This window comes from Aspergillus aculeatus, assembly GCF_001890905.1.
Source record: "Aspergillus aculeatus ATCC 16872 unplaced genomic scaffold ASPACscaffold_4, whole genome shotgun sequence".
NCBI classification, from domain to species: domain Eukaryota; kingdom Fungi; phylum Ascomycota; class Eurotiomycetes; order Eurotiales; family Aspergillaceae; genus Aspergillus; species Aspergillus aculeatus.
In genome coordinates this window covers 1,691,819-1,758,064 of record NW_017962979.1, presented here as the reverse complement: position 1 = coordinate 1,758,064, position 66,246 = coordinate 1,691,819, and the positions used below count along the sequence as shown (strand labels likewise).

Below are 66,246 nucleotides of genomic sequence, written 5' to 3'. Positions count from 1 at the left end.
ACCTAGAACCTGCCAGGTGGGAGCATCACATGATTACACAACGTGGGCTGACAGGCGAGGAGAACCAAACAATAGAGGCAGGCTGTCAGCTAACTCTTTGATTTCTCTCTCACTGTCTCCCCCCTATGTTCATTGCTCTCCCCCTCCATCACGACAGGGTGGGTGGTGATGATTGAGGGACTGATTGACTGATTGATTGATGATAGTGAATCGGGCGGATCTTCTGCATCCCAGTTCCCCGAACCACTTACCTGGAGATCCGCGACGAAGGATCGTAGCTGTGGCGTCTTCAGTCTCTCTGATTATACTTAGTTTGGTAGTCAAGTATGAAAACAACGAATGTTTTATCTCCGAGGATTTTTTGTTGTCAATTCGTAATTTTTTTTGCAGGGCCCCGTGACGTGAAAAAAAAAAAATAAAAAAGGGGGGGCGCGTTAATAAGAAGCCTAAACCAGATAGCCGGGTAATCTAAACACCAGATCATATCTATAGAACGCCTGATAGTAATAGTATTGATGTCGTTGGTGCTACACAATCATTCCTCCCCTGTCCCTGGGGATATCCATGTTGGGCTCTTATCATCGTCGTCACTAATGACGAGAGGATTGACAGCTGGCAACCCTCCTATCTTGTGACTATGGCTTGGGTCGGGAGGGAAAGTGGAATGAAGCCACCGTGATACTCGACGTATCTGTCGCTATTTGATACAGACACAGACACACACACACACACATATCAGCTCACCAATTCGAGAGGGCTCTTTTTGTTCGAATAGATCAATGTCAAGTAGATACGTCGGGGTCGGTGTTTGGCATTTTGACGATGCCTCAGGCTCGTGTGTAGTAACTTTTGAGCCCACATGATCTAAGTGTATGTACCCGTACTCCGGGGTTCTCCAATGCCTGAAGACAAACCAGGAGCAGAGAATGGAGAAAGAGAACATTCTAACCCCGGCATTGACACATATTTGCTGCAGACTGCAAGAGGGGATAGAAACAACAATATCACTTCCACCAGAAGAAGATAAGGTCAGTGCTATTTAGGTAGGTAAGACGATCAGCTAGATCGGAACCGCGGCGCTCTTCCCCGGTATGCGACTCCGCCTGGGGGCATTTGAGATACTACATACCACCGGCAAATACTTGCAGAGTACGTATTGCGCGGCGTACCAGCAAGGTAGTTCGAGGCGGGGAGGGGGGTTGTGCTCAGGCCATTTCAGCCAGAATGATTGTTCCAGGATACATTGATAGATCATATGGCATGGCGATGTTTTTTTTTTCTGTCGTTTTTGTTGTTGTTTGAAACAAAATAACATACGGAGAGAGACTGAATGGAATAAGAAGATCAGGCAGAGATGCCTCGGGATCAGATCGAGGCCAACTACGAAACCAGCTACCGACGATATTGGCTCATCTTCGGGAATGAAAACGTGGCTAGACCCAAGTGTCAAGGGTAGAAGGTCCACGGGTCGTTGAAAGCATTATCTCGCTGGACATGCACCCAAAACTAGGTCCGTGGCGAAAGTAGTCGACAAAACAGTGACAGTCAGCAGACACCAACAAAATGGCCACCGAAGAGGGCAGGTGAGAGATGAACTGTCAAATGCCCCTGATGAGGCGAGAAATGGATTTAGGCAGTAAGTGCCTAGAATTGACAGCGACAGGGGGGGGGGGGACGTAGATGTGTGGGAAGGAGGGAAGGGGACATTGAAAGGGATTGAAGGGGACTAGAAGCAATGATGGAAGTGGCTATATTCATTAGGTCTATCAATAGTGGCACTACTGGTACTGTAGGCGAGTTGACAAGTGCGGAGTGATATCAGCAGTATCTTGTCTAAGCCAATCGTTCGGGATCCATTTTTGGGGGAAGTCAAGTGACCCGACGGAATTGACGGGGTTGAACTCATCCAATGTAAGTTAATGATGTATATTCGGTACTCCGTAGTTAGGTAGGTCTGTTAGTGAACGGAGGTTTCTCTTGCGGCCTTAGTCAGCGGTCAAGCTGGTCACAGGACAAGGTGATCTTTGTTCTGAACGTTTGTCTAGAACATCCCCTGCGCGGTGAGTGCTTTGCTGATTGTGATACGTAATGCAGGCACCTTGGATTGATTTGTATACTATGAGAAGGTATTGAAATATCTTTCCTGGCAGGAATACCTGCCTCTAACGCTTGAGAAGGTATGTCTGGAAGGTGGGAGAGTCTTCCTTCATACTTCATCCGGTACCAAATTTAGCGAGAGTCTCAAGCCTCAAATCGGTTGCATCAAGTACAAACAAGTACTGGTCACTGGTACGTATCAGTACTTGAGGAAAGCAGAGAGAAGCCGCCGCCGCGTTCACCGGCCAAAGTTACCCTTCTGGTGGAGGAATTGAGTATCATTCCGAGGTCCTTTACAAAAGGGTACTAGGTAACAAGTTCGTACTTTGTTTTCGTAGACCCACTCCGGAAACAGACCGGTAAATTTACACTAGTCATGACAATGTATGAAATACCAGACGCCCTGCGGGGGTACTCCGGAAGTACCACCATCACCATTCCAAGAATGGAAAAATGCAAGAAAATAAAAAGGAAAAGGAAAAAAAGAGAAAATCTATTTTCTCTTCCGAAATTATCAGAAAAAACAATCACACACACATTCACACACGCCCACCCACCTGGCCTACTCGGTACTCTCCCGCTCTCTCCATACATAGGTTCCGGACCACGGAAATGGAGGGAGGAAGAAGAAGGAGGCGCGGCTAGGATCCCTTTCCTGTACATACGGTACGTACACTCACTCTTCTTCTCTCTTACCGCCATCCCCATTGAAACAATTCCTTTCCCTCGGTACTTACTGTACACCCTTCATCGGACTTTTCTTTCCCTGTGGCCACCGTCACACTTCCCCCATATTTCCATACTTTCCACATTTTCCCATAATTTTTATTTCCTTCGATTTTCCCCTTGTACCATTACCATTTCATAACGAATTACTGTTCTCTCCCACGCCCTCCTCTTCCTCCCCTCCCCCCCCGTCCCATAATCTCAAAGTCTCCACCGACCCATCGTTTTACTATCTTCCCTTTCCTCATTTTTCTCGCCCGCTCCACCGCGTACTAAGTTTCTCCTCCCCCATATTCCTACGGTCGATTTTTTCCCTTCTCTCTTTTCTCTCTTCATTCCCTCCACGCCTCTCTTCGACAACCTCGCACCTTCCCCCCATAATCGACACATCCTCCCCTCTAGACCGGCGGCTCCTTTCGCGAATCTCCAATTCTCGTCCCCAATTGCTTCGACTATTCGTCGTTGCCGGTCTCTACCTTTCTGCCTCGACTATACCTGGACGGGAAAGAGGATTACCACCCTGTGGCAGACTCTCCATCCGAACTCGACTCCGACCGTGCATCTCGCGCCTGACCATAACCCGCACCACAATCGCTGATCTCTAGATCCGCTGCTTCTTCGACAGGCAGCTGGGGTGCCATCAGTTGCTCAATTGACATCTCTGCAATCTGATTGCGGACTTCCGTACCGAGAAACTCGATCCCATCGACATCGTGGAGGATCAGGGAGCTTTAATTCGCTACACTTCGCGCCGTACGACCACGCTCGGGGGAGACGGCGACCCCGAAAGTCCCTGGACGGAACAAGTAACACCTCTCAACTTGCACCAAATTCGAAATTGTGGCGTCGTTAAAATGCCTTCGCGTTTATCAACCCCCGTTCTGACAGTGGATACGGCCAAAATCCACAAGGTCGACACCGCCAATGCACAGAGCTTACATGGAATGTGGATGGGTAAGCATTGTCGGCTTTTGCAATCAGTCTACTGTGTGATGGCTGACTAGGATCTTCTCGCCAGTGTTCTCGAAATGCGCCGACTACATGGAAGAAGGACGTCGACTTGAGAATCTCAGCTGGAGACTCTGGACCCGCGAGACATTCTGCGTGGAACCGGAGACTAGCAGCGATACCTCGGTTTTGCCACTCCTCCGCACGGACACTTCGGACATGCCAGAACTTTCCGCCAGTGTCGAATCTGCCGCGTCCGACCAAGCTGACAGGATTGAACAGCACATCAAGCGGTCGAAGCTTGATCTCAAGCCTGCAGTTGTTCGTGAGGATTCAAGCCCTCTCTTGAGTCTGGCTCGTGGAAAAGAGAAGCATATCACATCCGAGGGTTTGGAACGCATGGTGCTGAACATCAAGGAGAAGAAGAGCTTGGAGCCTATTCCTCCCCAATCGATGACCACCCCTTTCCCTCCCGTTGTGGATATTACCCCACGCCCGGCCACTCCCACTCCTTCCTCCCCTACCGTCTCTACCGCGAAGCGGACGCCCTCACCGCCACCATATCCTCTTCACCAACAGCAGAACCAGTCCACGGAGTCGTGCTCCACTACAGCGCCCGAGGGCAACGAAAGCGACAACAGTGCCTGCGCTGCTGCTTCCGACACCAGTGTTTCTTCTTCCGGCATTATTCCTATGAGATGTGAATTGATCAAGTCCCCGAGCATCATCCGCGGATTCTCTCCTTCGCTTATATCCTCATCCTACCGATCGCAGCCGAGATTGGCACCCGAGCCTGGACCAGCCAAGCAATCGGGACAGCTTAAGCCTATGCCTTTCAAGAAAAAGGGCGGCATGTTCACACTTGGAGGCTCTTCTGGAGACGACGAGAGCTCCTTTGAAGATCGTATCACGATGCAAGGTCCTCACCGGAGCTCCCTATCGGATGAATTAAGCAAGCCGTCCTCCTCGAACAATCAAAGTCCAAAGAAGAAGGTGGCGTCCTTCAGAGATGAGAACGGAATTATCAAGCCCACTCGGGAACGGCTCGAGGAACATGAGGACGCTATCGAGACCGACGACGAAGTCTCTGAGAGCGCCATCGAGGATGACTCTGATTCTGATTGGGAGGATTCGGTCACCGAAAGTGGCCGGTCTAGTGTTGAGGAGCGCGAGCTTTTCCAGCGAGTCGATTCTCGGCCAAACCTCGTCTCCCGTCGGTCGATGCTGACCATGATGATGCATCAACCCACCAAAATGGGCGCAGCATCCCGGTCCACCCCGGCTCTTCAGCGGTCCCGCCTCACTTCACCCAACGGCCCCTCGATCCCGGCTTCACCGCCCGACGACGACGAGGAGAGTCTTACGATGCGCGGCCCCGATGTTCCTCGTTCCAAGCCGATTGTCATGAAGCCTACGTCTCAAGCCATCGCTCATTCGCCCCGCACGACTCGTCGGAACATGCTGGCTACTGAGTTGACGGAATCTCTCCGTCGCCACTTGCTGTGGGAGCGTCAGCAGAAGAGCGCCACCGCGAATGCCTTTTTAAAGCGACGCCACACCGCCCATGATATGGCCAATCTGCAAGAGTATCCTGGTCCCCAGGGCGCCCAGAAGGGTCAAACCTCGGGCCAAAATGCAGGTCCCACAACCAAACCTACCAGCCAAGGGAAGGATAAGACCGGCTCTTGGAATCACTACACCGACTTTGGACCTTGGGAATACCATGTTAAGGGATGGTAAACACTCCCCTTGGGTCTTGCAATCGCTATACCTCGACCTTCGATTATCCTTGACTTTCGTGTCATAGCACGTCCTCTTATCTGGTGGATATTGTTCATTGACAGTGATACCCGATCATCGAACGCTTTTTTTGTGTTTTTGTTTTTTTGTTTTGTTTTCACTTCACCATGTAAAGACCATCGATTGATTATCATCCTTGTGACACGTACCATCACGACTGCATTGCATATTGGCGCACTTCGGAATCATCTCTGGCCTTGTGTTTCGACCTGAACATTTTCTCTTTCGGGTCATTGCTATTCTACTTTTGCTATCTTTACATTGCATTGTGTGGCTGTCTGCTATCCTTCTACACGGGCCACTGGGGGGATCAAGCGTCTTTTACACAATTAATCTTGTTGTACAGATGAACTTCTCTTCTACGGCGATACACAGTCGGCAGAGACACCTTTAAAAAAAGGGTCTCCACTTTTCTTCAACTCTTATGATGCTTTGGGTGGAATTGATGCGCGAGCGGTCCATTGGATTCGTCTTCATCTTTGATCCAGGCGGCGGAACAAAAAAACTGAATTGCGTTTTTGCATACCTTGAAATAGCCCGTTTGTTGATTTTTTTTACGCCTCGCTGATACCAGATACCACGTTCCCCGAATTCTCTTTGCACAGTGGCCGACTCTTGAGTCGGCCTGCACATGTCGTGTACGCTACTTGATACTATTTTTTTCTCATCTACTCAACCGCTGTGTACGGAGGAAGCTCCAAAAAAAAAGAAGCAAAATTTGGAATAAAAATTCATAACAAAGAAGAGCAACATATCCGAGAAGTAAGACATTGGCGTCGTATGTTTATGAGGAGAGACCACACAAGAATGCCATTGTTTGGATGAGGTGGTTAAATTTACTAGGTAAGTAGAAATAGACAAGGCATTAGGTAAGTCAGTCCGTATCCATCATTTTTCTCCCCCCCTCCTTCCTGGGGGCACAGACCTGGCCAGCAGGCCAGCTACCTATACTCACGTATACTATTCGGTGTTCTTCAAACCGCCCACTCTCATTCAGGCAGGTAAGGAGAGGTCGGAACCTAGACCAGCATAAGTTCCTACCGCGTTAGCATATTACTATGTAGCTAGCTGAGAGAAAAAGAGGGGCCAGACGGGCCAGGCGGGTTGTGTTCTAGCCATCCAGCCATCGCAGCCTACATCTAGACACAAGATCAAAGCTCCTCTCCCTTGCCTTGTCTTATACCTATGCGTACTGATTATTATACGTACTCGTAGTAGTACTCCGTACGTACCTACTCAGGACTTGCTGGATTTGCTGGATTTGCCCTACGACCGTAGACATATATCCCTGTCACAGTCTAGAATCCGCACAGATCGCTTCTTCACATGCAATGCCGGGCGGGCGCGCCTCCCCTGTCGCCTCGCCGATATTACGATCCCACCATCTTTTTTTTTGGTTCTATATTTCTAGGCGATATTCTCAAAAGATTTTCCTTCTGCAAATAACAAGGAACGGGAAAATGGGAAAGGAGGGTGTGGGATAAGTGGTTATGAATGGAATGAGAGGGAGAGGAGGGGCGGGGTTGGGGGGGGGATATACTCGATGTTCATGCTTGGGAGTCAGTTTTATTGAAAGAAAGTTAATCTTCTTTTTTTTCTTTTCGATTTGGTTCTAGGTTGATGGTTCAATTGTTCTGTTCCATGAACCCCCGGAGGTGTTGCCATATTTAGGGATCTCGTTCTACGTTGGGTTTCTACCTTACCCTGGGGAAGTATTGTTCGAGTGTGAGATGTCGAAAGAAAGAAAAACTCGATGATGTGATGAGGGGATGAATGTGTGTGAGTGACTGGAGGCAAATTCGGGGAGGCAGTTGATGAACTGTCATTGACATAAAGGTATGACGGATTCAACGAGAAGGTGAACCACAACCTCAACACACCCTGCAGATCATTCGAGTAAAGTACGTACGGTTGAGCCGGTCGGTGAATCCGCGGAGATGATCGTGTTTTGATTTCCTGGGTCCGGAGGCTTGGGATAAATATAGTAGTGCTTCATGATGACACGGACTGGATACAAATAGTTGACGGAGTGGTTGATGGTATGTCGGTGAAGGTGGTGGATGGTTGTCCGGGAACAAGTATCATCATTGACTTCGATTTTACGAATAGACGTGTTCTTTTGTTCTCTCCTGTCTTGTTTTCTTTCGGAGTCCACGATGAATCTTTGATATGGATGGAAGTCTATCGGATTGTGGTGTGTTACTATATCGGTCGCAGTTCCCAAAGTCTTGGTATATCAGCTGAGGGGAGATGGACCGTGGATTGAATTGAACCCCCTTTTGATATTCGATCCCTTTGCGTCACTACGTCCATGGAGAGATTAGGGGACATGCTGGGGTCGGTTTCTCGGGGAGGAAAAGATCTTGTCTTCCTCATTAGTCAGTTGGGTATTGTGGAATGTGGCAACTGACTTGACACTGACAAGCATGTGCTTGTGCGTGGAGAAGCATATGGGGTAAGAGATACTATGTAAGTTGTTGCGGACGGAGGTTTGGTGGTCCGTGAGTGGTAAGTACTCGAGTAAATCGATACTATTATGACGACCTACTAATCATAGTTACGAAAGTATGCTTGCATTGAGACTTTCGATTCGATTCTTCTGTCGAATATGAGGATACTGACAAGCGATCAATGCAACCACAAGTTCTAGACTCGAGGCATAGGGCGGGAGACAAGTCATCTGCGTGCGTGTTGCATGGAGTAATTCCCGGGGAGCGCACAGAGATCCATTGATCTACCTGGAGCCCACCATCTTTAACTCATCCCTTCTTCCTAACCCGGTAGTTGGGACTGCTCATAGTCATCCATGATAGTCTCATACGTAATTATGTTGTACTGTGTACTGAGTCCTATGCACATAGTGTATAGTGTGTGTGTGTGTATGTGTGTGCAGGTTCCTTCATAAGTTCATAGCTCATAGTTCATAGTTCATAGTGACTTAAGCGGGGGAGCTAAATTTGATGTCCGCGTGCGCACTGACAATCTTGGTTGCTGAAGCACCCATGACGTAACCTGTGATCATTATTAATTGTTCTGCCCTGCAAACCAGTTCAAACACACCGGATCGCTGTCATCCGTTTTCTTGTCTTGAATTGCTGCTCGACTTGATTCAGGTCTCTTGGTCGTAGGGAAGGGTATTCGGTGAATGCATCTTGTCTGTGTTCTGTGTCTGTATAATGATAGATCCACTCAACGTCTGTCCCTCTCTGCTGAGAAATTGACTACCCAATTGAACAATCAAACAATGAGAAAAAGAAACCAAAAAACACAAAAGCAAAAAAAAAAAAACAAGGCACGAAAAGCACAGCGTCGAATCAGAGGGCACAGATTCTCTTCAGGAAGACCCCACGTATTCCTGGATTTCCCGATGGCTCTGCACCAATTAATTGGCAAAGGCACGAGGAGGGGAAGGTCCGATTCTGCCCGAAAACGTGGAGCAGCCGACCGTGCAGCGCTTTGCGGCTGGTTGGGTTTTTTCCCTCTCTTCCCTTCTCTGTCTTCCAGACCAAGCCGGTGGATCCCGAAAACCCCAAGATGAACCACCGAAACCTTAGGCCGAAGGGGAACTTTACCTGATCGGGCTTACCGTCTCGCTGCAAAGGTCGGGGCAGCGCGACTTTCCTCAGCTGGACTCGTTCGCTCCTCCAGTCTTCCTCGAATCTCTCCAGACCTTAACCATATGTCAGTCTCAGAACCAGGTCTTCGCCTTCCATTGCGGGTCAAACTTACCTTACCAAGTGGGTCGTGTCTCTTGAGATCGGGCAGCAAAATGATTCGTAGTCGAGGGGCTCTTCTCCTCACCGGTTACGATGCATCTTGTTATACCATAACACTGTATCAGCCCTGACAAGAATGGTGGTAACCTACTATGTACTGTCGTACTGTACCTCCCTTTGTTCCCTTCTCGGGGGTCCTGGAATCCTGAGTCAGCAACTTTCCGCGACCGGGAGGCCTCGCGGTGTAACTTCATCACAACCTTAATAGACACGAAACAATCTTGTTTTCATCTTGACTTGATCCAAATCACGAGGCCGGAAGTGGAGTGAACAGGCAGTGTGCCCATAATCTAATTGATTCTTCGAAGAAGTGTATGAACTATCCGAAGTCAATTACGTCGTTTCCCACTCTGCCCCTGGCAGAGATGTCATCGCGAACCGGTTCCCTTTACTCCGTACTCTCTTCCTTCCCTTGCAAGGCAGGGAAAAGTCAAGACTCGGACCGACTCCTGCTTTCAGTTCGGCATGCCGATGCACATCATCTCTTCCTGCATTGCAGAATGGGGTATCCTCGGCGCAACCACACCACTGCAACCGCTGCACATACTTTATTTCCTTGTTATCGTCTTCCCTTGGAGACCTTCTAGACCGGGCCGACCAGATGTTTTTTTTTCTTTGCCTCCGACGGAGTACATCGCTCCTTGGGCCCTGAACGCGTGACGGGGTCTCGGAGGTGGCCGCAGCCATCACCAGAAGCCGTATCTCTTTAGCACCGTCACCTCAAACAGAAGTAAAACAGCCGCTCGTTGTGGCAGCACACCGCCGACAAATCAGTTCGCTACCTACTTCACTACCGGGCCGGTCGCGCGTCCTTTCCTGCCGTATCACGTGGCGTAAGATCTCTGAGGTCTGTATTGGCTCCTTCTAGTTTTAACCTTAGTCCTTGCGCGCCCCAATAGGAAATCTTGACACTATACAAGACTTACTCGTACAAGCTAGTGGACTTCTAATTGGAAGCAAGAAGCCCGATTCGAGCGGGCCTATTTTGAGAGTTGGGCAGCATCGTTGGCATCGTCATTCCTCTCGTACCACTCGGTCGGACTTGACTACTGTTCTAGTGTAGCCCACTTACAATCTACACTACACCAGCCACTGGGGTATGCCGCGTTATGTCTAGGTCATTATGGTCATAGCTTGCACAATGGGCTGGTATTGTGGGATGGTAAGGAGTATGTCTGACCCTGACTCGATACCAAGCCAATTTACGGGATTCTCCGTCACCAATTGTAATACTATACTGATACTTCGAGGGCTTCAGATACAGAAACAATGGTGAGAGCATGGAGTAGCAAGCACAGATCTCCTTAGATACGTTCTTTCGATTTGCCAGCCTACCGCACTTGTACGCAGTCTAGGTTCGAACAAGTCGCAGCATTCTTCAGCATTCAGATTCAGATGTCAAATACTGAATGTAACCTATGTGTCAATGACTAGCACGTTCCCAACGAAAAACCGTTACCGAAGCACACACCAAAGCAGTGATTCGATGGCCCTGAGACGCGGGATGGTCACATGAGCCGAATATCCTTCATTCCACCACCCATCATTCAACACCACCTACCACCAACTACCCCGTAACTACATCCCTCCGAAACTTACCCCTACCACTCTTCGTTTCTAACCTAGTCTTCCTCCTCCGCATCCGATGGTCCTTCCGAAAAGAGGCGCAAATTACCAAAAACACTGCGGGTAACTTAGCTGAGCTGAGCTGAGCTGAGATCTCAAGCGTCTTTCCGCATAAGGCAAAAATCCTATCCAGGCTGCCCTGGCTGTTACCCAAACCTCCGAAAAAAAAAATCGACTACTACGTACACAGGCAAGTGCCCCCTTTGGGCGAATGAGAGCCCTAGCAACCTGGCCTTTTGACTTCTTCTGGGTCTGGGTTCTCGTTCCATATTCAGGTCGGGCATTCGAGAAGGTTTCTAGAAGAGGTTTAGGCTTGCAAATCGGAAGACAAATCGGCCTGGACCGGTATTTATGCTTTTTTTTTTTCTCTTTTTCGTTTCATGGGTGTCAGGCCGATGCGGTACTTCTGTGGGCGCAGCGGCTCGCGGATGGCTTGTCGCATCCTTGGTATTACCGGATACCTGGTACCATCCATACCATCTAGTACCAATGCGGGGGCCACTAGGTATAGTACAAGCGGTCACATAATCTTACTGGTATGTATTGACATGTTGTATGCGACTTTCCTGAAGGAAGAAGGATTGTCCGGATACAGGGCCATGGCTGAGGATTTTCTGTCCCTTTCGCAATGAACCAATGGACGGCGAGATAATGCAGTATCCTTTTGTATAGCCAGAAAGATCGCGGATGATCATTGATGGTCGGTCGCATCTATCAGGCCCCCTCACATCCCGGTGGTTACTGTCCGTATAGTACTCTGTATAATTACTTACAGTTGCTGCTGGGGGCTTGCAGACCGCCCTCGAGCGGTTCCTGGGAGAACAGCCGGCCGGCGGCAGCGGCGACCGGCCGTGTGTGTTTATTTACTAGTAGTTCAGCTGCATAAGCATGCATGTTGATTGACACGGGTGACTTAGACGAGAAGCATTGAGATCCCCCCCCCCTCTCCTCGCTATTGTTGCCTTTCGATTAAGATGGTTCCCGTTTTTGGATTTGGATCGATATTTGCTTATTCTGGTGCAGGTTTCTTTGCTTTTTCGTCAAAGCTTTGCGGCAGACCATAGCTAGCGTTGGCGTTCGCCGGTGACTACTAAACTTATGGATTGGCCCATACCTCTGGGATGTTCATAGCACTGATATCGTTCCCCTTCAATCCGTGTTTTCTAAGTATAGAGGTATCAATCTGGGAAATTACGTAGTGGGAGAGGAGGTTTCCAACGTCAGTTTCTGGGGTGAAGGGGAGGGTGGATGATGATGGGGGAGAGAGGGGGAAAGACGGAGGACTTTGCTCCGAATTGGTGTAGTGCGTACAGCAGCAACAGCAAAAAACCCCCGCTGCTTTTAGATATGGAAGTCATCAACACACAACAAAACTAACTTGCTTGCATGATAATTGCATTTCTGACATTGTACCTGTCAAGAGGGGTGGTCAGCCTTTCCCCATATTCGCAGAAACCCGCATATCCAATGGCAACGATTACGACTGGAGTTCAAAGTAATAGTAACTTCACTATTGAACTCGGTGGTAATCCGTTCGGATCGGTATGAGGAAGACTTTTTTTTTGAAGATGATGGAGGAGGTGATACAGATTGATTGACCTGATGATTGGTGAGAGAGGGGGACTTTGTTCGGGGAAATCGGATCTCTTCACCCGCGCGCGTTTTCTACTGAGTCCAACTTTAGTTTTGCGCACTGTGTGCGTGAGCCAAAACTTTCTCTCTCTATCCTGAGAACTTCTTCCATTGGATTATTCTTACCGTACGCCCTATGGGCTTGGTGGATTTCAAAGAGGCCGGCTGGTACTTCCCTCTCTCACTTATGGTTGAACTACGTGTACAGATAGTAAAGGACCTTGATAGTGTCTCCCCCCCCTCGGGACCGAGACATGCTGCGCGCGTGTGTGTATGGACGGAGTAATCACGGAGAAATAAATTCCTCGATTTCTACAAGCTTACATCTAAATGTTGAGGAGGTTCTGGACCGCCGCGGGCCTTTTTCGTGCTGAAGGAACAGCTGATTGATGAATTGCGCTTTAAAAATTGAACCACTTACAGTAGTCCCCCAATTTGCTTTTTCGTCCCTTCTTCTGCCGAGAGGATGTTTTGTCTGGTGACTTTTCGTTGGATCTCGAATCTTGAATCTCGAATCTATATGGATCCAGGCTGATGGCGAAATAGTAGATCTCACCCGTCCAGACTTCGTCGATTCCTTTCCCCGACCACTGGCTTGTATGTACTCCGTACTGTACTCTGTAATCGAAACTATCATTGTCTCGAAATGCGTATACGCGTGTCGGTAGGTCAGTACCCACATGGCCACAAGTGCTTTGTACAGTACTACTCACTCGTTAAGGTGTGCCTTTTAAGGTTGACCTTTGTTATTGTTGTTTGGATGGCATCGAGTCAGCTGACTCGGGAACCAGGGTACAGTACTTGCGTCCACGTATAGGTACGGTACCGATCCAAATCCTCATAATAATTCGTAGTCATCTTCAGTGGGTCAATACTTCCGGTATTCCCCTACTCATACAACATACACAGTACAGTATGAGTAGTCGCTAAGATCGATCCCACGAATCATGGTCGAAGAGAGCTCTGTGCGTGTTCCGGGAGTGAGGGGGAGGCGGCGGCGGGCGGGGAAGAATTGGATGACACAGAAAAAGGAGCCCTAAGCTAAACCAGGCACGGTGATTTGGCGGGGGGACTTTGGAGGGGTGGGAAGAGGGGGAGGGGGGACTCAGTGAGGCTTTTCCCCTTCCACCACCACCAACCCCTGCTCAACCTTCTACGGCAGGTTTAATCTCAAGATACCGGATTTTTGGTGTTGTGGCTTGTGTGGATAGGTTCGGTCGGTCGGTCCTTAAGGGCCGCAAACTACTCCGTAACTAAGCTAGCTACCAAAGAAAAGAGGTCACCTGTCGGTACTTTTCAGTGATACGGAATGCAGCCCATTGTCGTACCTGCCAATCGAGATCGGGATTTTCTGTGGTCTGGAAGGATTTCCAATCCATCGGTACACCTGGCGGGGGGGGGGGGGGGGAGGAGAGGAGGGGAGGGGGTGTTCTTTACCTCCAGTTGGATTTCTCAAAGTTCTTGTTTTGATTCTGTATTGAAAGTCTCATTTACAAACAGAGGTACTTACACTGTACGGAGGGCTATCTCCGGATTATTACTTGTGGTTTTGCTGGTCTGCCTGTCTGTCTGCTTGCCTGCTCCCTGTCTGGCCCAAAGATCTGCTAGAAAGAATGAGAGATGAAGTCACCAACGATCGACTCGACGATTGTCCTGTACAATTGGAGTGTTGCACCTGCCAGTCTACATCTCACCAACCAGACTGTTTCTTCTCTATCATAACAATCTGCAAACGCATTGGCCGGGTCACCACTGTCCACACTGTCTTTGCCCATTCATTCTTCATGCCACAACGATGCTACATGATGCATATGCAAGCCGGAGAACCCGACTCTCCACCTCCTGCATGCAACGGTGTTGAGAGTTCGGTGCACGGAGTGCACACAACCGTCTAAGGCTCATTTTTACGCGGCAGATGGGGGAAGGGGCATATGGAGCAATCTTTTATCTTTTGTGGAGTCAATATAGCATTGCTTGTGGCTTGAAGCCATTGCATCTAGACCAAGGCGTCATAGAGACAAGAAGAGCAAAAAAAGCAAAGTTGACCCATTAAAATGGTGGGGGTCAGCCAGATTATCCAAAAGCATGTCATCTCATCTTTCATGCAGCATGAAGGTCGAAGCTCTCCATTAAGAATGAGGTGTTTCTCCCCTTTCCACTCCTCAAGGTGGGTGACTACAGCACAATCCTGAATGCTATCACACAAGGTGGCAGGGGAAGCAGGCATCAGATGGCCCTCTGGATTTCCGACAGAAACAGTGAACAATGCACATCGGTCGACGAGTGGTGACTTTGACTACGGAAACATAGTGCATCCCTCTACGTGGCAACGATCAATGGTGCACATGGTGCACATGAGGGTGACTGCAGCATTGACTGCTTTCTTGTTGATCGTGTTCGCCTCGGACTCATTTCTTGTTCCAATCAGGGATATTTTCTTTTTCTCGTGGCCGGTGTCGTATGAGATTGCCAATGCGTTGCCTATCTATCAGGCTTGGATATTGAGCGGAGAGAGAAAGCATTTGCAACTGAATCTCGATTCGGCAGCAGTTCATGACCACTGAAGTCCCACTCAACGTCAGAGTGGAAAAGCTGCAGCGGTTTCTATTGCTTTGACAGATCGATCCACATATTTTACCAACTATGGGCACAGTTTCCCCGGACTTGTTTTCCCCGCGATGCTTGCTGATCGTCGCGTCAATGGACATTCCAAGATTATCCTATTGATGAATGATAGATTTCAGAATGAGAATCAAGATAGAGCATGGTCACGGTGTAGAACAGATGGTGACTCGATGATATCAGCAGCCATCACGTGGCCACCGTCCAGCGTCATTTGTACTCCCCTCCTTGACATTCTTTCTTTCTTTCCTTCTCTTCCCTCTTCAAATCAACAACAACAACAACAACAACAACAACAACAACAACAACAACAACAACAACAACAACAACAACAACAACAACAACAACAACAACAACAACAACAACAAGAAGAAGAACGCCTCCCAGCGCCTCCCGTCTTCAAACCGGATCAGGTACTTTTTGTGGCTGCAGCTACTGGATCCCGGCTCTGTCTTCGTTGGCCAGGACCTGGCGTTTTGTCGATCTCCGGGTCACCAGATCTCTGCGTTGGCAGTTCGATCACAGCGACTGAGAGGGTGTGAGCAGAAGAGCCCTTGCTCCTTAACCCCCGAGGTACAACGCGCAGACAAAGTCGCCGTCCAAAACTATGAGTATTCCGTAACAGCATTTAATCTTGCTTAGCGACCTTTGCGCCGACCGATACGGCATCTGTTCCTTTCCCCCCCTTCTCGGCCATTCCTTCGATCTCACGCGTGATCTCTTGGGTCTGCCGGGGGACGACAGGATTCCCTTGTTTTGGATTTCCTTCGATAACTTACCACTTTCTTAGCCTTTGCTTCCCCTGTGAAATCCCGTCATTGGGGATTTCCAATCCCGGTCTTTGACCGTGTTCTCGCGTCAGATATTATCTAGATAGACCATGAGGACAGCATCATCCTCCACGTCAACCATACGATTGCGCAACACCGTCCCGCGTCATGAGCCTCTCTATAGCTCCTAGAGTCAGTTGGTTCATCTACAACGGTCTCTACATACTTTAAGTACATACCCTTTCCATTTGGCCTAGACAGCCGCCGCCTCGGTTTCTAGATTAATGCGCCTTCGTATTCCAAGGTCCAGGCCTGGTCGATCGGCGCCTATTCCTTGTCTGCCCCCTCTTCCTCCATTCACCCATGCTCGTCACTTTCCCATGTGCAATATACATATCGAGTACGTTCCTGTCTCAATGAATTGTTATGTCATGGTCATGATAGGAATATAGTGCTCGAGCTTTGATTGATCTTCCGACCTTCCGCTCATCCAAAAGGGAACTCCAAAAAAAAAAGGAAACTGATCCGCTGAGCATGGATAATCATCCAGCCTCTCAGTGGCAGAAACGTTTCCCCCCTCCCCCCTGTCTTTTTCTCACGTCAATTTCTTCATTTCCTCATTTCTTTCCTATTCTTTCTTTCCCCCGCCGTCATTCCCTTCCGGACTCTTAGATCCACAGGGTAAGAAAAGAAAAGAAGAGAAAAATCCCCTGAAATCCGACATATCGGCCCGCAACTTTTAAGGGTCACACACCCTTGGAACAGGAAATTCTTATTTTGACATATGCTGTGTGTGTCGGACAATTTTATTTTTCTTTCCCCTTCTTTCCGCGGGATAATCTTGATTTCTGGAATAGTGGGCAGACACACCCCCTGAAATCAGCTTCAGAGAAGGGGGGGGAAGGCTTGACGTACGGCGTCATGTGTTCGGCGTTTCTTTATACTCAGTAGTAGAGATGGATGTAAGTAGATGAGGATGTTAGTTGACGATGGTAAATGACCCCTGACTGGATGACCTCAGAGGGGCTCCAGGATTCTTGACATCCACAGATCATGCCACCACCTCCCACCAGGAAGTAATCAAACAGAGGATCAGGTCTGCTCGTATCATCTGAGCTTTTTTGGACATCATTTTCATGAATGCATCGCATTGGCTCTAGAGCTATAGAGGTTAGACAAGATGCCAATGATATAGTCGGAACGCAGTTAATGTCTAATGCTTACGCTCGCTTGCTTGCTTGATTTACCTTACTGGCGAGCTAGCGAGCGTGCTTATTCTGTTGACTGTATGCAATTGTTACCTGTTGCTCGAATATCTGATGCCAGCGGACTGATTGACTGTCTGCCTGCCTGCCTTACCCCTACCGCGTGTGCGGTGGCAGTATCTCTCCCTCCCTCTTGTAACCTCAACCTGTATAGTGCTAGTACTAGCACTATTCTCGTCTTCGACGCCGATGGAAGGACGGACAGGGAGTGGAGGGTTTTGCTACTCTGGTCGGCATTCTTGGGTGATGGATGTCGGACATGTGCGACGAGGGTTTGTGGTTCCGGGGGAGAGGAGGGGGGAAAGGAGAGATGTTCCACCATTTTTGTGATGTTTCTTTACTTCGGTCGGTGCCTTTGTTCTGGTTTTCGGCGGTGTATCTCCTAGCTTGGCTATCTAGCTTGATGGGGAGTGGATAATGTAAGGGTTGCGTGGGGGGTTATAAGGTATAAGAGCTTGGTGTGTGAGGATGGGTTGGGGTAAAGACTTTATGGGTATAAGGACTTTGCGTAGCTGGTAATTCTTAGAATGAAATTTGTTCATTGTAACGGGGCGTCCCCATAGCTAATGTAAGGTGGTTTTCTTATGGTACATTGAAGGCGTTGGTCCGAATTAAAGATGGTAATGATGTAGTGGGCGGAGTTGAACAGAACAGCCGCGAAGAAAGAAAGAAGAAAGAGGAGTCATCAATCCGTCAGGTCAGACACACGAGAACTCTCTTATGCCCGAGGTGTCCCCAAGAAAGCGAGATGGATAAGGAAAGAGCAGAAGAAGTCGTCTAAAGTGCCTTCTCGGACCGACGTTCCCAGTGCACCATGGCTGGCTTCAGCGGACCGGAGAACAAGGTCGAGTAGTCGGTTCCTGGAACTCCCTTCTTGCCCTCCAGGTTGTAGACCCGCAGATGGCGCACAAAGGTCGCAACAATGGTGGTCAGGTTGAGGTAGGCAAACTTCTCGCCAATGCAGCGGTGACGGCCAGCTCCGAAGGGGAGGTAGGGACTGGCGGTGCCCTTGGAGACGGCGCCGTAGCCGTAGTCAACAATCTCGCCACCGTCTTCTTCCTTCTCCACCTGGTCGTCCCAGCGGTGCGGATCCCACTTGCTCGCATTGGGGAAGAACTCGTCGCTCTGAGCGGTGACACCGGGTGAGGCCATCAGCACATGGCCGGTGGGCACGACCAAGTTGGTACCGGGCACTGGCATGTCGCTTTTGACCTTGCGCATGATGGAATGGATGGACGAGTGGAGGCGGAGGGTTTCCTTGATGACACTCTTGTGCAAGGGCAGCTTGTCGATGTCCTCATACTGCAGCGGGGCGAAGGTTCCGTCCGCTTCGCGGCGGAGGTTGGAGACTTGTTCCTGGTAGAGATCATCGAGGTAATGAGGTTCGGAGGCCAAGCGAAGCAAGATCCAGGCGCTGATGGAGGCACTCGAATGCTGGCCCGCCAGGAGCAGGGTGATCATGATATGTGCGATCTCATGGTCCGGCACCGGCTGTCCATTCTTGTACGTGCAGTGCATCAGGTTCCACATCATGTCGGATTTCTCCTCATCAGGGTTCTTGCGCCGTTGGTCCAGGATCTCCGTGTAGATCTCGCGCATGCGGGCATGCGCCACGTCCCGCTGGCGGTTGTGCGGCAACGGCGCCCACGGCAGCATGAAGTTGATTGGACTAAAGCCCTTTTCGAGGTCGTGGTAAAGGTCGGCGAATTCGGAGGTCAATTTGCTGCGGACCTCCTCCCCTTGCAGGGCGCGCGCTGCGGTGTAGATCGTGAGCTCGGACATGGCGGCGGGAACGTCGAACACCCCAGAGCTTCCCTGGAACCAGGGCGAGGTGCGCAGGAAGTCCAGCGTCTCCTGCTCAATCAATTGCACGTGCGATTCGAGTGCGGTTTGCGTGAGACCGTACTTGACGAATTTCTTCTGTTCCATGAGCTTGGAGTTGGGGCAGTCGTACACCACATCGGCTCCGAAGACCGGGGTGGTCAGGGGGGAATACACCTCCTCGGCGTTCGCGTCCTTGAGTTTCGCATTGAGGATGAATTCGTTGCCTTGAATACCTAGGTACACCGTGGTCTTTTGTCCCAGCAGCACAAATGTGAAGATATCACCGTACTGTTTACATCACCGTGGGTCAGCTCGTACAGGTGCAGTAAATTGTGGCTGTGGAGGCACTGACCTTTTCTCGGTTGGCGAAGAAGAAAGCGTAGGGGTCCATGCCATAGGTGATGGTACTCCCCAAAAATGGAATCCAGTGGAAGACGACGGGGGGCTCATTCTTGTTCCGAAATAGCAATTGGCGCAAGACATTCAGCGCAACGATGATCACGAATCCCGCGGCCGCGTAGGCGCTGGCGACAGCAAAGGATGTCATGACGGTGGAGTGCTCAGGGTTGAGTGGATTCAAACACAGAGCAGAGAGGGTTAGAAGAGGGAAGAAATCCTCATCTGGACGAAAGAAAGAGTGAACTGGAGAAATGGAGACAAGAGAGGAAAGAAAGGCCAGGTTTCCAGCGTCTCCAGGTTATCCACTGCGCAGAGCTCTCCGTGTTATCTTATTAGCCAGAACTGCCAGGCACCAGTACCAGCACCAGCACCAGCACCAGCACCAGCAGAGCCCCTGATATTGATTGACCGACCATTCACTGGCCAGTCAGGGAACAAAGAGCCCGGCATGAACATGGCTCCAGAGCCGAGTCAGACCACTTGGAGACTGTGGATAAACATTGCCTGGAAAACATCGAACCATGCTTAAACCGCAGGCAAGGAGCAAAAAGAGTGCTTTGAGGGGAACTGGACTCGGTGGTCGGAAATCTCCACACTTGCCCGTTTGGGCCATTCTCGAAGCAAGTCAATCGTATTGAATACGCCTCCCTGTCATTGGTCGACCCACCACCTAATGTAACGCAGTGCCTGAGGCAGGAACAAGCATAAAGGCGCGGCACTAATTACCTTATTATTGGTACGCAAAACTTATGCCAAAGAGAGGGCTGGGTACTGCAAGACTAGCTTGTGGAGTGAGACACTCAGACACCTGCTCGAGATTCACTGCTCCCACCCTGTGGCAAGCAGGTGAGTCATGGCTCTACAGGATGACTCGGCGGAAATGATCAGAATGAGTAATCATGATGATGACGCTGTGCCTGTCCCATTCGAGACTAGCTTCTGCGGAGCTTGATCGCCGCCCTGGCCATATATGAGTATCTACATTGAGTACAAAGCAGAACCACATTCTGTAATTGTATACAGTCGGTCATTGTACATACTTCTAGCATATCTACTTGCCATCTAAGACTCAGATTGTTCCGGGCATTGACAAGATTCTGTCAATATCGAAAAGCAAACCATGAGCACCACGCAGTCCGGGAGCTCTGGTACTGCCACCTCTGGCTCACCCCACCGACCGATCTCAAAAGCAGAAGCATCGAATCCTAGAGAATTCCAGCTCAATCAGTTACGGCGTCGCTTTCGCCCCCAGGAAAGCAGTGATGACGCTGGAACCACGGCAACTTTCAGGCTTACCCCCTCTGATCCGGACTTCCCCTTCGAAATGGACAAGCTACAGTGCATTTTACACGTCCCTCTAACTTACCCGACTCAAGGACGTCCCACGATCAAAGTCACCAATCCCGAAATGGGAAGCGCATTCCAAGAGAATATTGCTAGAGGCTTCGATGACATTGTCGACAGCACCATCAGAAGCGGCAGCCGTGGGACGCTGCTCAGCTACATGAACACTCTAGACCGACATCTGGAGCGCTTGCTGACGACTTTGGAACGGGGACCGACGCTCAAGTTTGTGCCCAACACAACAGCAAGCAAGCCACAGTCAGCGGTGGTCCAGAAGCTGTCACGAGATATGGAGTCGCTCGCTGTGTCTTCGTCAACCTCTCAGCCTCGGACCCAAGTGCTGTCGACCCCCGAACCTGCCCCGCTTCCAACATACACCGCGGCCGAGAAGGCTCAGGCGGAAAAGCGACGAGCAGCGGAGACGAAACAATTGGAGGCTCGACTTGGTAGATTGTCCTCTTTCCAGAAGCTCAGTGACGGTCTCTCTTTTCTCATCCCTATTCAGCCGGCCAAAATCGATCGGCTACCTGTGCCCCTCCGGTCTGTGAAGGCTGTCAAGTTGCAGGTGCCTCAATTGTACCCGCTTGAGCCCAGCGCCATTGAACTGAACAGTATGGAAGGCCTAGAGGCTCGAGCTGTCGAAGCAGGCTTCAGCAAGTGGGTTCAAAACAACCTAAACCTAAATCTGATGTCGCAGGTCAATTATCTCACCAGCAATATGCTTAATTTCTCCAAGACGCCAGTGGAAAGCGCTCCCGCTCCGGTTGCAACATCCGAGATTCCAGATTCTAAGCCATTCGAGGCAGCTGCAACAGGTCCGCCGGTTCCAGAATCCGTGGCGACGGACAAACCCCATGTCCATGTTGTGCCCCGACCTCCGGAATGGAACGTGGGTGGTGACAGTAGTGCTTCTGAGGAGACGGATTTCACCGAGTCTGACGAGGAACCCACGGAAGACGACGAAGATGGAGGCGCTCCTGTTCCCGATCTTCCCGAGCCTACCAATGTTGAACGCGGCGTTGCTCTCTCCTTCCCATTCCTGGAACTCTACGGGATTGAGCTTCTGGAGCTCGTCGGTCTTTATATCACAATCAAATGCGATCGATGCAAGGAGACGATGGATGTGAGAAATATTCCTCAGATCAAAGACAAAAATGACGAGCTGTCTCTCAAAGTGGAGACATGCAAGAAGTGTGCGAACACGATGAGCATGGGTAAGACGATCTGCTCCAGTACCTAACGCCTTAGCTCCAAGGATTCTCATTTTGATCTGTAGGATTCCGTCGTCAATTGATGCATCCCAACGCGACTCGAGCTGGCTATCTGGACTTGGATGGATGCACTGTAGTCGATCTTCTCCCTAGGTAAGCAGATACTCTGCTTAGAACGGAGTGCTCCCTCTGTCATGACCTCTGTCATAGTAAAATAGGCACTAACAACCGCTGCAGTAGCTTTATACCCACGTGCGCGGAATGCTCGACGCCATTTCCGAGCCCTGGAATTGTGGCGGTTCGTGGCGAAAGCGCAATGGCTAACTGCCGCCAGTGCCATCGCAAAATGGGTACGTCTATTCTTGCCAAGGCCATTGATCATTCATTATACTTATCTGCACTAGTTCTCAAGGTCCCGGAGGTGAAGTTCCTCAAAGTCGGGTCTGCAGCATGTAAGTATTCAAAGTCTCGCATTTAGGATCAACCCCTCACACGTTCAACACAGTCTCTTCTCGTGATCGTCCCCCTCCCCGAAAGAAGGTATGATTCACAATCCAAGATGACTCGCAATCAAGCGCATACTGATATGATATCAGCCCAAGGAGGTCCTCGGCATCGTCGCCGGCCAAGAACTGCCCCGTCGCGGCCGGTGCCCGCATTACGGGAAAAGCTATCGCTGGTTCAGGTGCGCCGGAGCCTAGAGCCCACCCAAGAAACGAAATGATATACCCATGCTAATATCCTCCGCCCTACAGATTCAGCTGCTGTGCCAAGGTCTTTCCGTGCGACAAGTATGACATCCACCCCGCCGTCCCATAAACATACTAATCGATTCCACAGATGCCACGATGCGGCCACTGACCACCCCAATGAACATGCAAACCGCATGATCTGGTAAGCAACCACCGACTCTGGGTGTCCGCACGATAAAAGCCTCGAAACTGAGTTGTCATATGATACAGTGGCTTCTGTTCTCGGGAACAAATCTACCGCCCCGAGAACTGTGGGATCTGCCGCGCCGTCCTGATCGGTAAAGCCGGGAGTGGCTTCTGGGAAGGCGGGAAAGGGACCCGGAATAAGACCCTGATGAGTAGGAAAGGTACGTTGCGTGTTTTCCTCTTTCGATTGATCTGATTCCACATGCCCCTCTTGTGAAATTCTTTGCTAACGCTGTGCAATACACAGATCCACGCAAGTATAAGCGTCGTGGTGGCACGACGCCTGGCGGTTCGTCCAAGAAGACTTAGGTTGTTCGGGCTCGAGGCTCGTTCTGCTAAGAGCTGGTGAGATAGAGAAGCAAAGGAGGCCCTGCAATGAGACACTTCGTTCTGGGCGCTTGCTCGCCTCCACCCCCTTCGTCACGAATTGTTCTGGCTTGTCCGTGGGCTGGAAGCATTTGTTCTGCTCGGTCCCTTCTCCGCGCGGGTGAAAGATGGAGGATTACGGCATTGTGTCGGACAACTACTGCTTCCATTTTCGTGATGAAGTATGTCGGACTAGCCAGTTGCTGCCAGAAAGGCGGGCAGATATTAGAAGTCTTGTGGGCTGGCTTAAATTCATCATTACCTTGGGCAGCAAGCTGCTCACAGGTCATGGTTCACCAGATTTGAGGTCGTAGTTCTCCGGGGGAACCTGTGAATATGGAGTCGAGGTGTCGATGGCGGTGGTCATTGTGAATGATCGGTTGTGTATGAGTGTGAATACTTCCTAAACTACATATAACTACATCTCCCCGACTTCACTCGGGCTGAAGAAATGCTGGTTTCTGCTGTAAGCATCATCGCCTTAGGTGATTTTTATCTCTCTAATAAAGCTGCTGGAGTTTCAAGTACTATGCAACGCATCCGCAGTAGAATAGTCCGAGACCTTGGTCAAAGATAGGTTCACCAGACACGCAGATAGCTTCTGCAACACAGCGGAGAATCAAGATCTCTACTCGTCATCGATACTTCTGTACGAGCTACAATATTAGTTAAAGCTTCATTCCTACGAGCAGAATAACCCGATCAACATTCTCTGTTCCAATACCCAAAAGCAATCCCCTTTGTATACCCCAGAGTGCTTCCAATATAAAGTCCTAGGCAACAACAAAGCTTGCTATAACCCCCCCCTCACCTTCGCTAACCCTCCCATACTCGTAGAGCTGACAAAGTCACCCAGGGAAGCATACACCCAGCCTAGAAGCGCACAAGGTTGCATACACACAGTAGACTAGGACTAGCCATGACCGTGTTATAACGGCTATAACATTCACCATCGCCCTAGTGGCAAGGCAGATTGTATCATCGCACTAGTGCGTATTGTCGTGCCTGCGTATAGAACGCAGCGGTGCCCTGCAAATCGTCCGTATCTTGCGTCGTGACCGTCGCAGGCATGGTGTCTGGTGAATGTATTTGTTTCTCTTTCTTTCTTTCTTCTCCCCTCTTCCTGTTGTTCTTCATCTTCCTCCCTGACTGCAAACTTTCTCCCTCCGGTTCTTTGAGCTTAAACTCAGACTTCACAGGGCTGTGACAGTTGGCACGCTTTCCTCGTTGACGCAATAAGAAAGCTGTGCTCACGACGATTGTCATCAGTAAAATTCATTCGGGCTCACGTCCTGAAATCAAGACTCTCAGATAGAGATACCGGGTGATGAGCGGTGTGAGTGGTCACACATGTAAAGTTCATCATGTTAAACCGCGGTAAGTATATCTTTCATAACCAAGGGAGTTGTCTTATAGGGGCTTTATGCATAAGCCAACCCTCTTTGGAGATCTTTATGTTCTCTCAGCTTCGAAGCTAGCTTTATATGCGTGTGATTATGTTGTCGGGACCATTAGGTTCTCTTTTCATCTAAAACTGAGGCAACAACAAGAGATATCTGTATGATAAAGAATGGTTCTTAGTCGAACAGATTGACCGAGGAGGAATCTGATATTGCAGCTTGATATCCTGAGTCGGAAGGGAGCCAGATCTGAGTTTCGGAGACGAATATGCTGACAATGCTCGAATCAGAGAACAGAGCCAGACGCAGACCATCGGGACGGCCACTGCCCACTGTCCCGCAGATCCTCGAAGGCATTGAGCTGGAAGAAGTGGTCGATTGCCTGCCATCAGTTCACCAGGTCCTCAGCAATCATGAGGCAGCTGATTCAGGTCCAGGCGTTGTCCAAAGATCGTCCAACAGACCAAGGCCATTGGTCAGTGCATGCGTTCATCTCCTTTCCGTCATCACTATTCTTTACGATAAGATGAATGACTTACAGTTCTCTCATATCAGACGTTAGATGAAGCCAGTGTGGAAGCATTTGCAAACAACCGTTCTCCACATGGACAGCCCGCTAGAACCGCGAGACTTCTTCCACCTCCTTACGGCTCGTATCGTCCATCCAGAGCTGCGCCTGTGGCTACACATTCCGCTCATCCTCTCCTCCAGCAGCCTCCGGCTTCCACCGCGGGAGAGTCGAGGCTGACGGCCGCACTGGCTGCTCCTGTCATCGTGGTGACCGATCCCGATGGTGATCAGCGAGCCCTAAGCACGGAAGACGATTTTCTCTTTCCAGTGCCTCCTCCGGTGTACTCATCGCCCCAACCAGGTATTCCTCTTCCCCATGTAGCCGAACAACACCGCGGACAAGCTTATGACATATTAGAGGAGTTCCGGAAGAGGCAACCCCGCAGATCCACAGTACAATCCTCCCATCTCTCCCCATATTGGCAGCCTCGGCCCGTCCGCAACTACTCGTCGTTTGCCGGAGGGTACCCGCAAGACAACGCGATGGGCCTCCGGGGGTCTGTCCCCGTCCCCTCCCGGCAGTGAGGTCGTGACCGTGTTTGATGATCAGCCCGCTCGGACGGCGAAGTGCGATGTGTGCGATGGCCGCAACACATCCGGCATGAGCAGATGTACGGTGTGCAAGTGGCAATGTTGTCACGATTGTACCATCCGCAATGGACTTCGCCGATCTCACATTGCCGGGAACGTAGTGCATGTTGCGCCGATCACGCGGGAGGAACTGTTACAGAGTAGCACGGAAGCGAGTAGGTCGACAGGCAGAACAACGAGAAAGAAGAAAACGAAGAAGGTGGGTGGTGCAAGGGCGAGTGCGAATGCGAGGAACAACCGCGGTTTGGAGTTCCAGGAGTCCCCAGTCAGCACCTCAGTGGGAGCAGCCATCGAAGCAAGGTACAATGTGGAGGCAAGTGCATTGGAGAATCCTCATCCGCGCGCTGGTAGCTGTAAGTCAATCGTCGATGGGGACGTTATAGTGCGAGACTTCGGGGCAGTGCCTGAAGCAGAAGGTACGACGGCCAAGGCAGGTGCAAACTTGAAGAACATCACCGCTGGCAGGAGCTACAATCACCGCGAGCCCATCGCTCAAGGCGAACTGCAGCACATTCGCACATTTCCCAAACCCAAGCAGGGCCAGCAATTTGTCAGTGCAGCGCATCCTCGCTACAGCCACGAGCTCATTTGGGGTCCACCGGCTGGCATCGATGACGCCTTCACCCACAACGCAGATCGTGTTCACATCCCAGCCACTCCACCTGATAGACCAGATTACAGTGATCAGGAGTTGAAGGATGCTGGGGAGCTTCTTGCCTTCTCAACCGCGGCGACAGCGATAGAAGCAGTAGAGCGAGGTAAGTCCCCGGACATGATGATACTCACAGTCCGATACTCGATATTTAACAAGGTATACATCTCGCAGCCGGAGGTATTCCAGATAAAGGTCGCATTATCGAGGACGCGAGCGCATTGGCCGAGCAGGGAGTTGAGGAGTACAAGCAGGGCCGTGCTTTGGAAATTATCAGGAGTATGAATCCGACCCAGCATCAGGAACTCGCGAAGCACGGTGCTCTTCAGGTCGAAGCGGAAGGTATTGTGGCAGCCCGCGCTGCTGCGCGTCTCAACCACTTTCCTGGTTCCAGTCGCTAAGCGTAAGTGATCCCATCCCCTCGTTGGGATTCTCCGGCACGGATGCTTGCTTATGGTTCTCAAGCAGACACACGTCTTTCCTCTCAACGTCACCTATAGATTGGAGAAGCAGCCGTGGCCGAGCATGCTAGATCTAATTTTCGATATTAGAGCTGAATTTCATTAAATTTCTTGTTGGGTAGGGTGTTGCTTTTGATCGGAGATGGAACGGCTCGGGGATGATAAAGCGGCTGATGTGGGACGAGATATTATGGGGGTTTTTAGCTGCGTACGTTAGGTTCTCAGGTTCATCCTGCAAAGCTTCTTATCGCTACAGGATCTAGTAATAATGCGCAAGATAGCACTGAAAATGCAACGTTATTGTACAAAAAGGAAAGAAACAAGCTCCGAAAAGTAGAGAGGACGATGGGTTATAAGTACAACACAGGAGAAATTGAGGAGCCACTTCAAGCGGTACTGTGGCGGGGCCATACACATGCATTTCTTTCGTCAACGATCCCCACAATCCCTAGTCTCAGGGATTTGACAGAGAAAAGATTTAGGCCTTCTTGGCAGCAGCGCGAGCAGCCGCATACTGCTGTCTCAGCTGGAGTAGCTTAAATGTCCGGGTTGGGCGCCAAACACGGCTGCCCAGGACCAATACCCAAGTGAGCAAGAGGAGACTTCCCGCCTGGTGAGCGGAGGCCAAGGGTGTGGGAACCAGATAAAGCAGGGTCGAGATACCCAGACCGACTTGGCAGAAGGCAAAAGCGACCACGCCGTGAACGCCTCTGCGGGCCGAGCGGCCCATCACGCGGTTCACCCTAGGGACCTTGCTGTAAGCCCACAGGGCCATAATGCTGGTGAAGGTAGTCATTGCCAGGATGCGGTGGTCGAGCTGGACCAAGGAGGGGTTCTCCAGCATGTTGCGCCACCAGAGATCCGAGCGATCCTCACGCTGGGAATAACGGGCATCCAAGAGTTCCTCCTTGGGAGGGGTGAGTCCATTGCCCATGTAAGGGAACTCATTATAAATGAGACCGGCGTCGAGACCGGCGACAAGGGCACCAGACATGGCGGTAACGAAGACCAGGAGAGCCACACCGGCCACAGAGCGACGGAAAACCGTCAGGTGCTTGGAATGGAGTTTCTTAAGTTGCTTCAGGCCCTTGTTCACATCGGAGGCGAGGCGTTGAGAGCGCAGGATAGCGAGACCATTCCAGAGCATAGCAGTGTAGCAGATGAAGGCGGCACCAAGATGCGCGGTGAGACGGTACTGGCTGACGCGGGGGTGGCTGCCAGGGGCGAAAAGGTCTTCCTTGAGTCCAGACGCAACCATCCACCAACCCAGAAATCCTTGGAAACCGATCAAGCCTGCGATACCAGCAAGGCGCAGAGCCATGGGCTTGCTGACCTTCCTTCTGGCGACGAAGTAGATAGCCGGGAGCACGAAGGAGAGACCAACAAAGCGGCCCCAGAGACGGTGAATCCATTCCATGTAGTAGATTGACTTGAATTCGGAGAGCGTCATGTTCGGGTTCAGAAGCTGAAATTCGGGGGAGGCACGGTATTTGGCGAACTCGGACTCCCAATCTTCGTCGTTCATGGGAGGGATGGATCCGGTGACGGGGCGCCATTCTGTGATACTCAAACTATATACCAAGTCAGTGTAAGCCTCCGCGATCAATTGTTCAAAAGACACATACCCCGATTCCGTTAATCTAGTAAGGCCCCCGAATACAACAATACCAAAGACACTAGCGGCACTAGCCAACAGCCAGTAGGCGACCACCTTGTGAGTGAGGATGGGAAAGAACCGTTTCGGTGCTTGCTCGGGTGCGGCGGCAGAGGCAGCAGATTGAGCCTGGGCGGGCAGGGCGGGCTGCGAGGAACTGGCAGGCTTGGGAGATTTGGCAGACTTGGAAGACTTGGAGGACTTGGAGGCATAGTTTCTCAGACTAGAGGCAAAAGCGCCCTTGGCTCTGGCGCGCAGAGAAATGGTATTGAGTGCACTGCGAGCATTGTCCGGCGCAAAGAACTGCTTGCGCAAAGTGGAAGTGGATGCATAACTCTGAGTCCTAATGAGACATGGGCGGCAGGTGAAGAATTCCTTTGACAATCGGGGGGCAAGACTCCGCAGCAAAGGTGCGGAAGGCCCCAGGAACGCCATGGTGACGGGTGCCAGGAACAATTGGGACCTGATATGAATTGGGTCGCGGTGTTGATGAAAGTTGGCGGCCGATCAAAAGATCTTCGGAAGGCGGAGGCGGAGCGGCCGAGAGGCACCGTCCAATCAGATACGAAGGATTTGTCGCGAGTCAATCAGCCCATAGTTCGCTACTTGTTGACAGTTACTGGGTATTTGGATGAGCAATTTTTGTTTTTGAAATTTCTGTTATTGCTGCTTCGATAGTAGCCAGTGTGCGATTTCTAAAGCTCAGAGGTAAATTGATTGTAGTAAAGTTCTGTAGAAAAGGTTACTTATCCAGTGCAAGCCTTCTGGCCTCAGGCACAAAGTCTTAGACCCTGTAAACTACACCGTAGTGGCTTTTCTACTCCATACATGGTCTCAATCCGAATTTGTCTATTTCTATCTTGATATAGCTTAAGCACAAGCTACAATCCACAATCTGACAACCAGCTCAGAGGAATCACCCTCCATATCTCACTAATGGCTATTAGAAAGCCATCTCCTGGCCCTTGACAGTAACAAAACGACCACCAACAGACTCTCTTGTTGCGCCATCGATCTAAGTAGATAGCATGTTAGCATCGCCATGGCAGATAAGAAGCGATTGACCACAAACCAGCTTGACTATCCCGTCCGCACATTCATCGACCTCACTAAACGCAGAGTCCAGTCCAATACTCCTGGCAGCGGCATTGCCCATAGCGGTCTTGACGAATCTGCACACAACCAAGTCAATAAAGCAACACAATACATCAATACCATCACCAACACCACCCCCTCGTATCATAACATAGTATCCCCAACTCACCCCGGATGAATCATAAAGCTCACGAAGCCTGGATTCTCCACATGAATCTTCCGCGTGATCCAATTCGCCGCCGCCTTACTGGCGCCGTACCCACCACCGGGGAAGTACTCCTCATCCAGTCCGGCAATGCTGCCCATAAAACTGCTAATAGTCACGAACTTCGGCTGCTGCTGCTGCTGCTGGGAGCTCTTGTCCAGGGGCTTGAACACCGCCTGAAAAAGACGAAGTATGCCGACGGTGTTGACGTCCAGGTGGCGCTGGACTTTGGACAGCGGGACGTCTTCCAGCCGGTAATCATCATCATAGTAGCCCGCATTGGCAACCACAACGTCGAGGTGGTGGATGTTCTCCGCCTCCTGGAGGTGTCGGACGGCTTCGTGGGCGTCAGTGTCCGATTGAGCGTCGATCTTGACTAGGATGAGGCGGGATCCGTCGCCGGCGGGGAGGGCGAGGAGAGTGTGCGCTGCAGCGGCGGAGGGATCGCGCACGGCGGCGATAACGGTGCAATTGGGGCGCGAGACGAGGATCCTGGCAAGGCCGTAGCCGATTCCTGTGTTATTCTCGGTTGCACCATGGTCAGTATACATACAGAGGAGTGTGTGCGTCGAGGTACAGTACCCCAACACCAGCTCTAAGCGGGGGCAAGGGGAGTCGTGGCTCTTGCTTGCAAACATACCTCGACTTGCTCCTGTGATCAGATAAACGGTCGATGTCATGGCCATAATGGGACTTGAAGATATGTTTCTTGCGTGACTTGGATCTCTTTATGTGGTATTAGTAGAAGAGAAGATGTGGGCTAAGAGCACGTCTTATGGAGGAATATGGTTATATACTTCAAAACCTCAGCCGACTAGCGTTCTTATGGTTAGACTGTTTTTAGATAAGCCACGGATACGCACAGAACTACACCATGCTCCATAATGGTAACTACACCATGCTCCATAATGGTACGCCTGAGTGAACTGTCTCGAGACCGTCAGCCCTCGCTGCGAGTTCGTCGAATCTCCCTGGAAAAAAACTTATTCGCAAATGGTCCTAAACGGATACGCTCAAATCTGGACTACATGCAAGAAAATCTTTGCTGAAATCGTTGAAGCACTAGTTCTTTTGTTTGTACAAGACATGCCATGACGCAAAGCGCGAACTCCTAAGGCCACCCAACACTCTTTTCTTAGAGGGTCATTCATACTGAATCATGACTAATTAAGGTCCCAAAAGAAAAGGGCACGGAAGCAAGCAAGCAGATCTTGGGAGAAGTGAAGTTCGGATAAATGTGCGATCACATCTGGAGTTGATGTTCATGTCTAATCTGGATTTGTTGAAACTAGGTATGTGCAAAGTTGACGAATGCAAAGTCAAAGGAAGAAGCCTACTCCCAAACGTTGGAGAACAGATCATCAGCCCCGCCAAACCCGCCAGCCGGTTTGGAGGAGTTGGACGTATTAGATGTGTTATTAGAGGTAACGGTAGTCGAAGGAATTGGTGCCGCACTGGTCCAACCACCGAAGTCCTCGTCAGCGGCGACTGTTGGGGTTGGCTTAGACACCGCAGCCGACGACGTCGGCGCTCCCCAGCCACCACCAAGATCATTGGCGGTTAGGGTGTCCGGGATCTTCATCATTGAAGATGCAGCAGATGGTGCCGGAGCAGGAGCAGGCGTACTCCAGGCATTGCCTCCCCACGGGTCAATGCTGGACGGCGGAAGCGCACTAGCAACGGAGGCCGTTGAGGGCGAGAAGGCCGGTCTCGGTGCTGGGGCAGGCGCAGGGGCGGGAGTAAGGTTGAACGCAGATTTCAATTCATTCTGTGAATTGGGAGCAGACACTGGAGGCGGGGGTGCAGCGGCCTTTGGTGGAGGGGAAGAGAAGCCGAGCAAATCATTTGAGAATGAGGACGACGGTGGGTTGGGCTTAGACGGAGCCGCGGAAGCGAAGCTAGTAAATCCCGAATCAAAGCCATTCGAAGAGAAAGACGCATTCCGGGACTGGGGCTTCGCTGGTGGCAGAGTAGGAGAAGTAAGGCTGTCGAACAAACTGCCGCCTCCCCCAGTACCGATGGAGAGAGTAGGTGAAGAGACCTTTGGAGCCGCTGGGGTAGACTTCATGCTGGCGAAGTTTGCAAGATTGGCGAATGGCGAAGGCTTCTCAGCCGGTTTGGCAGGCGGGGGAGAAGTGGTGGAGGGGATGCTCAGCCCGCTGAAAGCATCGGTCAAGCCACCGAAGTTGGATGATGACGCCGACTGGGGCGGCGGGGAAGTCAGATCTCCAAAGGAAGACGTGCGTTCATGCTGCATCGGAGCAGGCGTTGGCTTCGAATAAAGGGACAGGATAGATTGCTTCAGGTCCGGGCGAGACATTCCTGTTGAACCAGTAGGGGTTGATGCAGTGCTGGCCGGACGGCTGGTTGGCGCAGGCTGTGTGCTGCCGAAAAAGTCGAGTCCCAACAACGAATCTCCAGGACGGGAAGCAGGCTTAGCAGCGGGCGCAGACTGGGGCTGCTTGGGAGTCGATCTAGTTGCAGGCTCCGTTGTACTGGGCCGCGCGGGAGGAGAGATATCGTCACCGAAGAGGTCGACGGAAGCTTGAGGACGATGATGGACGGCAGGTTGACTGGCCGTCGCCACCCGCTGGGATGCGGAGCGCTCAAGTTTGGCCTTTTCCTGGACAACTGCGAGGGGCTGGTGAACACGGAAGTCAGTTATTGATCCAAAACGTGAGGTACTCTCCTAGTCCCTTACCACGTCGTCATCACCATCACTTAGGGTTGAGGGATCAGGCATTGGACCGTCCATGACCCATCTCTTCGACTCATACTTGGTTCTGATGAAGTTCTCAATCTTCCTGTTGTTGTCGTGGTGTTTGTCAGACACGATATCTCCGCGAGCGATGGAGGGGTTCCGCTTACGCTTCCGAGGGGACGTGGCCGGGCGCCAACTTGGCTTCCCAATATCTGTCGGTGACATTCGAGCCATCTGTAAGTCAATGCGATCTCAGAGAGAGCGGGAACACAAACTTGTTTGCCCTAGCATTGCCCCATTTCACAACACTCTGAAGTTGTTCATCCGTCCATGAATCTAGATCCACGGACTTGACCCGACTGATATGCGTGCCCATGCCCCGGTGAATTCCCGAGCAACGGATACAGATGAAAATACCCAGATTCCATGATGCCCACCGCGGGTCTATAGTCAATGTATATTAGCCTTGTCGAGCATTTTCAGATTTTCTTGCATTGAGTGCACAGTGCAGGGTGAAAGAGAAAAGGGCCGATGACCCCAAAAGTTCCGGAGGGTGGTCACATACGCTTGTTGCGCTTGCAATCAGCACATGTCTTATTTTGTTCGAGTTTCAGCAGGCTCTTGATAACCTGTTGGTTTTGAGCAGCCTGAGACGGCGTGGCGCGTCGAGACATCACAGCGGAAGTCGCGATATCAATCAAGAGGCCGGGGTAAAGTAACAGGACTCAATAAAGGAGTTCAAAGGGAAGTTGAATCACGGACGTCAATCGGCACCAAGTGGCGGGATGCGGTGGGCGTCGGCCTGAGGCATGAAGGCGGTGAGTACCCAATCTGGTCCGCTACACGTGCCAGATCAGCTTTCGATATTTCCGAGATCACATGACATGCATATCTATAGCTACATAGCTACAGTGAATTTGCAATTATCCAACGTGCTTTGTACACGGGCTCGTAGGTGTCTGCGAGTGTGCAATCCGACGAACCGCTGTACTCTGTTACTGAGACAAAAAAGGTTATACGTTCTCACAAGCACATGGTAACATAATTCTGGATATCCCACGGCTATTTCCCCACTTAGGAAGCGCATTGTAGTACAGTACAGTACATCATTGATTCTGTTGTAGATCTACGACAGTGTAGCAGTTTATCGGTGAAATATTAGGCGAGCTAGAAATGAAAGAAAAAAACAGAGAAGAGCAGTTGTATTCAAAAGCTATCGTGTTGGCTCGGCAAATTACATCAGAGTCCCTTATGCAGTCGATAAAGTCCCATTTTCCATGAGCTCCATGCCAGAGCTCTGACCAGCCCTCGAGACTGAAAGCCATCAACCAGCGGTTGCTCACAGACTCCAACCTACCCAAACTCTGGGGCTCGAGAGCAGTATACAATCACTCCAGACTACCATCACCCACGCATCGCGCCAACGGATATGTCTCGCCCAAGCAAGTCGTCACCACTCCCTTAACCCAGGACAGCGTCCCTCCCTCAAGGCTGAAGCTCGCGTCGTTGAAGGAATCCGCCTGATAATACTCGTATTGCCCGCTCCCCGGCTGGCCAGTGAAGACATAGCCTCTCTTCCGATGGGTCAATGGGTTGCTCACGATCGCTCCCCACTTGTTGGCAGGGATGGTCATGGTGACGGTGCCAGTCACCGTACTAGTTGTCGTGTCCTGGTAGCTGATGCTGGTGGACGCAGACAGGAAGTCCTTGACGAGAGTGAAGTCGGCGGACGCGCCTGTGGTGATGCTATTGGCGATCGACTGGCCAGCCTGGATGGCCACCGTGGCGGTGGCCTGGTTGGCGTGCACGATGGTCGACATGGCCACATCCCATCCGAGGAAGTCGAGATCAGGGAGCGGAATGATGAGCTCCGTGCCGGATCCGCGCTTCGTGATGTTATGTGGGGAGGCATTTATTTCGATCAGCCGTGGGAAGGCGCTATCGGTTGCCTCCGGAGAAAGGAAGGTGAGGCCTTGCAGGTGCGAGGCCAACTCAGCCTTCTTGACAGTTGTTGTGGTGCCATTGCTCAGGAATATGACCGCCTCGTCGGGGCCACAGACAGCGGGCTGGGAGGGAATGGCCGTCGCAAGACATAGCGCTGCAAAAAAAAGTGGAAAGTGAGGAAGAGCCTTCATGATTGATTGGAGTTATATGCGAAAGGGGAAAAAACCATGAAAGTGATAGGCAGTGCAATCTTGAATGAGCTGTATCTTTGAACAATGAAGACTGGCAGGTATTTATATGCACGCATTGTGTACACAGGTAGTAGCTATCACGTTTGTCAAATCTCATAGAAACCATACACTGGGCTCTACAGAATGTGGTCCTTACCGATCATCAGAGTTAAAGGACTCCGTTGGAGTGCCGCTGGGAACGATCAGCACGAGGTCAATCCTCCGAGAAAGGGCCGAAGGAATCAGGGATCGACAGGCGTCGGATGCAAGAGATAGATCGAGTATTCCATCAGACGCTGCATGATGCTGGACTACACGAACCGCTCCCGGGCCCACTCACGGAACCTTAATAGATGAGTTTGTTTCTCCGCCATTTCAACGGTCCCGGAAATATCGGGTGCAATTATTCGTCCGATGCTGCAGCCAAGTGATCGTCGGTTTTGGACTTAGGCTGAGACAGGAGATGCATGTTTATACATAGTCCTCAGGCCCAGATTAGGCGGCAGGAAGGTGAGACCTGATCTATCAGCGAGGAAGAACGAGTCCGACTCTCCCCATTAGCTGTCACAAGAACATTTTCAAGGATATTGTGATCATCACCGTCGATAGATAGAAGGACCTTGGCAAGTAGTCTCGACATCGAGAAATGTGCTCTAACGAGTGGTTGCAACTCAATTTGCGGAAGAACATCGGAAAATTCGACCATGGCAAAGGATCGTTTGATGCGAACTCTGATGACCTTCAGTGATTGCTAGGGTTGTGGAGGCGACAGAATAACCATATATTGAAGGACGTCCTATTCTCCTATACGACAGTGGCAGAGCGCAACGCGGAAATCACCTAATATCTATCAGTCTCTCTGCCTTGCATATCCACCAACTTGCACAAACCAACGGAACAATGAAGCAATTTATGACTCTGATTGTGGCTATCATGGCCACAGGGTAAGACCAGCCAATTCCCTCTTAGACTTCCCAACACTCCATCACTAATTGTCGGCAAGAGCCGCGGCCGACCTCCACTACACGGGGCTTTGCTACGATTCTCCCGGCCAGGATGTGGTAAGTCGAGCTTCACCATCTCCTCCAACTAGGAACTTCTGAATATTCTGACCCGGAATGAACAAACCATAGAAAGTATTCAACAAAGCCGCCACAGAGAAGGCCTGCACATATTACAAGAACCGTAATACCGGCAGCAAGCAATGGGACCAGTGCCCGGACTGCACGCTCGAAAACGACCAAAGCCTGCTCTACTACTGCAAGTCCGAGGGTCAACACATCGGGGGTGATGAGTTGTCCTATTACTGTGGTCTCGCCGGAGCAGCCGGTAGTCTAGCCTGGTAAAGGGTTGATGGAACCCCTCCGAGTTGTTGGTTTATACAGTACACAAGCCGAATCAGGTTGTACATGATTGCGATATATTGTAATAGTATCATCATCTTAAAACTGTAATAGTGTCAGAACATCCCAAAAGAAAAATTTCATCCTCCCCTGAGACATTCCCAAACCAATGCCCCCAGACAGCCAAAGCTCTCACCAAAACTCCCTCACCTCCCATGATGATGTAGTTATTTTCCCTCTTTATCCTCCGCAAACCTCAAACTCACACTGTTCACACAATGCCTCTCATCCGTGGGCGTCGGATACCCCTCGCCCTTGAACACATGGCCCAGATGCCCACCGCAGTTGCTACACACGATCTCCGTGCGCTGCATCCCAAACGAACTGTCGGTATGTCTCGTCACGGCCCCCGGCAGGGAATCAAAGTACGCGGGCCATCCGCACCCGGACTTGAACTTGTGGGTCGCCTTGTAGAGGGGCGCATCGCACCCCGCGCAGTGGTAGATCCCCTGCGCCGCGAAGTGCTGGTCGTATTCGCCCGTGCCGGGCCGTTCGGTGCCCTTTTCGCGGAGGATGCGGAATTGTTCTTGATGCAGAAAAAAAAGTCAGTGTTGTTTTGGGAGGGGCAGAAGAGAGATTGTTTGGTTTGGGGACACTGGAGGGGACAGGCAGTTGAATAATCACCTGGGCTGAGGACGGCGCGCCATGCGTCGTCACTGCGCTGATCGGGGTAGGACATGCTGCCGCTGTTTTCGGATTTGCTGCTGGTTGTGAAGAAGGAGCTGAGGAAGGGGATTGCCGGGGCGGCTTGGAGGGTTCGGGGGCTAGAAATGGGGAAGGGGAATAATCGGAAAGAGGAAGAAGATGAAGGTGGAGGGTGGGAGCGGAGGGGTAGATTGAAGGTGCGGAGAAGTGTGGCCAAGCGCTGGAATCGCATCAGGAGATGGTGGAATGATGCAACGGCAGAAAGCGAGTCAATGGATCTTCTGTTCTTTTCTTTCTTCGTCGATAAAATCTTTAACAAAAACAAGAACGAATGTCTGGGGAAGATGGAGGAAGACGATGTGAGGTCTAATCCATCTTATCGATCTTCTATGCCGATGTTCGCCGCCGTCTCCAATTTACCGCAGCTTTTACGTCATCCGCACTGTGGAGTTATCGGTCAATATGACATACTCATAAAACGAGCATGGTACTCTTATATAATCGCATTTTATTATACAGGCGATTGCCAGACTGTCGTATGTTCTATTTCAAGCTTATATCTTCATCTAACCAGATTCTAAGTCGAAACACCTGAAATTTCTCCCATAACGCCTTCCGTGCGGTAGATAGATCCAAGCGCCAATAGATGAACAACCCCAGGGTATCTTCGCAAGAACCAAAACATTGCTGCACCAGACAAGAATCTATCAACGTTGTTTCATGACACCAACGACCGTAAGAGAGCCCTCGCCTACTTCCACCCTCCATCCGTCTCGCACCAGCATCTTGCCAACGGCCGGACCTAAGCGGGATGTGCCATCGTGGCTGTGACGGCCCTTTCCGGTGACGATGTGGAAGCCTCCCTGAGCCCTCTCATAACTCGATCCTCCCATGAGCTTGGTGTCACCCAACGATTCCCACCAAGCAGAGACTCGTTCGCGGCTGATGCGGACGGCATCCTGCACAGACACTCCGTGGAGGTCAAGCCTGTTTGATGTAGACTGTCGGTCAACGAGAGCGTCCGCTGCAGCCGCGGCATTGCGCTTCGCCAATTCCAGATGGTCTCGGCCAACAGAGGAATAGTACGCAGCAGCCCCTCCCATCAATCGATCAGACTTTCCACGTCTATATGCCGTTGACGCCTTGGAAAATGCCTCCGCTCCCGCCGAAAAATGAACGTGTGCTGCACTTTTCACATTTTCCAGATTATGGGCGAAGCGCGGTCCGGGGTTTCGGGGTTCAGCCACTTCATCCTCGTTATCCAGGGGAGGAAGGGTTGATGTGATTTTGATCAGTTCAGACAAGGGGGCCCGTGACGTTTCAGGAACAGTCAGCATGACATCAGCTAGCTCTTTGGCTGCAGAGGGTATTTGCCGTGTAATGATGAGTAGTCCCGCAAATGTATCAGATGTAATCGTAGGGAACTGTTGTGTTAGTTCAGACACCTGGGCAGCCAGCAGCTCATCAATCTCGAGGCAATCCTTGGCTTCAGGAGCATATGTTTTCGCCAGTGCCTGTATCGTGGTTGGCAACGAAGCCCCGTTGGCATGGTATGCCGACCGGATCCTTTCTTTGGGGAGGACCGCCGATGTAAGCGAGTATATGAACTCGACCTCCTTCTCCGCAGTTGCCCATATATTTGAGGTGGTGGAACTCATTGACAGAGGTTCGCCGCAATTCGAGGCCCGAGCGTATTGGTCCCGTGCAATGGCCTTCCCCTTCGGTTTACGCCTGCGACCTTTTTTTCTGACGGCTTCGGCACCCTGAAACCCATCCACGCCCTTTGGAACTGCGACTGTGATGCCATCCTCATCAGGGATCTGCTCATCAAAGAAGACATAGTTTAATAGCTCGTCCATGGCGCGATCGACATCACCACCGGCCTTCTGGAGTGTGTGCTTTATGGTAAAGCGATCTGTGGACCGGAACATCTCCGACAGATAGGCGATTTTGTCCTCATCAGTCGCGCCGTGAAGCGAAAGCGTTCCATCCGAGCGGACAATATACGACACATGACTCTTTCGCCCATTAGCGCTAGGGTCGTCCAGATTGAAACCAGACATGCCGGAAGTCAAGCTGGTAAGATCGGTCTCGCGCGAGGGCATCGTATCGGTGTGCGATGGCGAGCGCTCGCACGCCCCATCCATGTCAAAGCCGTTACCATCAGGACTCAATCCGCTGGTCCCAGAGGGATCAAACGGCAGATCCTCCTGCTCCCAAGCGGACAGTCTAAGTGCGTCTAATATCCCACGAAGTTGTTCCACTTGTGTTTGATCCGTTAGATCAAAATCCGATGCAATCGCGGTGAGTAGAGCTGGGTCCAAGGGAGGGCAGTATGCCTTTTCAAGCTCCTGGGCAACCAGTCAGCCATTAGCTATAAATCGTCGATAACCACAAACGAAGACGTGGAGTTAACGAGTGGATATGCATCTCCGCGGTAAAATTACCTGTAGAGGGCTATCGCTTTGGTCTGCCATGTTTGCGGATTTTCAGACACGAGCAGGTTCTTGTTATTTCCTTTCAATACATTTGTCTAAGTTCACAAACACGATCTGCTGGTAATCAGTTCACGAATTAAGAAGCGACAGTGTGTTGAGGGGCACCGAAAAGAAGGATGACTAAATCAAATGTTTGACATCATCTGGTCCTTCCGCCCTCGTTGCTGTTGTGTTATCGTGGATCACGTGCTTATCAGCCGAGGCTATCGAATGATAACCAAAAGCGGAAATGCACAGATCACCCGCCGTCCGTCTATGGGACTACCAGCAAGCACACACCAGCCCATCAGAGCTAATCAGACATACAATGCAATATAAAAGTGCGTATAGTAGCTAATAAGTTCTTAGAAGCAACAATAGAACGGCAGAAGAATTTCCCGAACAGTATGTGCAATATAAAAGCCTCCGAGTGGAGAAATGTGGTATAGTCTAATTATCGTTATAGCGTATGTTTATCGGCTTATTTATACTTGGCCATGAACTCGGAGTGGAACTTCACAATCCGCTGGGCCCAGTCTGTTCCAGGAGCCAAGAATGTCGTGCGGAAGTGCAGCGTGTTCTCCTTCTGTCCGAACCCGGAACCTGGAACCACACAGATACCGGTGGCATCAAGGAGCTGCAGGCAGTAGAACTCGTCTGCAGCCCGCTTCTCTGCAGCGGCAACCTCGATGGCCTTAGGCGGGAGGTTGATAGTGGGGAAAAGGTACATGGCACCCTATCGATAAGTTAGAAGGGTTTCGTGATCTGCGGGTATATGGGCCGGAGCTTACCTGGGGTTCTTGACACTCGACTCCCTCCATCTTCTGGAAGGCTTCGTAGAGGGCCATAGCACGGCTTCTCAGTCCATCCTTGATGCCGTTGTATTCCTTCTGGTACAGCTCGTAGCTAGGCTCTTGCTCCGTGGGAGGGTTCACCATCAACTCGACCAGGCACTGACCAATGACAGGCGGGCATAGCATGATGCTGACATACTTGTAAATCTGGGCTGCGACCTCGGGGTCGAAACCCACGAGCTCGAAGTAGCCACCGCGATGACCGCACTCGCCAACCATGCCCTTAGAGACACTGTGCAGGGAGACCAGCTCCACGTTGTCATACTTGCCGGGCACCTCCTGCTGCAGCTGACGGAGTCTCTTCTTGAAGGAGATGAACTCGCCAGTGAAAACATTGGTCTGGTATACCTCGTCGGCAATGACCACTAGTCTCTCCTCAGCTGCAACGTCAAGAACGCTCTTGATGTCTTCGGCACTGAGAGAAGCGCCGGTGGGGTTACCCGGGTTGATAACAACGATAGCACGAACATCAGTGCCAGCGGCCTTGGCCTTTGACAGGTTCTCCTTGATCGCATTCACGTCGGTACCCCAAGCCTTTTGCTCATCGAGGAGGTAAGGAACACACTGCGCATCCAGCAGAGACAGAGTCGCCGTGTACAGGGGGTATTGAGGGATGGGGACAAGGACTCCGGCGGCGGGGCCATCACAGATAATGTTGAGGATCGTGCTTACACCCGATGAAGCACCAGCGGTCAAGTAGAGATCCTGGGGGTTAGCAGGAAATCCATCACGCTGCTCGATGAACTTGGCCACACTGTCCCGAATGACCGGTGCACCTTGGCTGTGACTGTAGGCACCAACGCTCTGAACATCCGCGAGCAAAACCTTGGCCCGGTCAATAACATCCTGTGGGTATCCAAAGTAGGTTCGGAGAAGTTCCGGGTTTTCCAGCAACACGGGGTTCTCAAGAAGACTCAGGACTTGACGGAAGAAGGTGATGGGCTTCTGGTCCAGCTGTTGCGGGTTACCGATGTTGGCGAAGATAACGCTGTCGAACGGCAATGACTTATCCCCCTGAGCCAATCTCACGCGGTATTCCTCTGCCTTGGTAGCAATCTCACCGCGAACGGCATATTTGGCAGCCTTGACGTGGGGGTTGATGTTGTCCAAGGTCAAACGACGGGAGGAGACGGCGGTGAGAGTGCGTCTGGTGGTATGCGCCAATGTCGTTTGAGTCTGCATGGTCGAGTCTGTAATGTAAGGGAGGGAGTGATTAGCAATGATGGGTTGGGAGTTGGGGCAAGATCGTAACAAAGTGATTCATCCGCCAGGGATGAAACTGTCACCCATTTGTATCCGGGGCGGGAGATGAGACAACCCCAGTACATGCACTACCGAGTCATAGATGTCACGGGATGCGCGAGACGAGGGCGACTGACAAGACCCGAAGATCAATCGGGGAGGGATGGGAGGGCGTGTGAGGGGTTAGGTACGGTATATCGCGCAGGGTAGTCAGTGGTCACCGCCGAACATGTCCAATAATAGGGACCGCGGGCATAACCACTTAAGGCCCGAACGGAAAGCCAATACAACAACCACCAATAACGGGCTCATGAAAGACCAAGAGAAATCGACTCACCCGGGGAGACTCTGGGGATTCCCGCGGCTAGGCTTACCCGCGAGGAGAAAAGGCGCGGGGCCTGTTGATGGCACGACAGCCATGCACCACTACTCGGCCGGGAAACTGAGCATCGCAGCGGAGTTGCCCGCAGGTGCGAGGCAAGTTTAAATTGCCAGCTCATGATCAGATCTCAATTTGCTCGATTCAACACTGAATTTAACCAATGGGACTGTGAAGGCACCTCTCCACCAACCGTTCGGGTGGACTCGTAAGGGGCCAAAGAAAGAGTCAAGACCTAGTCTAGGACTAGAAGAAGGTGCACTGCGGTGACTGACGGTTGACTGAATCACAACAATAACTCGGGATTCAAGACCCCAAGCAAGAAAAAAAACGCGGGAAATCCCCTTGGGCGGTGAGAGTCTCGGACTCCATGATTAGATGAGTCAGCTGCCTTATCTTAGCTCTCTTGATCTCCACTCTCTGATAGGAATAAACAGATAGGGAATCCAAAACATTCATTGAGATGTGATGAAGGGTGGTTGAAAGGTCTGATCTACCGGTGGTTTTTGATGGAAGAGGAGAAGTGTAAGAGGACAAATACAATACCCCAGGTACTAGACATTAGTGTCACGCTTGTGACATCAGGGACACCCTCGCTCCCTCTTGTTCCACCGACCAACAGCGAATCCCTGGTCAAGAATCAATTCCATGGCAACTCATCATCCCACACTTGCGCCGGAGCTTCCCGACCGTCGGCAATTTTCCCGAGACAAGAACAGGATAGGGCAGAAAGAGAACTGACTGTTTGTCAATGACTTTAACTGCATGTATGCTCTCATGATTGAGTTGCCATTTCTCCCTTCGAGAAAGCAATCTCGTCAACTTGTCTCAGATCCGCCCCTGGACCCATTAGGGCCGGTCCCTTCTGGTCCCTGTTCGAGCTTAGAGAGATGGATGGATGGATAGGCAATTATCCCAGTCTGCCGACACAGTCATGGTGGATACTAGTACCAAAAGCCATCTCTTACAACCTACCATGTGGACCCTTGAAAGCCACACGGACTATTTATTGACTGCACAACTACGAGCAAAATCTCACCACTGTCTCCGGCCGCCGCTTAACAACGGTTTGCCGATCAATGTTCGAGGTCATTTTCTCTCGCGTCATTAGAATTATGATACAGCAGCCTCGCTTGTTTTGGCTCTAACATGGCTGGATCTAACATGGCTGGATGGTAAAGCTGGGTCAAGTTGGTAAAAGAGATGATATAGATAAATCACTGGAACCTCTCATCTACATAATCATGAACCACATGGCGATTGACAAAGCCATATCTACGATTTAGCTGCGTTCACTACCCCTCAAACGCACGGCCTGGCCATACTTCTGCAGCTTCGTGATCAGGGCATCACCGTGCTTGACCACATCCGCGTACTGTTTGTTCTTGTCATCCGGTCGGTTCGTTTCAATGATACCATTGACCCGGTCAATGGTGCATGCGATGCGGTTGCTGGCGATGAACTTGGCAAGATCCCTGCAATCGCTGGTTAGCGCTGCTTACCCGAGCACAATAGATAAGATACTCACCGATCCAAGAAGTCTACCGTCACACCGAAGTCGCTCGCCATGCTGTTCAGCCCAACAACGCGATAGCTTTGAAGAAGCTGTTGGTATGCACGCAGTCTCATTTCCCTCACAAACCAGGCGCGGTGTTCGTAGAGGTAACGATCCTGAGTAAGGAAGTTGTCTTCCACCGCCGCCAGAGACACGAAGAAGGACCGGTAGTTGCCGGTGTAAAGACTGTCAACCAGGTGAGCAAGAGGCGTGAAGTCGACAGGGGTTTCCGCCTCCGCTTGGACACCAGAGCCGCCACCCAAGGCAGTCAGGTTGACTGCGGTCGTGGCGGTACCCGGGGTGACCCGCGAAACTGTAGCGTCCTTCATCTCTTCATCTTGAGCGCCGGGCCCGGCTGATGTTTCACCGGTCAGAGCGGCCAATCGATCTTCACCAGATCCAAGGATAGCCTTGATCTCGGGTGCGTCCACAACCTTAGCCTTGAAGTCGACTCGTTTCAGTGAATGAGAGCCAGCTAAGACTGAGTAAATGACTAAAGCAGAGTAACTGCAGAGTTCATAGCTGGTGAAAGTGGACAGACTGTCAAGCAGAAGAGGCGCAGCTTCGTTGTAGGAACGGATGGTGAGTAGGTGTAGACCCTTGTATGCCTTCAAACGATTCCGCCGATCCCAGTCACCACCGCTCTCAATGAGGGTGTTAGCTCTTTCGATGTTCTTCTTAACAGACAAGGCATCTCCGAAGAAGAGGCCGATGCGGATCATAGCGAGCATCAAATCAATCTTGGTACCAAGGAATGTCGTTTTCTCGAGGAGGGTTTCATGAGACTCGATAGCTTTGTCCTAAATGCTTTTGCATCAGCCTTGTGACTTGGAGATGGTAATGAAGACCCTGGAGCTTGAGTAACACACCTTATCTCCCACCCGTGCCCAGAATTCAGCACGTTTACCCCGTGCGGCGAGCACCTCAGTCTCTCCGGCTGCTTCTTCTGCCTCATCCTCCTCTTTCTGGAAACCCTCCAGCTCTTTCCGGTTATCTTCAACCAACGACTGGTACAGGGATTCGTCCCATGGGAAGTCGATTTTCTGGGATGACTTCCGGGAGGCAAGCAGGTTCGACGTAATCGCGGACTTGGCTGAGTGCTGCGCAACTCCCTCGCCAGAGTTATTCAGGATACCTTCAACGGGATGAGCAAGATGGCGGTAGAATGGGGCCATTTTTCGCTCTGTGATGGCATCTTGAATTTTCTTTAGTGATGTCTGTCGCACCGTTTGGGGGCATGCTGGGTTGGAGATGTTGAAGACATGTTGGGCGAGAACGAGATCGGGGTACTTTATGTACTGCGGATCGGACCCCATATTGGCGGTAAAGATATGAGCAAGAAACCGGAGATGATTTAGTGGGGTAGTACACTGTTGAGAGAGCTAGATAGAAGAGGCTGAATGTTCGTTGTCCAAGGTATCTGTTGACAGGATGATGAACGGAGGCGGATACATCACCGATGGACCGTAGCTGACCCGAGCTCAGCTGGAGAAATTATTCTTCCGGTACCGATACGGGCTCTCCACCTTCATACCGGAGAAATCGAATTCTGGGTTAATTACTACTATATACAGTACTTTGATTAAATCCAATAGACATGCTTTCATTCGATGCAATACTGGCGATCACTGACTTTTGAAGTCTTACAGGGCTCAGAAAGCTATATCAGATTGACAACTTACCTCGAATCACTTTCTCTTTTCCTTGCAAGGCGAATAAGAAAACGGGGCTCAAATCACGGTACAATAACACAGTATTGATAAAGAGTATGAACAGTGAGCACAACCCCAGCTAGTAGTCAATGGTACCCGTATTGAACAGTCCATGGTTTTTCTCGTGACTCCTGATTATTCTGGTGCTATTTGTTCACCACTGCATCTCCATGAGTCCCAAGATCCTAATTACTGGCCATGGCAAATACTATGTGTTGTCCAGCATTGGGGTCTGCAGTACGCAATATATATATGATCCAGGGCCTTGGTGAAGAATATTTCTCGTGCCCACCTAGTCTTATTGATCATTGATCTCAAGCCTGCATCGGGAAGAATAGAAGAGTTATTCAACCGACTCTGTAGCCTCAATCTCAGCTCTTAAGCTACTACATCCATACTGATGTTCTACTAATCTACTAGTGTAGTTCATATAGGCTTATCGGTGCTTATAGCTTATTGCAGCCACCAATTTGTGGTTGGTCTTCTTGCCAATATACTTGCATAATCGCAGGGCTTTCGTAGATGAACTAACGCTAGTTGTACCTGAGGCAGGTGAGCCGGTGAAGGAGGCCCTATAAGTACAATCACATGGGAAACAGGCTATAGAACCTAGCTAGTACTCAACGATGGGCCACCGGAATTCTCGAATACAACATGCGATTCGATAGGATTCGACAAGACGCAGGTGGAGCGTCTTCAACTTTCCATTTTGGTTCAGTTGGGCGGCTGAAGACGGGGAAGTTGAAGGGAGGCTTGAAGTGCAACCCCACTCTTCCACCGCTTGACCCGCGGTAATCAAGCGCTAAGGCCCGCTAAGGAGGAGGGGCCATTCGGAGTACATCCTGGCGATTTCGCTCAAGGTTCGAGCAACCTGGATGGATGGTGGCACTGGAATAGCATGGATCTGGTAGGAATCCGGATCTCTGTGGCCTTGATGTGCCCTCATCACGAGCGTCTTTTGCTTCCTCGCCTGTAGAAAGTTTTTTCCCCCTCCTTTTGCCTTCCTCTCACACCTTGTCTTCGCATCCGTCCTTGCTATCTTGTTTTTTTTTACCCAATTTGAGGGGCCTCTATACTATATTTGAGAATCGACCTTTCGAACTTGCACGTGCTCACTTTTCCTCCTTGCATCGACTTGTTCTTCAACGGATAGTTGCACCACGCCCTCAACTGCCCCTTGCTTACTTCAAACATCCCTTTCTGTACGTGACCGTTTTCCTGCAACAACAACAGAATGTCAGACGACAAAGAAAAAGGAACCGTAGAGTCGAAGACGGATATCGAGGCAGATGTCCAGGCACCGGTCGATACAGTCTCAGGCTCTCGTGAGGCACCTTTGGATGCAAATCCGGAAGGCAAGAGTCGTTGGGAGCGCAGTTGGCCCACTATTGCTTGTGGTGCTGGGCTTTTTTCTGATGGATATCTCAATGGTGTATGTGGACTCTTGACCTTGATGCATGATTCTTTGCCTCCATCGGCTTGATGCTCGGATTGGTTTTGCTGACCACGTCTCCAGATAATCGGACCTGTCAACACCATACTCAAGAGACTTTATCCGACTGAATATGCCAACTCGCCCGCAAGCCAGAACGTTTCATCGATCACTTTTGCGGGAACAGTGGTTGGCATGCTGATATTTGGATACACAAGTGATCATTGGTCACGTAAATGGTCGTTGATGATATCCACTATCATTCTGTTCATCTTCGCTGCTTTATGTGCTGGTGCATACGGCTATAACAACAGTCACTATGGCCTGTTTGCCGCATTGACAGCCTACCGTTTTTTCTTGGGAATAGGAATCGGTGGGGAATATCCAGCAGGAAGTGTGGCCTGCGCCGAGAACACCGGGGAACTGAAGCAAGGTCATCGAAACCGATGGTTTGTTATGTTTACCAATTTTCAGATTGACTTTGCATATGTCATTTCTGCATTGGTTTCCATGATATTGGTTCTGATTTTCACTGAGGATCACCTACGCGCAGTGTGGCGTGTTGGGTTGGGATTGGGTGTAATTCCCCCTCTTAGTCTGATGTATTTGCGATTGAAGCTTGAAGAGCCTGAAGAGTTCGACCGAGAGCGCATGCACACTTTCCCTTTATGGCTAATTGTGAAGTGAGTACTACTTTTATCATTCTATTATGTTGTCCCATATCTCCTCTCCAGCGGTCTTTCACTAATCACCGCAAGCCGCATACGCGTTGACTAATTCCTCCACAGATTCTACTGGAAGCGTTTAGTCAGTTCCCTTCTTCTTTCTATGAGGTAAAAGGTGTATGGCTAACCGCAGCAAGGCTGTGCTCTCCCTCATCTGGTTCCTGTATGACTTCTCTTCCTATTCATTCAGCATATACTCCTCAGACTGGTTAGCCATTATCCTAGGGGATAGTGCTCCCCTTTGGAAGAGCTTCGGTTGGACTACTTTGACCTACACATTCTACATCCCAGGATCCTTTCTTGGTAGTCTGTCCAGTGACTGGATTGGGCCCCGCAATACTTTGGCTATTGGCGTACTTTTCCAGGGTATCGTTGGATTCATCATGTCCGGCTGCTATGAGTATCTTTCGACCCCAAAGAATGTGGCGGCATTTGTCGTGGTCTTCGGGTAAGGCGATTGGACTACTAGAGTTTCTGTACATTCACTGACGTGGCCCACTAGAATCTTTTCCAGCCTTGGGGAATTCGGTCCCGGCGATAACATCGGCCTTTGTTGTGCGAAAAGCAGCGCAACCGCCGTCAGAGGTCAATTCTATGCCATCGCTGCTGCTTTCGGAAAGATCGGTGCTTTTGTGGGCACTTATGTGATTCCAATCATACAGAAAAACGCCCCAAACCCAGTCCGCAGCGGGCAGGATCCGTTCTTCGTCTCGAGCTCCCTGTGCATCTTCAGCGCGGCGTTGGCATACTTCCTTTTGCCACAGATTGGCCAGGTATGTGATCACTGCTGGGTCACTTTTATCTTGATAATACTGGGTTAGGTTCTTGTGCTAACCTCATTTTGCTTTCGCTAGGACACAATCACCGAAGAGGATGCTAAATTCCGTGCTTATCTCGAGTCTCATGGATATGACACAAGCCTGATGGGGACCCATGAGAGGCCTGAGGAGCAGTAAGCTACATTTTTGACCCTGCACTGACCTTTCAACGCGTATGGTGGGCGCACTATCACCCAGCAATAACCTTGCCCACTGAGTGCCATTCATCCCTATGCTTGCACAATATTTGCAGCCCATTTGACGCCCTTTGCGACATTTAGTCTTGATGAGCCCAAGCGACGAATGCAGCGAGCCGATCCACACCTAAAAAACTTAGAGAGCGAACCCAAGCAACAGATTGAGCGAACGATGCCCAGAAGCGCGAAATGGTAGATGACATTTGCTGCGGTCACCGCAACAACATGGCTCAGACCGATGATTCATGTATTTATGGATACAAACCTAATGACCATCATGTCCTCCATGTAGTATATAAAGGATTGCTGACTAATAATCAAACAATGGCAACCGGACGAGCTCTTATACTTCTTTAGGCCGTTCAGGTGAGGTCTGGCCCATAGCTGGGTGGTAGTTATAGTTTATGCTGTATAGCAAAAGTCACCCCGCAATGAAGCTGATCGTTGAAAGTGGTCAGTAATCCAGAGAGCTGTGGAGATTACAGAGTCATGCCGTTATGGCCTTTGGGGGGCAAAAATGATGTGAGATGAGAAGCCGACAAAAGAGTCTCGTGACCAGAGCACACATGACGAGTCGGTGGTCAAATATTGGTCTACTACCGTTTTGTTATCAGAAGCACCGAGCAACCGAGGTTTGTTGAGTGGGCGGGCAGAGCACAAGACGAACCCTTCCTTCTCTCCCGCCCGTCGATCCCCGGTCATTTACCGACCCCAGCATCCATCATTCATCCCACCCTCTCTTCCCCATCGCTTCTTTCCCAGAACTTATTCTAGTCCTCTCCCCTCTCCCCTCTTCCCCATCTACTTGTTGCTTCTCCGTGTGACGTGTAACATCGAACCTCAGATCCTCCGTCCTTCATCTATCAGCTGGCCTGTCCTCTTTCACATACCGCATATCTCTCCACGAACTGACAGCTGCCGGAATCCATCTCCCGCTATCGGCCGACATCCTCCTCCTAATCTCAACGCACAGAGATTCCCATCTTGAAAATGGTTGCTGACGCCCTGGTCTATCACCCTGCTGTGGCGCATTATCTGCGCTTTGTTGCGACGACTGGTATGTGAGATGCGTCCATTGTATAGTGCTCAGACATGTTTCTATCGCGTGAAGCTCGGAATTGGGGAGCCGCAAGTTCCCGACCTCGCTTCCCCATCATCCGTTGACTTGAGCATTCATGCTACCCTGGTCTAGCGCGTGTCTGTTTTTCTGATTCTAACCATTTTTTTGAATCACAGTTGGTCGCGATAAGATCCTCCGCACCCTGCAATACTTCTCTCGTTTCTATGCTTGGTACTTGTACCGCACCAACCGCCCGCAGTCTGCCATCGATCCCTATAATGCTATCAAGAAGCAGTTCGGAACCACGCGTAAGATCCTCAGAATCGGAAAGTTTGTTGAACACTTGAAGGCTGCCGCGCTGGCCTCCGACAACAAGAACCCGATCGACCCAGTACTCCGCTACCTTGCTGTTGGTCGGCAGCTTGGTTATGCTGGGTACTTGTCTCTTGATACCATCACGGTTGTGGACGCGATTGGTGTGCGCAAACTTGCTTCCGTGAAACGACTGCAGGACTCGGCCTATCGCTCGTGGATGGCAGGACTGGCGTGCAGCGCTGTTGCTGGTTTGTATACCCTCTTCCGGCTGAGGGAAAAGGCGAAGACCCTTGATCTTAAGGAGGGTGAGGGTGTTGTGGAGGCGAAGAAGCTTGAAAAGTATGTGAATCCGTAACGAGACTGTCTGGTCGGGTTTTAAATTGAACGCTAACATCTTTGTCTAGGGAACGCTCCACGGCTCGTATTCAGCTGATCTCCGACCTGTGCGACTTGACTGTTCCTGTGTCTGCTCTTGGTCTTGCTGCACTTGATGATGGTCTCGTTGGTATTGCAGGAACGGTCAGCAGTTTGATTGGTGTCTGGTCGCAATGGCGAAAGACTGCTTAGACAACGGATGCTAAGTTCTCCCCGCAAAGGCTTCAAGTAAGCGTGGAATTTGAGGTTAGCCGCTCAACATCACCGAATCGTCTTCCCTCTTCCAAGTTTACTTGTCACCGAAAACGCGTGCTGAGTAAAGGCGTGAAGCCAGGGAGATTTATTATTCATCTTCGAACATAGGAAAGCCTGGGTTTTGTGCACTGGAGTATTCCCAGTTGAGATTCTGCCCTGCAACGCAGGCTTCTGTTATTACCATATGTGTAGCCTAAGATTTATCCCCCTTTCTTGCGGTCAAATGAAGCTTTGAACCGTGAAGCCACAAGAGTCCTCCGATTCTGCGATTCTGCGATTCTGCGATCGAAAGAGATCGTGTACATATTGTCCTTTCCTGTTTAATGTGTATATATTATAAATATCCCGACTTGTCATTGGATCACCGAATATGGTGAAAATACCGCTGTGGTCCAGAGTTGCAGTCCGCAAGGTGCTCGCGGGGTTGCGGCTACTTGCAGCCAGTGACTCCTGACTTGGTTCTCGAAACCATCTTCTTATCATCGACCATGTCAAACCCGACAATGGCTGAAATTGCACGAGACTCCCGGCAGGCGTCGCTTTGGCTGGAGCCTGGATGCTAGATGTGCAATCTGTCAGAAACATGAGTGGCTTTTATCGGGATCTGCGCCAGGACGCCCACGGGGTGTCTTATCCAGACAATCTATGTCTTTTGATGACACTAACCCAGACGAGAGTCAGCCAAAGCTCTTTAAAGGACGATGCTCAACGTGCAAGTGGGCTATTGGACAAGGAGAGTGATATATTGGACGCCAAAACAATATCTCCAAAGCATGTCCCGCTATCGCAAGGCCTTGTTGTCATCATCGAGTTGTCCTAAGTTCGTTATTTGTCAATCAGTAAGACATGGACCTGAGACGCAAACTGTCATTCTCATGCAGGCATACTTACGCAATCTGGTTTAGATTCTCCCTTGACTCCTTGTTTCGCCCTGTGATCCTTACTGGAACTGAAATGTGACACCACCGATTTGGGCCTTTCTATGCACTCGAATTGCAAACCAAACAGTCAGATTTACAAAGGGTTACGCCACCTGCCGGCTTGGCATATACCTGTCCGATTGAGAAGATCTGACTTTCTACTATTGTCCGTTTCCTGATTGTGCTAAATCGATAGCCCGTCACGAACAAGCAATTCTTTGGATATCCGCATAACAACCCGAGAGTCTAAACATGCTGGCATGCACGCTTACAGCTTATTGATAATGACTGGCATGACGACCTACGTACATTAGAAAGAGATACGCCGATTATGGCGAGCAAGCGCGGTCAAGCTTTGCAGCAGCATTGCTTCCTGCAAGGGAGGCGTATGGCGACCCACAGCAATCGCACCAATCTAAGTGTGAGAGATAACACACAGTGCCCCTCGATTCTTTTACAGGGATATCAAAAGGCAGCAGGTCTAAATGTGGTGCTGTGTGAGATGTTTGCCCTAGGACCTTCCGCGTCGCTCATCAGATTCTAGTTGAATTGTGGTGCCTCCTTATACAAATACCTCCTGATGCACATGCTATTTTCAGTTGCTTGACTATTGAGATCCGCTTACGTCAAAATCTCAGCAAGAAGCTCATTCTATTCGTCAGACACTCTCTGTTGCTGGTCGAACTATAAAGGTGCTTCTCAAGGCACGGGCGCCATGCTGCATCCAATTCTTGACCTCAGCAACTTCAATATCGTCGTCTCTGTTATAGGTGAGAAGCACCGGAATCAACTAACATACAAAGCGCAACAACTTACTGTGGTAAAGCGTTTTATATTCTCATTTTCGGATATGTTTCGCTCAGAATCAAGCAGAGGTGGTACCTCGGGGAAGCCTGTATGAACCCAAGATTCGCACTGATTTAACATGATACTGATTCTCAACTAGTACCAGCCTTTTTAATTGGTGTCTCGCTAGGGCCGATCGGCGCTAGGTTTCTGAACATATCTCAGTGGGGAGGAGGGGATGACGATTACCGCAGTGACATCGCATTTGTAAATTCCCTTCTGATAAGCTACTAATAGATCGATACTGATGATAGCAGAACCTGACACGCCTAGTGATAGGCATACAGTTGGTAAAAGCTGGATATCAATTGCCCAAGAGATACATAAGACAGCGTCTCTGCGAACTGGCTATATGTCTTCTTCCACTCATGACTATAGCATGGTTTGCAACATCTGCATGTATCTTGCTTGCGATTCCTAGTATATCCTTTGTACGTTCACTGGAGCTTTAACAACTCAGGCACCAACCTGTAAGTCTGTGCTGACCGTCTCGTGTGTAGCTTTCAGCTCTTATTATAAGCGCTTGCGTGACTTGCACGGATCCTGTTCTATCTCAAGCCATTGCAAAAGGTCCCTTTGCAGACAACTATGTTCGGCGACCACTTCGAGAGTTTATTTCGGCCGAGGCAGGGGCAAATGATGGCTTTGGTTTCCCATTTCTGCTGCTTGCGCTTTCCTTGTTGCGTTACGCAGAAGCGCCTGAAAACACCGCTAGCCTGGAGGACTTCGATCTGGAGCGAGGCATCCCCGATTCACTCGGCGCAACGAGCGCAGGGCGCTTCGGTGGAGGAGTCGGCCCTGCGTTAAAACATTGGGCCGTGGAGGGAGTCCTGTACATGATTTTCCTGGGTGCCTCCTACGGCGCCTTTGTCGGCTTCACTTGCCAGAAGCTACTCAAGGGCGCATCCAAGCGAAGATGGATCGATAATGAAAGCTTTACTCTGGTCCCTGTGGCAATTGGCATGCTCATTGTTGGGACGTGCGGCTGTTTTGGATCCGATGAAACACTTGCCTGCTTCATAGCTGGGAGTGTGCTCAACTGGGATGGCCTTTACCAGGCTGAGATGCAGGCCCGGCATGACTCTTTCAATTCGACAATCGAGACTTTGCTGAACACTGCAGCTTTCATGTATCTTGGTGCAGTCATGCCATGGGACCAGTTTCATAGACCCCATGACACTGGGATCTCCATCTGGCGCTTACTTGGACTAGGCTTTTTAATCCTTATCTTTCGTCGCATTCCCGCCATTATAGCAGGATACAAGTTCATGCCCAAGGTCTGCAGTGATTGGAAAGAAGCGTTGTTTTTGGGTTACTTTGGACCGATCGGTAAGCAGCGCTCGCCCCCAGGATAACGTTCGTTCTCAGGCTCATGCTACTTGGCAGGCATCGGTGCTATCGCATATGTGGAGTATGCTCGCCGCCTCTTTCCCTCCCCAGGCGAAAGTGACACTGAGATTAACAATCTGACCGCCGCCATGACACCAGGTAAGACTACAGATCATTATTATTTGGAATTGATTCGCACCTAACCGCAGTCTGCGCAGTTGTCTATTGGTTGGTGCTGTTCTCCATCGTTGTCCATGGACTGTCGGTACCTGCGCTTGATGCGCTCTACAGGTTTTTCGGCGTGTGCAAGATCCGTGACCATCCGGTGGCGATTGCTCTGCTCTCAGATAATGAAGCCCTCCCCAATAATTGCTCAGTTGATCCTCAGCGGCATTCGATGATTGTCAACAACCGCTTCTCGCGGCCGTCTGACAGCGACACTGACGGGCAAAATGGCCAAGTACGGAAAGAATCAGGAACGATGACTCGGCTAAGCGAGGATAGTCCGCTCAATGCGAGCAATGAGCATTTGGATATCCCCTTATTTAGCCACCGAGCAGGAGGCTCAGCCACCGTTCGGGCTATTGTCTGAAAGTGTGTTCTGTCCTACTCGATATGGACGAAGAAAGGAGATGGAACGAGAGACGCGCACGTTCATTCATTTCATTCATGCATTTATCGTGCCATGCCAGCTCAATACATATCAGTCCATATTATGTCCAGACCATCGACCATTCGCTTCTGGCTTAATACTGACATTGTGATCTGCGATCTCGAGGCGATTTGAAAACAACCCCGCGAAGCCAGGAGGACGACTTCAGACAGGGCAGGTCTAGCGGCATGAATAAGAGGGTTGAACAAATGACCAGACGAGATGTATGCCATACCTTTCCGCAAGAGCCGCATGTCTTCACTTCGCCAGCGATGGTAGCACCGCAAGAGGGGCAAGAGTTGTGGCCCATTTTGCAAGATTTGTTTCTGTTTGGAGTCGGTGAGGGGCTGTGGTTGGATGTGTGAGTTGACCTGGTGGGGTTCGGTTACACACAAGATGGAGATTTCGGGGCAGCGTACCTTGAGGTGAAGGAAGATAAATATTCGCGAAGATGGGAGATGCAAAGCGAAGCGACTTGAGGTGGTGAAGAAAGTGAGAACAGGAATAAACGGCCTTCAGCCATGAGCTGTCGTTTGTTTACCCCGCCGCGTGATCCAGGCTGATGTACCCGCTTTCCCGCCGTTGTGATTGGCTGTGGTGCTGATAAGGTCGGACTCATATAAGGTAGTGATCATGGATCCTCGCCAACCATCACTTTAGCCAGCGAGCTTCTCCATGTCACATGCCATTAACTGACTCTATCAGACTGAGTGGCGCTCAGAGTGATTTGTGATGTGCTTCTCAGAAATCATTGATACCTTTCGCAGATCGGTACTCCAAGACCGGATTATCTGTGTTCTTATCACCAGTCAATTCGCAGATTGTATGTACATACAAGATATCGCCGCACACGGGAACATTCTCAAACGCTGCAAGCTGCATAGGGCGCTCGAATATGATGAGGCCCTTTGACTGTATTACTGTGCAGGAGCTCTGTGCCTGAGCATGCGCAGAATGAACCCTCAATTCGGAGTCCCCCACTCCAATCCCAGTCAAGGCCGCGTATCAATATATACTTATATCTCTAGTCAGAGAGTCGGGTGCCTTGGGTTCGCGATCTCACTACCTCCGCTCAATGGTCACAACTACCTCGTCGAATTCGGCCCCTAATGAGAGACGATGAGTTCGGCAAGCAGGGCCAGCAGATGTGGGGGTCTCTTCATGCGAATCTCAGGATGAACATGTGTTCCTTACGAGGGCAAGTCGATGTCTACATTTCAGATCACGGCCGATTACAAAGAGATAAGTGAGGAGCTATCTCGTGGCTGCATGCTGTAGTGAAGGTCATGCAGTTGCATAGTAGGTGGGTGCCTTGAGATTGTAAATCCGTCCTTGGCGCGAAATAATGCCACTTGTGTGTTCGGTGTACTTCGACCAAGAAGGCACAGAACCCTGAGGTAGCCGGGCTGGCTATTTAAGCTACTTGGTGACGCAGGTATTATGACTTAGTCCCTTAGACCAGTGCCTCAACAGGAAGCGGTAGATGGTTGCCAGCCGGCGACGGCGGTAAGGACGGTGGGACTGCTAAAATCTACAATCTCGACTGGGAGGGCACCCGAGGGTAGATATAGAAGCGAATGAAGGAACACGAAAGAATCGTGGGACATTGAGGTACTCATTTAGCCGCAGATCATGGCATCTCAAGCGCGGAATGATTGATGATAGCACATTGGGATTTTGTTCATCATAAGATTGCATAACGAACCATTTTCTTTTACGCAAAACATCTTTCTGGTGATTTCTAACCACGATCTATGTAAACTTGTATGTAGTGCAGGACCACAGCTACAATCATGGTATTACGCCACTGGCTCGCAGTGTGTTGGCCATCGTGGGCGGAATGAGCAACATGGGGTCTGAACCTGAAGCGACTGTGCTAGAAGCATGATACCGGCTCACGTTATGCGAGGTTTTATCGCGTGTCCATTTTCTGCAAGCCTCAAGTCGCCCCAAGAGATCTATCTTCAAGGTCAGGCGATCACAACTGATGAGAAAGTTCTTCAGTCTAGACTCCCCCCGGAATGGAGTCAAAGCAAGACATGCCAAAAATATATCTTCTATCTCCACAAAACTCGGCAAAGCTCCACTAAGCTCCCGACTCCCAGAGTCTAGAGCTCCCCCTGAGAAGGACTGTGGTGAGGTGTGACTCAGCTCCGTAAGATCAGTTAGCGTGACTGAAATCTGTATACTCTTTCTTTCTCAGGGGGTTTCGTTGTAGATAGTTGATCACATAGTAGTACTACGTGTCTAGATCCACAAAGAAAGCGATGATAGTAGCAGTAGTCGTTTGTCCAGGTAATGTATGTACACAGACCTAGAAGCCGTTAGTTACCGAGATGTTCACTCCGTACTGCATGCAGTCCGCATTCTTCCCCTTTCCTAAAACTTCCGGCCGAGGGGGACTTGGTCCCCACATCCCGCTAACTGGGGAAAAGGATTGCCTCGGGGAGGTCGGGGAAATGACGAGCACGTGGATGATTGTTGTTTTCGGGAATAGCCTCGCCTTGGCTTGGGGGAAAATGGAACTGTTGTTTATCAACTTACGCTTGAAGCTCTCCTGCTGACTTTCTCAGCTGTCGTTGGTTCTTGCTTGGCAAACAATGCTTTGTTGATTCGGATTGATTTTACCCGGATGATCAATTAGTTTAGTACAGGGTAGCGGTTGACGCGCGTGATAGGGGATTTTGATTGCCACGCGCCTGGGGGGGGGGGTCGAGTTACTTTTTTTTTTTTTTTTTTTTTTTTTTTTTTAGCTAAGGGGGATATTGTATGCAGGGACACGGATGGGAATACGTGGTGGTGAATTACTCATTTTCGTCTGTAGTTGATTGTTGGGTAGTTAGGTGTATCTCTCGTGTGAGGAACATGAGGACCGTATACAACGTGAATGTAAAGAATGATGTTTCTGTCGTCATTGTTGAATGACTTCCGTTCTTGGACAAGTTCCTAACCGGAAAAGCCGCCACCCACCAGGCGTCCAGGAGAGAACAGGTGGAAACCGGGAAAAAAGGTCGCCAGGCGAAGAAAGGACGAGAACATCCGGGGAACTGGCCCGTGTTTTCTGGTCGGATGCGGGGTACAGATTTGAAGACCCGACCTTGCTTTCCGACCGGCTATGCCTGTCTGCCTGCCCTGTCTGTTTGTATAATTGTACCAAGTATACCTCTATCAGTGCTCTGGTCCGGAAAAGTGTTTACGGCAGTTACACTTCTCCTCATCTTACTCAGGCGGCTTTTCTGATGCCAAAGCCCTCGATCCGAGGGGACGTGCAGAAAAGGCGCGCCTGACCCCTGCGTGGGCTTGGGGTGCTGCGCCCCAGGGGGTGATTTACTCTATAGTAACAGTCGGTTATCCTCGTGGAAAGTCGGGATCAAAGACTTTGGGATGGACCTGTCATGTGCGTTGTTTTTCTTATTCAGTACTTGCTTTTGGGTGTACGTTCGACGAGGGAAATTCTTTAGTTTAGTGTGCATCAGTAGGGGGCTGTCAGTACGTGATTTGGGGCTGTAGACACAAATTAATGCCTCAATTCGGGTGTGCGTGATCTTGAACATGAGTGATTTACATAGCAGTACGGTAAAGACGGGGGTGGCTTACGCGCAATGAACGCGGTATGACGAGCCAGTGCCTCAAGAATGGGTGCTTTTCTGATCTTCTGCTTGATCTTCCCTCTTTTTTCTCGTGTCGTTCCCAAAATGGAGGGGGCGCATATCCCGAAAACTTGAGTCGATGAAAAAAGCACGGCAATATCTTCTGCCCACCGCATTTCACGATGGTGACGTTGGATTGTCAATCCGGAGAAGTGGACTTGTTTCATTGGCCGGACCGGGAAGGGCTTCGGAAGGCAGCTGACCCTCACTTGACCGAAAACAGCCTAGAGCCATGGAGCAACACCCGAATTTCTCTCCCGGGAATTTCGTCACTCGGAAAGATTCCTGGGTCTGGGCCTGTAAGTTGGGCAATTGGGGCAATTTGGGGGTGGTTGCAGCCTCCCGGGCGGTCAGACTGTTACATAAGCCAAACGGGGCCCTCCCCACCTTTTTTCGTTAGTGAATACGGAAGTGCTCCGTCGCGCCGAGGACAGTTTCTAATGAATTTTTTTTCCTGCCAGGCGCTTCTCTTGCTACCCAGTCGGGAATAGTCTGCGTTGATCTGGGAGAGGCTTAGAGCCCATGCCGAGAAAAGGGAGGGCTTCCTTCCCCCGCAATTTCCATCGTTTACCCATGTCCTGTAGGTTAATCGCCTCTAAAATCCTCGTTGGATGGTTGGCTATTCTTGAGTTCATTCAACGTCATCACTTCCGCATCAACTGTCAGTTGATGGTCAAGAGAGAAAACTGACTCTGCGCTCCCGTGGGAGAAGCTGGGAATAATCGCTTTCAGCTCGTAGGACTGACTGTCGGTTTCGTAATAGAAAATGCAGGGGGCTTGCTTAAATACCTCGTTTGCAGAATGGTCGGCTTTGATATCTCGAGCCTGTCACACCGATAGTACTGTGTCGAGAGAGTACGGCTAGTAGTACCTTTTTCTTATTTTTACTGAGTTGTTAGCCCCTCCCATTCCCCCCCTCCCCTGTTGGCCTAGATTGAGACATTAACGCACTATCGGTTGATAACGCCTGAATTCTCATTTCTTGTTCCCGATCCTGCTGTTATTCCCTCACTTTTAGTTGGTGCATCCGCGCAGAGCTTCCGGAACCACTTCGTGCCCACATCTCAGATCTCGGAACAAGTCGGATTACCCCGAGAGGCAATTTTGCCTCTGTTTCGACTGTTTCGACTTTCCACGATAACCAACAACCGCTTCAGCCTTCAGCCCGGTCCTTAGCCCCGACATCTTCCGTGGAACTGTGGAGAAGGCTCATTACTCCAAAGAATCAAACCTCGTTGCGACCTGAATTCGCTGCCATCATGGCCCCAGCTGGAAACATTCATATACCTCCCGTTTCCCCCGTCGATCCTGGTCCTCTCTACACAGATTTCTTTCAACAGCAAGTTGCAAAGCAACGAAATAATAATTATCATTCTACTTCACTAAGAAACATGGTTGCTGCTTCTGTTAACCGCACTGCGCTGCACCCTGGTGGTGTTCAGTATGTCTTTCCTTCTTTCTTCCCCTTGTTTTGGTCTTGCGATGGTCTGCTGCTGTCTCTCTCGATTGGGACATGGCAAGGACCTATATTACCTCATAACTTTCAGAAGTTGTTGACGAAAGGTCGCTAACTTGAATGCCTATATAGGCCGGGCAAGGGTCACACTGAGCTCGAGGAGGAACTCCACGAGCACGCCCACATTGACTATGACCGCGTTGCTATTGTACGATTCTCTGCGCCTCGTCCCGATGAACCATAGCGCTAACAGAAACAGATCGCCAACCCTGCTGTTCCTGCTCTTTACGAAGATGCTCTGGTCTACGAGACTGGTACTGCCATCACCTCCAGCGGTGCCTTGACTGCATACTCCGGTGCCAAGACTGGCCGTTCTCCCTCCGACAAGCGTATCGTCAAGGAGGAATCGTCCGAGAATGAGATCTGGTGGGGACCTGTCAACAAGCCCATGACTCCTGATGTAAGTTCTGGCCTGGCGTATAATCGCGCATTGCCTCCCCACCCCTTGCATGTCCGCTGGCTGCGGGACAAAGCCAAGCTTTAGGGCAGAGATCATGGCCGCAGTGCCACGGTAGTCCCGGAAGATTAGCAAAATACCTCAAATCATGCTATGGTCTGAGGCATTTTCGATCTTCCGACTGCTGTGTTCATTTCTGCCTGCGCTTGCGTCTGCGACCTTGGAGCAGATTAAGTCGCACCGGTGACGTCATCCGTGTATCTTCCAAGTTAAGCTAATTCGCATCCCTAGGTCTGGCGTATCAACCGTGAGCGTGCCGTCGACTACCTTAACACCCGTAACCGCATCTATGTTATCGATGGTTTCGCCGGCTGGGACGAGAGATACCGCATCAGCGTCCGTGTCGTCTGCGCTCGCGCCTACCATGCTCTCTTCATGCGCAACATGCTCATCCGCCCCTCGCAAGAGGAGCTGAAGCACTTCCACCCCGACTATGTCATCTACAACGCCGGCTCTTTCCCCGCCAACCGTTTCACTGAGGGTATGACCTCTGCTACTTCTGTTGCCATCAACTTTGCCGAGAAGGAGATGGTCATTCTCGGTACCGAGTACGCCGGTGAGATGAAGAAGGGTGTCTTCACTGTTCTGTTCTACGAGATGCCTGTGAAGCACAACGTCCTTACTCTCCACTCCTCTGCCAACGAGGGTGAGAACGGTGATGTTACTGTCTTCTTCGGTCTGTCCGGAACCGGAAAGACCACTCTGTCTGCCGATCCCAAGCGTGCTTTGATCGGTGACGACGAGCACTGCTGGACTGACCGTGGTGTCTTCAACATCGAGGGTGGTTGTTACGCCAAGTGCATTGGCCTCTCCGCCGAGAAGGAGCCTGATATCTTCAACGCCATCCGCTTCGGATCCGTCCTCGAGAACGTTGTCTTCGACCCCATCTCCCGTGTTGTCGACTACGATGACTGCACCCTCACTGAGAACACACGCTGCGCGTACCCTATTGAGTACATTGAGAACGCCAAGATCCCCTGCTTGTCCGAGAAGCACCCCTCGAACATTATCCTCCTCACTTGCGACGCTCGTGGTGTTCTTCCTCCGATCTCCAAGCTCACCACTGAGCAGACCATGTTCCACTTCATCTCCGGTTACACTTCCAAGATGGCCGGTACTGAGGATGGTGTGACCGAGCCCCAGGCCACTTTCTCTTCCTGCTTCGCTCAGCCCTTCCTTGCTCTTCACCCCATGCGTTACGCTACCATGCTCGCGGAGAAGATCTCGCAGCACAAGGCCAACGCCTGGCTCCTCAACACCGGTTGGGTTGGCGCTGGCGCCACCACTGGCGGCAAGCGTTGCCCTCTCAAGTACACCCGCGCCATCTTGGATGCCATCCACAACGGCTCCCTCAACGAGGTCGAGTACGAGACCTACGATGTGTTCAACCTGCACGTGCCCAAGTCCTGCCCTGGAGTTCCCTCGGAGCTTCTCAACCCCAGAAACAGCTGGACCGCGACGACGAACTTCAAGGACGAGGTCAACAAGCTGGCCACACTCTTCAACGAGAACTTCGCCAAGTACGCCGACCAAGCTACCAAGGAGGTCATTGCGGCCGGTCCGGTGCCTCAGTAGATTGTTGCTTTTCTTGTTCGCTGATTCCCTTTGGTTTATCATATCGCATGGCGTGCTGTGTTTCAAATATTGGGTCATATGATTTCTTTCTTCTTCAGATACCTGAATGTGGCTTTATGCCGATCAGCGGAGGGAAAATCGCGCTGACAATGGCTGTTCTGATTTTGGTTCTGTCCAATACTGGCTGTTGGTCTATAGAAAATATATTCAGTTCCAACCAATTCTTTCTTTGTGATGTAAAAGTAAATCTAGTTCCATGCGACAGCTCCCTACCCTCTCGCATGGCAATGATGGGTTGGGACTTTTGATCATGGATCCCTGGCACCTAAACTGGAAGTTGCCGGGTGGTGAGTTCAGGGTTCCAAATTGATCATAGAATCTACGCGGCGGACATTTCACCTCCCGGCGATACGTTTCCACCCTTTTAGCATCTACCCCCCTCAGAAAAAGAAGATAGCATCAAATCAAGATTTGCTTTGCGGGTAGTTTACTTGAGGTGGTAGCCCTTGTGGAGAGCAGTGCGCAGGGCATTAGTGGGGTGGGCATGCGGGCGCTAGCTGAATCGCCTCCGGCATTCATGACTGCTTATAGGTGATGCCTCGACAGCACTATCTTCCAACCTCAAATCATCTCTTGAGCACCTGGTATGTTGTTTACCATTGAAGAAACCAAGTTAATCCTTGCAGTAAAGGCGCATACTAAGATCTGCACAGATTATCTTGCTTCCAAGCTCCGTTCCCCACGCAAGGGGGCCGCTAAATAGTTCGCGTCAACGCGGGATGCAGCCAAACCAATTTTCTCCGAGTCATTCCTCGATCGAAGACAGGGGTGGATCCGTGAACTACTGGGGTAATGTACGCGTGGGACTTTGATGCAGGAACAGATTCAGCATGCACCATGTACATTGCATCTCCGAGTCTAGTTCTTGCGGCTAGACAAGGTTCGACTTAGCTGGGGATGACCATAATACGACCTCACTCTTCGACATACCTTAATACTACTCGAGCACCTGTGGGCCAGTGCTCCGACATACCGTGCCTGTCGATCTCCTTCTAGCTCTCTCCAGCTGTCAAGGGGGGAATGCCGCCCTTTGAGCTGATACGTGCCAGACATGTAGTGCCCTGTCTGGTGTGTGGCCCTTACTGAGCCTCGAGGCTTTTTCGAGGTGCCAAAGCAAGGATGCTTGACTAACACGCTTGCATCTTCCTCACGTGAAAATTGAGTGGTCCATGGCCACCACCATTCTTTGAGCACCCCTCCAAGGGGGATGGTCACTTGCGTTTCGGTGTTGCCTCCTGTCTATGCCATTCCCGCCTTCAGGGGCCAAGTACACCCCTCCAAATTTTCTAAATATGTATTTGCATTCTCTATTGTGTGAGAGAAAAGGACTCGCGCGCGTAAGCCTCGCGCCACCAAAATCTCCTTGAGCGATCCTGGAGACCATCGCGTCGCGTCCGCGTAAACTGAGATACAACACTTCTCTTCAACTAAGATCGCCATGGGAAAGAAGTGTGCTGCATAGAGCTTGAGATTCAGTGCATGCATCAACATCTTGGACGAGAATATGATTACATCTCATTCTCTGTTTTCGCTGCCACTGGCGCTGATGGGAGTGGGAGCCGTCGTTCTCGCGGTAGGTCAATATTTTGTCTTAAGGTCGCTTGTTGCGACATGAGGATACAGACTATGTGTTAGTTGATGAACTCACGGCCGCGCTGACACTGAACTTGCAGCTCCTGGTGTACGGCATATATCAGGTCTACTTCCATCCTCTAGCCAAGTATCCTGGTCCATGGCTAGGCAAATTCACCGAAGCCGGGGCAGCGTATCATGCTGTCAAAGGAGACCTGCATCTACATATCTGGTGGTGCCACCAGAGGTATGGTGGGTTTCAATGAATATAGTGACCTTTCAATGGAAAGGAGTCTCGAAGTGCTGACTGAGGATGTATAGGGCCGGTGATTCGATATACGCCGAACTTGGTGATTTTCAACACAGCAAGTGGAATGAAAGGTGTGTTGCTGCTATGCAGGAAGATTGCCTTTGAGCCTGTTGGCTAACCAGAGGGAAAGATATCTACGTCCGAGGCAAGGACCTTCGCAAAGATGTCCACTACGGCGTCATTCAACTCGGCACCAAGAACCTTCTCACGGTCACGAGCCCCACGGACCACGCTAGACGAAACAAGATTATAAGCCCTGGATTCTCAAGCACGGCAATGCGCGAGTTTGAGCCAAAGTTGTTGGCACATGTCCACAAATTCTGCAAGTCACTGTATCGCCCCAAATCTCAAGGCAATTCGGACAGTTCCTGGGGAGAACCAATGGTCATGTCAGACTGGTGCAGCTATTTTGCATTTGATGTGATCACGGAGCTGGTTTTTGGAAAAGCGGTTAATCTACTTGGCAGCCAACAGCACCGATGCACTGTGTACGACATCACTGGGATGATGAAGCGACTGTCACTGTTGATGTATGCGCCGTACGTGTTTCTTGGTCGACTGGATCGGAAGTTATTCCCTGATGAGATGCACGGAATGAAGCGATACCACCGGCTGGTGAACACTATGATGGCGGACGCCGCAAGCATGTCAGGCCATGTGTTTAGTCGATTGACGAACGCGCGGGATAATAAAGTGAGCGCGGGGACGGGACCCGCATTCAGCGATGCGGACGTCTACTCGGAGGCCGCGATGTTGGCTGTTGCTGGTGGGTTACACATACCCCATCGCTTTTCTCCTTCTCATCTATCTCATGACTTGCTGATGGCATGAATGACAGGATCCGACTCCACATCTGTTTCGCTCTGCGCCAATCTATTCTATCTGGCTACTTATCCCCACGCCTACGCCCGCCTCGCTCAGGAAATCCGCACAACATTTCCAACGCTGGACTCAATCCGCACAGGGCCCCTTCTTCTCCAACAGTGCCCCTATCTGCACGCTTGCATTAAAGAGACTCTCCGAATCTCTCCGGCCGTAGCCGGATGTCCCTATCGCCGGGTCGAGAAGGGAGACACCATAGTTGTCGACGGCCACGTTATTCCTGAGGGCTGCAGTGTCGGTACCGGAATCTACAGTATCCATCACAATGCAGAATATTTCTCGCGGCCAGATACGTTCCTCCCGGAGAGGTGGCTGACCAGCAACGTTGATGACTCGCTCGAGCAAGCGAGCATCACGACAGCCGCATATACACCCTTTTCACAAGGGACGCGCGCCTGCGTCGGGCGACATCTGGCACAAATGGAGCTGCAGTTAGCACTAGCGTGCCTGATCTGGCAGTATGACTTTCGCCGGGCGGAGGGCACTGTTGGGGAGATGGGAGCAGGCAATCGAGACTGTGGGGAGCTCGGGCGGTCGAATCCGCATGAGTTTCAGCTTTATGATCACATCATCAGCCAGAAGAGGGGGCCGGTCCTTCACTTCAGGCCGAGGGAATTTGCTCAGTAGAAAGCATCGGCAGGCTGAGGCGGGAAGGCAGTCGGGCTCGGCAGACAAGGCGGGCTCTTCGGTTATACATGAAGGCAAAAGAATGGGAACAACGGGTTGTGCCTTGATTTGATTGATCCTTCTGGGAGTTTGGGAGTTTTCGATACGGAGTCCAAATCCAGATATGTGAATATGAGTATTGATGTATAGTGTGGGAGTTTGTGGTTTCAACTTCTCAACCAGACAGTCACAGCAATGAGAAAATTGTTGGGAAGCAGAACGGGGCAGTCGCCTACTTCATATTTACCAAGTGGTTCATTGAGAACATCAGGCGCGAGGCGGATCTGTTCTGCGTACTAGCGATCCACAAAGAGCCAGGCTCTGAGGGGAGATAGATTCCTCCGACATGACAGTCCGTATCCACCGATAATCGGCTGTTTAATCACCCTGATCCTCGCCCTGGCCCCCCAAATGGAGCGAGCTAACAGCGTCGAAAGGATATGGTCAGTGCGCGGCATGATCAATCGCCGCCAGGGGATTGGTTTAGAGATAGCGACTGGGCATTCCGGACGACTGTCCTCCTAGCCTTAAGGATTGTTTGGTAGCATAGCCGAGCGATTAACAGAAGAATCATGTAGCGAGAGCCTACTACTCTCCTCCCGCCCGAAAGAAATTACCGAGATCCGCCCAGCGGCTCACTATCTCCCGGCCCGGGATACCGAGTGTGATAGGTACTCCTCCTGCGTACCTCGAGTGATAGGTAAGGATAGAAGTCCGGCAGCTTGCTTGGTGTGGGTACCACATACCGGATATGGTGGAGGAAGATCGGGGAGATGTACAGTACAGTACAGTACAGCGGATACTAGTAGTTGGTGAGGATGTAGGTGTGTCTTCATTGGTTTATACGCTACTCTATGTTCTCGCGTCTCTGTTCGGACGATATCACTGCTACCTACGGAGTACAACTAATCCCTTTACTATCGTAGTGACTTGATCCTGGCTTAGGTAGTTCTTTCGCCCGTGATGTCAACACCAAACTAATACCCGGAGGAAACCTTCTCCGGATTCCATCCCGTTCCATACTGATTGGTTCTTCGGTGAAGGGAACTTGTTGGGATGTCGAAAGGCGAAGTGATGTTCAGGTAATAATCAGTCCGATTATCGGCAGTATCAGATGGATGGGGAGGTGTGATTTCTCTCCAATGCACTTGGTTGTTGGTTTGAGAGATGATGATGAGGATGCGGGAAAGCAGGGCGGGAGAGGGGGGAGCAGCGGAAGATGCGGAAGAATATTGATCAGCGCTGATGCTTGGGATGTCATGTCGAGCCAAGAGATCCAGATGTATGGAGTCTAACCTCGGGCCTGGCCGGGGTTTCCGGGGGGTTCTCGTTAGGTGCTGGATGTGGTTTAGTAGCCGATTACTGGAGGTGGGGAGGAGCTGAGTTCCCCACTCGGTGGGTGGACACCTGCAAGTATGAGAGTTGAGAGATGATCCTCTATAGCATGTACAGTACAGGGCAGGGTAGGTTGGCTGAAGAGTGGAGGAAAACGGTCCCTATCGTTCTTTCTATCTATAGAT

The 66,246-nt window shown here is 50.7% G+C and overlaps 17 protein-coding genes across 17 annotated transcripts; 8 read left to right on the top strand and 9 right to left on the bottom strand.

The window, feature by feature from the left end:
- Positions 1-3,677: 3,677 nt before the first annotated feature.
- Positions 3,678-5,511, top strand: ASPACDRAFT_58731 (uncharacterized protein; the record flags this gene model as incomplete). The annotated part of the gene is made up of 2 exons (XM_020203382.1): positions 3,678-3,777; positions 3,842-5,511. 2 exons carry the CDS (start codon positions 3,678-3,680, stop codon positions 5,509-5,511), a joined length of 1,770 nt encoding a protein of 589 aa, XP_020058752.1.
- A 12,528-nt stretch (positions 5,512-18,039) lies between these two features.
- ASPACDRAFT_50975 (cytochrome P450) lies at positions 18,040-19,633 on the bottom strand (the record flags this gene model as incomplete). The annotated part of the gene is made up of 2 exons (XM_020202418.1): positions 18,040-19,374; positions 19,439-19,633. The coding sequence occupies 2 exons, from the start codon at positions 19,631-19,633 to the stop codon at positions 18,040-18,042; spliced, it is 1,530 nt and encodes a 509-aa protein (XP_020058751.1).
- Positions 19,634-20,409: 776 nt separating this feature from the next.
- Positions 20,410-22,932, top strand: ASPACDRAFT_115280 (uncharacterized protein). The gene is made up of 6 exons (XM_020195889.1): positions 20,410-22,043; positions 22,106-22,193; positions 22,278-22,390; positions 22,445-22,492; positions 22,546-22,580; positions 22,637-22,932. The coding sequence occupies exons 1-6, from the start codon at positions 20,606-20,608 to the stop codon at positions 22,739-22,741; spliced, it is 1,827 nt and encodes a 608-aa protein (XP_020058750.1). The 5' UTR covers positions 20,410-20,605; the 3' UTR covers positions 22,742-22,932.
- A 4,202-nt stretch (positions 22,933-27,134) lies between these two features.
- cox15 (cytochrome c oxidase assembly protein cox15) lies at positions 27,135-29,156 on the bottom strand. Its single transcript, XM_020195888.1, has 2 exons — positions 28,644-29,156; positions 27,135-28,589 (listed from the first exon to the last, which is right to left on the bottom strand). The coding sequence occupies exons 1-2, from the start codon at positions 29,105-29,107 to the stop codon at positions 27,497-27,499; spliced, it is 1,557 nt and encodes a 518-aa protein (XP_020058749.1). The 5' UTR covers positions 29,108-29,156; the 3' UTR covers positions 27,135-27,496.
- Positions 29,157-29,507: 351 nt separating this feature from the next.
- On the bottom strand, positions 29,508-30,652 carry ASPACDRAFT_76784 (uncharacterized protein; the record flags this gene model as incomplete). The annotated part of the gene is made up of 4 exons (XM_020204791.1): positions 29,508-29,687; positions 29,745-29,844; positions 29,937-30,486; positions 30,613-30,652. 4 exons carry the CDS (start codon positions 30,650-30,652, stop codon positions 29,616-29,618), a joined length of 762 nt encoding a protein of 253 aa, XP_020058748.1. The 3' UTR covers positions 29,508-29,615.
- Positions 30,653-31,054: 402 nt separating this feature from the next.
- Positions 31,055-33,400, bottom strand: ASPACDRAFT_76782 (stromal membrane-associated protein). The gene is made up of 5 exons (XM_020204790.1): positions 33,239-33,400; positions 32,949-33,117; positions 32,841-32,885; positions 32,674-32,776; positions 31,055-32,613 (listed from the first exon to the last, which is right to left on the bottom strand). The coding sequence occupies exons 1-5, from the start codon at positions 33,345-33,347 to the stop codon at positions 31,306-31,308; spliced, it is 1,734 nt and encodes a 577-aa protein (XP_020058747.1). The 5' UTR covers positions 33,348-33,400; the 3' UTR covers positions 31,055-31,305.
- Positions 33,401-33,860: 460 nt separating this feature from the next.
- ASPACDRAFT_115266 (uncharacterized protein) lies at positions 33,861-34,977 on the bottom strand. The gene has a single exon (XM_020195887.1). The coding sequence runs from the start codon at positions 34,806-34,808 to the stop codon at positions 34,062-34,064; it is 747 nt and encodes a 248-aa protein (XP_020058746.1). The 5' UTR covers positions 34,809-34,977; the 3' UTR covers positions 33,861-34,061.
- Positions 34,978-35,780: 803 nt separating this feature from the next.
- ASPACDRAFT_41230 (uncharacterized protein) lies at positions 35,781-36,193 on the top strand (the record flags this gene model as incomplete). Its single annotated transcript, XM_020200915.1, has 3 exons — positions 35,781-35,791; positions 35,851-35,908; positions 35,981-36,193. The coding sequence occupies 3 exons, from the start codon at positions 35,781-35,783 to the stop codon at positions 36,191-36,193; spliced, it is 282 nt and encodes a 93-aa protein (XP_020058745.1).
- Positions 36,194-36,417: 224 nt separating this feature from the next.
- On the bottom strand, positions 36,418-36,929 carry ASPACDRAFT_25355 (peptide-methionine (R)-S-oxide reductase; the record flags this gene model as incomplete). Its single annotated transcript, XM_020199326.1, has 2 exons — positions 36,418-36,776; positions 36,875-36,929. 2 exons carry the CDS (start codon positions 36,927-36,929, stop codon positions 36,418-36,420), a joined length of 414 nt encoding a protein of 137 aa, XP_020058744.1.
- Positions 36,930-37,248: 319 nt separating this feature from the next.
- On the bottom strand, positions 37,249-39,451 carry ASPACDRAFT_76781 (Smr domain protein). The gene is made up of 2 exons (XM_020204789.1): positions 39,343-39,451; positions 37,249-39,246 (listed from the first exon to the last, which is right to left on the bottom strand). Exons 1-2 carry the CDS (start codon positions 39,370-39,372, stop codon positions 37,603-37,605), a joined length of 1,674 nt encoding a protein of 557 aa, XP_020058743.1. The 5' UTR covers positions 39,373-39,451; the 3' UTR covers positions 37,249-37,602.
- A 402-nt stretch (positions 39,452-39,853) lies between these two features.
- ASPACDRAFT_25258 (putative alanine aminotransferase) lies at positions 39,854-41,968 on the bottom strand (the record flags this gene model as incomplete). Its single annotated transcript, XM_020199315.1, has 3 exons — positions 39,854-40,108; positions 40,164-41,402; positions 41,816-41,968. The coding sequence occupies 3 exons, from the start codon at positions 41,966-41,968 to the stop codon at positions 39,854-39,856; spliced, it is 1,647 nt and encodes a 548-aa protein (XP_020058742.1).
- A 965-nt stretch (positions 41,969-42,933) lies between these two features.
- Positions 42,934-44,771, bottom strand: ASPACDRAFT_76777 (proteasome regulatory particle lid subunit RPN7). Its single transcript, XM_020204788.1, has 3 exons — positions 44,272-44,771; positions 43,376-44,202; positions 42,934-43,322 (listed from the first exon to the last, which is right to left on the bottom strand). The coding sequence occupies exons 1-3, from the start codon at positions 44,716-44,718 to the stop codon at positions 43,130-43,132; spliced, it is 1,467 nt and encodes a 488-aa protein (XP_020058741.1). The 5' UTR covers positions 44,719-44,771; the 3' UTR covers positions 42,934-43,129.
- A 1,577-nt stretch (positions 44,772-46,348) lies between these two features.
- On the top strand, positions 46,349-48,227 carry ASPACDRAFT_41225 (putative MFS phospholipid transporter (Git1); the record flags this gene model as incomplete). Its single annotated transcript, XM_020200914.1, has 6 exons — positions 46,349-46,546; positions 46,631-47,229; positions 47,335-47,353; positions 47,409-47,719; positions 47,774-48,044; positions 48,126-48,227. 6 exons carry the CDS (start codon positions 46,349-46,351, stop codon positions 48,225-48,227), a joined length of 1,500 nt encoding a protein of 499 aa, XP_020058740.1.
- Positions 48,228-49,165: 938 nt separating this feature from the next.
- ASPACDRAFT_76776 (PEX11 family protein) lies at positions 49,166-50,654 on the top strand. The gene is made up of 3 exons (XM_020204787.1): positions 49,166-49,343; positions 49,523-50,000; positions 50,066-50,654. The coding sequence occupies exons 1-3, from the start codon at positions 49,277-49,279 to the stop codon at positions 50,226-50,228; spliced, it is 708 nt and encodes a 235-aa protein (XP_020058739.1). The 5' UTR covers positions 49,166-49,276; the 3' UTR covers positions 50,229-50,654.
- Positions 50,655-51,926: 1,272 nt separating this feature from the next.
- On the top strand, positions 51,927-53,978 carry ASPACDRAFT_24987 (putative plasma membrane antiporter; the record flags this gene model as incomplete). Its single annotated transcript, XM_020199303.1, has 7 exons — positions 51,927-51,981; positions 52,038-52,106; positions 52,158-52,264; positions 52,315-52,488; positions 52,558-53,386; positions 53,444-53,545; positions 53,605-53,978. 7 exons carry the CDS (start codon positions 51,927-51,929, stop codon positions 53,976-53,978), a joined length of 1,710 nt encoding a protein of 569 aa, XP_020058738.1.
- Positions 53,979-58,877: 4,899 nt separating this feature from the next.
- Positions 58,878-61,505, top strand: acuF (phosphoenolpyruvate carboxykinase PCK1). The gene is made up of 4 exons (XM_020204786.1): positions 58,878-59,129; positions 59,277-59,352; positions 59,404-59,604; positions 59,893-61,505. Exons 1-4 carry the CDS (start codon positions 58,948-58,950, stop codon positions 61,234-61,236), a joined length of 1,803 nt encoding a protein of 600 aa, XP_020058737.1. The 5' UTR covers positions 58,878-58,947; the 3' UTR covers positions 61,237-61,505.
- Positions 61,506-62,842: 1,337 nt separating this feature from the next.
- ASPACDRAFT_1854372 (cytochrome P450) lies at positions 62,843-65,031 on the top strand (the record flags this gene model as incomplete). The annotated part of the gene is made up of 5 exons (XM_020197387.1): positions 62,843-62,869; positions 62,970-63,120; positions 63,190-63,249; positions 63,309-63,944; positions 64,017-65,031. 5 exons carry the CDS (start codon positions 62,843-62,845, stop codon positions 64,685-64,687), a joined length of 1,545 nt encoding a protein of 514 aa, XP_020058736.1. The 3' UTR covers positions 64,688-65,031.
- Between the last annotated feature and the right edge of the window lie 1,215 nt (positions 65,032-66,246).

Coding starts and splice junctions, on each gene's coding strand:
- cox15 (XM_020195888.1), bottom strand. CDS start 29,107: ATGGCGTTCCTGGGGCCTTCCGCACCTTTGCTGCGGAGTCTTGCCCCC. Junction 28,590..28,643: donor ACTAGATTAACGGAATCGGG/GTATGTGTCTTT, acceptor CTTGGTATATAG/TTTGAGTATCACAGAATGGC.
- acuF (XM_020204786.1), top strand. CDS start 58,948: ATGGCCCCAGCTGGAAACATTCATATACCTCCCGTTTCCCCCGTCGAT. Junction 59,130..59,276: donor CTGCACCCTGGTGGTGTTCA/GTATGTCTTTCC, acceptor ATGCCTATATAG/GCCGGGCAAGGGTCACACTG. Junction 59,605..59,892: donor ACAAGCCCATGACTCCTGAT/GTAAGTTCTGGC, acceptor TCGCATCCCTAG/GTCTGGCGTATCAACCGTGA.
- ASPACDRAFT_76776 (XM_020204787.1), top strand. CDS start 49,277: ATGGTTGCTGACGCCCTGGTCTATCACCCTGCTGTGGCGCATTATCTG. Junction 49,344..49,522: donor GCGCTTTGTTGCGACGACTG/GTATGTGAGATG, acceptor TTTGAATCACAG/TTGGTCGCGATAAGATCCTC. Junction 50,001..50,065: donor GAGGCGAAGAAGCTTGAAAA/GTATGTGAATCC, acceptor ATCTTTGTCTAG/GGAACGCTCCACGGCTCGTA.
- ASPACDRAFT_76781 (XM_020204789.1), bottom strand. CDS start 39,372: ATGGCAGACCAAAGCGATAGCCCTCTACAG. Junction 39,247..39,342: donor AAAGCGATAGCCCTCTACAG/GTAATTTTACCG, acceptor CTGGTTGCCCAG/GAGCTTGAAAAGGCATACTG.
- ASPACDRAFT_76782 (XM_020204790.1), bottom strand. CDS start 33,347: ATGTCTCGACGCGCCACGCCGTCTCAGGCTGCTCAAAACCAACAGGTT. Junction 33,118..33,238: donor TGATTGCAAGCGCAACAAGC/GTATGTGACCAC, acceptor CATTGACTATAG/ACCCGCGGTGGGCATCATGG. Junction 32,777..32,840: donor GGCCACGTCCCCTCGGAAGC/GTAAGCGGAACC, acceptor CGACAACAACAG/GAAGATTGAGAACTTCATCA.
- ASPACDRAFT_76777 (XM_020204788.1), bottom strand. CDS start 44,718: ATGGGGTCCGATCCGCAGTACATAAAGTACCCCGATCTCGTTCTCGCC. Junction 44,203..44,271: donor GGGCACGGGTGGGAGATAAG/GTGTGTTACTCA, acceptor AAAAGCATTTAG/GACAAAGCTATCGAGTCTCA. Junction 43,323..43,375: donor ACGGTAGACTTCTTGGATCG/GTGAGTATCTTA, acceptor CAGCGATTGCAG/GGATCTTGCCAAGTTCATCG.
- ASPACDRAFT_115266 (XM_020195887.1), bottom strand. CDS start 34,808: ATGAAGGCTCTTCCTCACTTTCCACTTTTTTTTGCAGCGCTATGTCTT.
- ASPACDRAFT_115280 (XM_020195889.1), top strand. CDS start 20,606: ATGAGCACCACGCAGTCCGGGAGCTCTGGTACTGCCACCTCTGGCTCA. Junction 22,044..22,105: donor TGCGAACACGATGAGCATGG/GTAAGACGATCT, acceptor TTTGATCTGTAG/GATTCCGTCGTCAATTGATG. Junction 22,194..22,277: donor GTAGTCGATCTTCTCCCTAG/GTAAGCAGATAC, acceptor CAACCGCTGCAG/TAGCTTTATACCCACGTGCG.